A 72,089-nucleotide genomic window follows, 5' to 3' on the forward strand; every position below is an offset into this window, starting at 1 on the left:
TCAGAGATTTTACAATTAAATTGTTTGAATTGTGGGGAATGCATTGGTTCCTCGTTTCCCCAATAGTGTTCAGTCTGAAAAGTACAGGGCACCCAGACAACATACTAATTCATTGTGTAGGCAATGATTTGGGAAATGTATGAGGTGTGTCCCTTACTTTAATGATCTAACAAGACATGGAACAACTAATGGAACTAATTCCTCACACCAGCTTCATATTTTCCAATCTGAATCAGAGGCAAACATGGTGATAGACCATTAGATTTAATGGTCAAATTGAGAAATCCAGGAGAAATGTTAATAAAGCAGTTTCAGCATTCATGAGAGACCACAACCAATAATGGATTTCAAACAACAACATACAGTATTACATAACTAATTTCTATAGACCTGATGGAGTACGCCTAACTGATGAAGGAAATGCGGTGTTCTTTCAAAACATCAAAACATCAGTTCAGACGTGATAAAATACTACACCCAGTTTACCCCAACACAGTCCTTTTAAGGACTACTTATCACATACAAATACACAAATGCAATAAAATAAAATAAAAAGTGTTTCTCATAAACACAGTTACAAATATTGGATAAAAGGTGGGCCTCACTGCAAATGTTATACTACAAAACAACTTAAAATGTCAATACAGTACAATACTACTCATATACAAAAGTATTTAAAGTAGCTGAATATAAAGCAAGCAGAGAATAATAAATAACAGTAAACTGGGTAAACAAACATTCCACAGCCACACAACATAATACCATAAGTAAGAACACACAACCTAAAATACATTTTACAAGGCATCTAAAAATAGAATATGATTGATTCTTTTTATATTAATTTTGTTAAACTAATTTCTTCTCTTTTTCACCAAAGTCTCAAATATACAAAAGTCTGAAAACACATAGCCAAAATAAAAGAGTCACACATATTTACCAGGTCAATGACCATGGCAGAGGCCAGTGATTTTTCACCCCACCGTCATCTTACCTATACAAATAACTTTCAAAAAGAAATGAAAAAGTGACACCCCAAAATATATAGTTGCAGGACATAACTACTCTTTCCAGCAGTTATCTGTAGTTCTTTGTAGCCTCAACCATGACCGCGAATAGCTGCAAAATTGATGAACAAAAGAATGCTTTCCTGCCCCCAGCAGCAAAAGTGGCCCCCTCATATGAGCTTGCTCCCGCCACTTCCCGGATGTCCTCCTCTTCCCCCCTGCCCTCTCCCTTCCCCCCCACAATACATACTGATTCTGTGACGCACTTTGCTTTCAGATGTTGGCCATTCACGGCTATAGCCAAGGCTACAGGAGCTTCATGCTGCAAACTAGCTGCCTAGACCCCCTACAACTACTAAATTTCACTTAGTGCCCGCTAGCCACCCTCCCCCCCACCTCTAGCAGGTGCATGTTTTTTTGCCTGCAAATGGCTTTTTTCCTGCATCTCATTTTCCCATGTACTCGGCTATAGCCGCAGGTATTGCTCGCATTGAGTGAAAAATAAGATGACAGTCGTTTCATTTCTAAAAACACCAATTTTTTGGTAAATCCCCTAAATATCACTACCTATCACTACCTATTTTTAGGAAGGGGACACCCCATTTTCCATCAAATATTTTAAAAACTACTGCACGGAATAACCCCAAACTACGTATGTATTGCGAGTCAATGCTTTGTTTCCATGCTGTTTTGGATCTGGTCCAAATCCATCAAGCAGTTTGGGCTGTGCGCTTTGGCAAACATTTACTATGGGAAAATGGAAAATGAATGGGAAGTTGCCTGCACTTTTGATTTCTTTTTTGACGCTTAATCATTTTTTTTTATTTTTTAACAAATCTTTATGGAATTTTGCATTTTGGGGGGGAGGGGAGTATGTCTTTAATCACTTTTGAAATTTCGGCCGAAACTGTTACTCATATCAAAAGTTATTAACCCATAGAATTTTGAGGGGTTTGTATCGAAGTGTGACTCACCTTAAATATAGGGTGTGACCACCGCCCTATAACATATATATATATATTTTTCAAACGGTCACCATGTTGGATCCACAGACAGCCGCCAGTATCTGCGGATAGCGTGGTGGGGAAAAAGTGTGGAAAACACATTTGGGGTTATTTGGTGGCCGAAAGTGGGCCTGGAAAGTGTGGGGCAGTGGAATAAAGTTGATATGTAACTGATTTTGTAGGTGAAAAAAGGCTCTGCATGTGCTGAGGCGTCTGCGGACACCATGATAGTCCACGGACAATGCTGTGTACACACCGTTTGGAAAACACATTTGGGGTTATTTGGTGGATGTAAGAGGGCCTGGAAAGGGTAGGGTTGTGGAATAAGGCTAGTTCTGGGTGAGTTTTGTTATTTGAAGGTGTATTGTACCGTGGTAGATGGTTTAATTATATTGTGGTGCTTGCGTCCAGTGGCCATGCCCCCAACAATCTGTCCACTGGCCACACACACACAATAGTAATATGTGTATAGTAATTATAGGTACTGAAGGAAAGGTATATAGTATTTTTAATATGGTGGAATGATATAAATGAAGTACACATGGTATTTATGATTGATTGATTGATTGATTGATTGATAGTTTATTTATATAGCGCCTATACACAATGTGTTTCAAAGCGCTTCAAGGGGGGAGGGGACATAGGAAAATACAGTTACATTCCGAGAAGCCCTTGAAACAATACAGAATGTGAAAATAACTATCATAATAGGCCTGTCGACATTTCTGATAGTGCAAGTGCATAGAACAAGTAAGGCAAGAGGTAATGGATAGGAAGGAGAAACAAAGCAAGCAGTAACATTACTAAGTCTGACGACAATTTACGCAGTGCAGGTGGTAACAAGAGGAGGGGAGGGGGGGGCATGGGACGGAGATGGAAGGAGAACAAGGCACGCTACATAGGAAAAATGTCGGTGACAATATTTGATAAGTAGGGGAGGGGGGAGGGAGAGTACAAGGGGGGAGGAGGGGGGACAGACAAGCTGCTATCAAGAGTCAAGGAACAGGTGATAGCAGTAAGTGCTAGGAGGGGGAGTCAGAAGAGGAGGGAGAAAAGGAGGGGAGGGGAAAAGGAAGATAGTAGAGAGGATGGAAGTGAGGAGGGGGGAAGGGAAGGAGGCAGGAAGGGGGGGTGGAACACAGAGCAAAAGGAGGGGGGGAGCAAGCAGGGTGAGGGCGCAGAGATACTCAAGGAGGGGCAGGGGGGGCACACAGACACTCACAGGGGGCCAGGGGGGGGCACACACTCAGAGGGGGCAGGAGGGGGGAAAACAGACACTAAGGGGGGGGCATAGGGGCACACAGACACTCAGGGGGGGCATAGGGCAAACAGACACTAAAGGGGGGGCAAGGGGGCACACAGACACTCGCGTGAGACTCTCAAATAGGAGGGGAGGGGGGCATCAAGCAAACTAGGGGTAGCGGAGGGTGGGGAGGGTGGGGTCGCAGGCATACTGGGGGTGTCAGAGGGTGGGGAGGGGGGTGGCAGGCATACTGGGGGGAGCGGAGGGTGGGGAGGGGGGTGGCAGGCATACTGGGGGGAGCGGAGGGTGGGGAGGGGGGTCGCAGGCATACTGGGGGAGCGGAGGGTGGGGAGGGGGGTCGCAGGCATACTGGGGGGAGCGGAGGGTGGGGAGGGGGGTCGCAGGCATACTGGGGGGAGCGGAGGGTGGGGAGGGGGGTCGCAGGCATACTGGGGGGAGCGGAGGGTGGGGAGGGGGGTCGCAGGCATACTGGGGGGAGCGGAGGGTGGGGAGGGGGGTGGCAGGCATACTGGGGGGAGCGGAGGGTGGGGTGGGGGGTGGCAGGCATACTGGGGGGAGCGGAGGGTGGGGAGGGGGGTCGCAGGCATACTGACGGCATGGAGGGGGCTCACATTACGAACCGGGCAACGAACAGGGCAGTTCTGCAATTAGCGGTTTTTTCGAGTGCATAATGGCGTCCTGCTCCAAGCACCGCATGCTAGTGTCCATTTCAGCAGCATGAGTCCCCCATGCCCAACGCAGCCTCGTCTGATGGTGGAGTCCCCAGGAGAGGGTGAAGGAGATGCAGAGAAGGGGGGAGAGGAATGGAGTCACAGGGTGACAAACAGGGCCTTACAAAGGTGGGCCTTGGGGAGGGGGGCCGGCGTCCACCTGCCGGCGTCGGATTGGCCCTTAACAGCAGGCCAGAGACCAATCACGCTGCAGCAGGGGCTGTGGTGGGTAGGCACAAAGGGAACAGAGATTTGTGCCGCCATCTTGGAAGGTGGTTAGAAGCATATGGCCCTGGTGAGGCAGTGCGCAATAACACAGTCAAAGTCCCATAAATCCGTAGTGCGCACTCACCGGCAATGTTGTAATATGCCTGTCGAAGTGGGAGAGCGCAGTTCTGCAATTAGCGGTTTTTTCGAGTGCATAATGGCGTCCTGCTCCAAGCACCGCATGCTAGTGTCCATTTCAGCAGCATGAGTCCCCCATGCCCAACGCAGCCTCGTCTGATGGTGGAGTCCCCAGGAGAGGGTGAAGGAGATGCAGAGAAGGGGGGAGAGGAATGGAGTCACAGGGTGACAAACAGGGCCTTACAAAGGTGGGCCTTGGGGAGGGGGGCCGGCGTCCACCTGCCGGCGTCGGATTGGCCCTTAACAGCAGGCCAGAGACCAATCACGCTGCAGCTGGGGCTGTGGTGGGTAGGCACAAAGGGAACAGAGATTCGTGCCGCCATCTTGGAAGGTGGTTAGAAGCATATGGCCCTGGTGAGGCAGTGCGCAATAACACAAAGTCCCATAAATCCGTAGTGCGCACTCACCGGCAATGTTGTAATATGCCTGTCGAAGTGGGAGAGCGCAGTTCTGCAATTAGCGGTTTTTTCGAGTGCATAATGGCGTCCTGCTCCAAGCACCGCATGCTAGTGTCCATTTCAGCAGCATGAGTCCCCCATGCCCAACGCAGCCTCGTCTGATGGTGGAGTCCCCAGGAGAGGGTGAAGGAGATGCAGAGAAGGGGGGAGAGGAATGGAGTCACAGGGTGACAAACAGGGCCTTACAAAGGTGGGCCTTGGGGAGGGGGGCCGGCGTCCACCTGCCGGCGTCGTTGTAGTAGAAATGAGGATAGTGCTTATGGAATATGTATTTGTGTAGACTTGTTATGGTTGCTTAATTGCATGCAGTAATAAAGCTGGAATCTATGGTTCTTTTTCTGTGGAAAAAATATAGTGACATTTGTTAAGCAAGATAGTGTAAAATCGTTAATTGCGTACATTTTTAGATATACATTTATTTTTTTGACCCTCATAAACTGTACATTCTATGTACTATGTTTGGTACATTAGTGTGTGCTTCACTGTTGTTGTGTAGACATGAATTATTCATTGGGAGAAAGAAAATCCATAGAGTATTAAAAAAAGCCCTATCATAATTATGTGAGTGTAAGTGTGATATTATGTTTGTTTGAAGTGTTTTGTAATTAAGGGAATGTTTAAAGTATTTAGATACCTGTTGACATATTCTAACTATATTAGACTTTACAAGAGGTTTTGCATTAACAAGAACTGTGATGTCGTATTTGAAGTGTACTGCAATGCAGGGTATTTTTGAAGTAGTTAGATGCCTGTTGGCATATTCTAAATATCTTACCTTTGAAAGTACCATTGTAGTATTATAGATGTAGTTAGATACCCGTTGGCATGTTCTAAATGTTTATTGTGCTACAGTTTAGTGAGTACATTTGGCTTGAAGGAATGTTTAGTAGGAATTTGTTAGATTAGCTGGTAACCTATGTTTTGGAGTAACAGAGGTGTTGTTACATTCAAACCAACCACTTCTCTTTTTGACATATGCAGTATAGTGGCCTGAAATGGTTGTAGCATCAGTGTGGTTGATTATGCCCACTGTTGTGAGGGTGTTCTTGCCAAGACATGCATGGTCATGTGTGAAGCCTGTAAGTGTACAGTTGTTTTTGGTGGCACCTGCATTGTACCTTAGAACCATTAGTATTACTTATTGGCAATGTGAGCTCATTTGTATGTTGGAACGAATGTCTGCATTACAAAAAAGGCATAATATGCTATGATTTGCATTATGCAGAAGTGGTGAAATGGAATGGATTCGAAATTTGGTATTGATACATACACAAATAGTTCATTAGTGCTGTACTCTTGTGAACCACGGTTGCAGAGAGTGCATGCATGTTTCCATGTGTATGAAATCTGGAAGAACTCATTTATAGGGCTGTTTTCAATTTCCAGTACTTGTAGTAAGTAAATTTGGAATTCCTGTGGATCTTCCTATCTGTTTAAGGTAAATATTACCATTCCTGTACAGTAGTCCAATTCTTGCCTCATAATATGTATCCTTTGATGAGCCTGCAGTTGTTTTTTGAGAAGACACATTTTTCTTTTTCTTTTCCGATGAACGTGCAGTTGATTTTGGACTAGAGAGTTTGTGGTTGTATTATTTGATGTAGAAGCAATTGCACTGGTTTTTTTTTTTTTGCAGTAGTATTGGGAGATCTGTTATAGGTTTTTTTTATATTAGTTTTCTTTGTAAAGGTTGTCTTTTGTGTGGTACACAGTACATATCTAGATGGGCTAGTGTATAGTACACATAGTCTGTTGTATTTTAGGTTGCATGCAATGTCAGCATTTACTTTGTTTGGAATAGACCATTTAGTGTACGTACACTTGAAAGTGCTACATAACTCAGTCTTAATAGATTGTGCTGCCTATGTTAATCAATGCGTGATCTAGGGTCAGACCTTGTGATTTTTGAATAGTGACAGCATATGCTAGAGATAGAGAGAATTGGTCTCTGCATAGGTATATGTCTTGTGCTATTGTGTGGCCTATTTTCTTTATAAACTTCTGCTAGTCTGTCAAAGTGGATGTTGACAAACTGAATGTTGTCATGTGGATATGTTTGGAAGCCAACACTCCATTGACTAAGCCTTATTCTATGTCTAGGTTATGTTTTGAAATTACTATGTTTAGACACTGAGTTAATACTTTTTCTTATCTAGCTGTGTTTGAGGTACATTTTTTCTAAGTTATTTAGCCGTGCTGTTGCTTGTTGACACATAAGGAGTGGCATGCCGTGCACTTCTAGTTTGTCTAGGAGCTGATATGTAGTATGGGTTGCATTCTTTTTTCAACTTTGCATAGTTGAATTGACTACAGCTTGCAACGGTTGGCATTAAGGAGATGCATTTTATATTCAGTTGAGGTCATTGTTCCATGACATCAGGAGCAGATGTGTTTTTCCCAAAAAGCTCATGGATTAGTCTAGTATTTAAGATGGATTTTGCAATTTAAGTAAGAAAACCAGTTCTAATGCTTTTTAAAATGTTAGCATGGGTGAGATCTTCAGACTGATGCATGTTTTAAGTTAGTTCTCTGTAGCGAAAATGTTGCCACAGATGAACATTTCCAATGCTGCTGAGTGTGTTATTGAATTGTTTGTGTCCTAATGTTTTGAAAATAAGTTGACCTTTTACTGGTGTTAACTAAGAGGTTTCTGAAAACAATAATGTGTTTTCCTCCGAACAGTTCTTCGTAGTCGGTTTTTAGGACTTCTCTGATGAATTAAAGCCTACATGAGGTTGGAAACCATGTGTATTTTGTCTATCAGGAGCACTTTCAATTATATCAGAATTCTGTATGCTTCAGTAGCAGCTTCTGCTGATAATTTTTTATTTTCTAATTTGCTTTGGTGTTCTAGAGGGGCAGTATTCAGTGTAAAGTTACAGCTCCTATTTGTAGGCAGCTAAACCTGTTGGGGCTGTAACAACAGAGGAAAGGTTGTTGTTTGTGAGTCTTGAAGAAATGTGCTGATTAATGTTATTTAGAATGTTTTAACAGTTCAAATTTACCTACTTACATATATAATTGGTTATTTATAACACGCTTAATACCAGAGGTTTCTAAGCGCGGACGTGGGGATCGAACCTGTGTTGCTCCATGTCGTCTTGCTTCCAAGGCAAGCATTTTGCCCCTGAGCTATCCTCCCGAGACTAAGAAGAGGTTTATAATGTGTACAGTAACAAGTTTTAGTTTCATGTTTAAAGCCATGTTCAATTTCTTCAGTGACCTCTAGATAAAGGGTGAGTTGTTGTACATTTAGATGTGATTTTAGCACTGCAAAGTTTTCTTCAGATTGTTTAGATTGATACATGTTATTTCCTACCTCAGTCATGGCTAATTCTGCCTCATTTAAAATGAGTGGTTCTCCAAGTGGTTCCTGGCTTACTGTAAGGGAACGTTGACTGCCTTCAGTAATTTCTTTATCGAGTAGAGCTTCAATCTCTTCCTCTTGTTGGGGTTCATATTATCCAACATTTCTTCGTATTGTTTGAAATTGACCTTTGTTATACAGCATTTATTTATTTGATTTGAATGCAGCTTCAAATGAGTCATGGCCACCTAATAATTTTAATTCTTTTCTACAAGGTTTAAACAGTTGCAGTAGGGCCATATAATAAAGTTATCTATGTTGCAGATATGTATATGATAACTTTATATGATTAATTAGGCTGGGTTTGCTAAGTTTCACTAGGCTTCCTTCACAAGTTGAGACTGAATATTTTCCAGTTGTCTCATCTGTTGTGACATTGTTTTTGTAGGAGTAGTTTTGGGCTGTTTCATACATTCCTAAGCAGTATTTTGTGTGGGTAGTGTGTGTCAATTAATTTGTGGCTATTGTTTCTCTCTTGGTAGGATTTTAGTACTCTTATCAGAATGAAGCTGGACCAAGGTTTAGCCAGACAAGTTGCAATATAAGGCTGCACCTGTTAAATGGTCTTCAGCTTCGTAGCACCTGCATTCTCTATGGGAGAGCATTTTTATACAGAAGCTGAACAATTTTAGTGACAGTGTTTTGACAGATGAAATGTCATCCCAGAGGTCTTTTAACTCTATTTTCTCAGCTATAATGAGATAGGCTGTGACATATCTTGCAACTGCAGCGGAATCTGCAATGTATTGTTTGTATATATTTGCAATTCACAAGAGGGCAATGATTGCATTGCAATCATTGATATATTTGAATGTTCCGTCCCTTTTAATGGTGCATGTGTTTTTTGGGGATTTGCCTTTAACAGTGTCTAACAGAAGACATCAAGCTATTTACTCCTCATTTTTTGCTAATTGGTTTAGGGAAGTCAAAGAGACATTTGGTATAGTATTTACCTTTGTTTTTATATCTACGTAGGCATTATTTGCCATACGTATGTTTTTGAAAGTGTAAGATTTGTTTACGTAGGTCACTATGTGTGGTTACTGAAGGGATGTTGCAGGTAATGTATTTTTCAATAAACTGTGATACAGTGACATCACTGTCATGGACAAATTCGGGAACATCTTTTATCCACAAAGCATGTGGATGTGTGGTGTTCCTCTGGATTGATATTCTTTTCTCCAAAAGAAGTGTTGCACTACTCCGAGCAGAGTGGTAGTTTTATTGCAGATGAGGTGCAGCATTGCAATACAGCTATGGTGAAAATACCTTGATACAATGACATGGTCAAGAGAACTGGGTTCTCCCAGTGTTTTTGTATTTATTCCATCTATACTTTGGTTTGCAGTGCGTAAGAAGTTGTGCAAGTATCCCATGCGGTTCATAGTGATAATGTTGAATTAAAAAAAGTCGAATCCAAAAATGTAAAAAAAAAAATGTTTTCAAATGTTTTTTATTTATTTATTTTTTAATGGGGGTTCCCCCCAGCCCCTGTTTATTTTTTACTACCCAAACCCAAATAAATATACAAATAAAAAAACACATTCTATTTTTTTTTCGACATTTCTTTTTACGACATTTTTGATTTCGACTTTTTTGCAGTCGACATTATGACTGCACACCATCCCATGCGTACTCCTCACAATTTAAAGTAACAAACCATGTGCGTGGGCCTAGGTTCCTTAGCATACAAAGTACATCCGCGTGACATCAGAACCAGTATTCTTTTGTACCACACATGTTTTCCAAGAGATTCATGAAACTTGACTGCAAAACTTCATCTTTGTCCTTTATCTCTTCCTTCATACCAGTAAGACTGAGATCCTACTCATCGAGACACCTGCTTTCACCTTCTCTCTCTCACTCTGGCCGCCCACACTGGGCCCTCTACCTGCTCCTTCCTGTGAGGCTAAGAACCTTGGTGTCATCTTCGACTCAACCCTCTCCTTCTCTTCTCACATCTCTGACATCTCTAAGAAGTCACACTATCAGCTGCACCTCCTGAGAGGTATTCTTCCTTTGCTCACTCTCCCCCAGAAGCTCACTGTCTCCAGAGCCCTTGTCGTCTCTAGTATGCACTACTGGAACAGCCTCTTTCTAAATCTGCCTGCCTGTACTCTTCGCCCATTACAACTAATCCTGAACAGGACTGCAAGACTTGTCCTCAAGCCCAGGGATCATATCTCTCCAGCCCTGGAATGGCTCTCTGTGGCAGCAAGGATCAAGTTCAAGACCCTCGGCATGATCCACACAGTTTTCTGACGCTGTGAACAACTATATCCAACTTTCTCTTCCTACACCTCTTCCTTCTTGCCTCTCCGCTCATCCACCTTCAACTCTCTGAGGGTCAGCCGTTTCTACAGGCAGAGAGTGGGGGGTAGATCTCTGTCCTCAGCAGGGGCCTCCCTCTGGAACAGCCACGCTGCCTCTTATAAACTGAGCAGGACCACCTAAGGTGCCTGAAGAAACTCAAGACCTTCCTTTTCGTTTCTGCGTTCTCTCTCCCTTGCTGATGTCCCAGTTTGCTGTGCATACTGGATACTTGGCCACCCACTGAAATTATGGGACCAGGCTCCTGCATGACCAGTTGCCCTTGCACTGCCTCCCAACCACTTAAGGGACTGTATTTGCAACCCTGCAGTCCTCTGACTCTCTGCACTTATGAACCACCTCCTGGCAGCATTTACCTGCTACTTGCACTCTCACCTCCCTGCCCTTGCACTTCTACTCCTTTCTCCCCCCTGTGCTTGCACAATCTGAATGACACACGATACTTGAACTGTAACACATAGTGCATCTTTCCACACAGAGTCAGGGTCTGAGCAACCAGTTAATTGGCAAATCTTTATAAATCCTGATTAAAACTATTGTCTATAGAACTAAACACCAAGTGACTGTTTACTTTGAGATAAGCAAACCTATACTCTAATTTAGATAATCGTAGGAGCACAGGTTGGGATAAAGGTTTGACTTCCCTGGGGCAGAGTTGTCACTAACCAGTTGGTGTTTTTCAAGACCCTCAGCCAAAATTCCCAATAGGCATGGCTGAAGGACATGGCTTCGGGCACTAAATGTGAAGTAGTATATTGCCATCCCAATGAATCCATAAATTGCAATTCACTGATCATGAAGCAACGCATCCCAACACAAATATTATACACATAACCACATACAGTATGCTACATATTGAACAAAAGCATTCGATGAAAAACAGTAATACATAGAATTACTTATTGATTGATTGATATTTTATTTCTATCGTGCTCGTACGCAAGTGTTTCAGAGCGCGACAAGGCAAGGGAGGGGAACAGGGGAGAACAAAATAGTGATCTTACTAGGCCCAGTGACATTGAGAATGCACAAGTGCGTGGGAGAGGGGGGAGGGGAAAAGTGCATGGAAGGGGGGAGAGGTGGAAAGTGCGAGCAGAGGAGAAACAGATAAATAACAATAAATAATAAAGGCAACAAACAGTGGTAATGTAGCCAGCAATTTGCAAGTGCTAGGTTTAAGGCAGCAGACAGGGTAGGTACGATAAGTGCAGGAAGAAAAAGGGGGGCTGTATGGGTACAGATACAGACTCCAGTGCAAGGGGTGGCCCGGAGGCAGTGCGGGCGGGTGACAGGATGAGCAGGTACCTGGGCCCAAAAGACAGACGGTGGCCAGGTGCACGGTGCCAAGAGAGAACAGATCAGCAGGGGAGAGGGGGAGCGAAGGCAGAAGAAAAGAGGAAGGTCTTGAGGTGCTTTCGGAACCAGAGATGGTTCTCCTCAAGTTTTAGAGTGGCAGGGAGGCTGTTCCAGAGGGAGGCCCCAGCCGAAGACAGAGATCTACCCCCAGCTCGTTTCTTAGAAAAATGACTGACCCTGAGTGAGTTGGAGGTAGAGGAGCGAAGAGCTCGAGAGGGGAGGTATTTGCGGAGGGATAGCTGAAGGTATTTTGGACCCAGGCCCCAGAAAGCCTTGTGGACAATGCAGAGGGTTTTGAATTTAATCCTTGCATCTACTGGGAGCCAGTGAAGAGATTTCAGAGCTGGAGAGATACGATCCCAGGGCTTGAGGCCAAAGACAAGACTCGCAGTCCTGTTCTGGATTAGTTGCAGAGGGCGGAGAGTAGAGGCAGGTAGATTTAGAAAGATGCTGTTACAATATTCCAAACTAGAGAGAACCAGAGCTTGAGATACAATGAGCTTCTGGGGGAAGGAGAGGAAAGGCAGAGTACCTCTGAAGAGGTGCAGTCAGAAATTTGACTTTTTAGAAACTTCAGAGATGTGGGCGGAGAAGGAAAGGGTGGAGTCAAAGATGACCCCGAGGTTCTTAGCCTCGCAGGTGGGGGTAGGAGGAGGGCCAAGGGAGGCCGGCCAGAGAGTGAGGGGAAAGGATGGTGAAGGTGTGCCGATGAGGAGGATCTCCGTCTTGCTGGCATTCAGACAAAGATCATTGGCAGCACACCAATCTTGAATGGCAGTAAGGCAATCAGAGATGAGAGAGGGAGAGGAGGTGGCAGAGGGCAGCCTGAAAATGAGTTGAGTGTCATCAGCGTAGCATTGGAAATTTGAGCAGAAAATGGCAATGCAGTGGGCGAGAGTTGCCAGGTATTGGTTGAAAAGCCAGGGCGAGAGGTTAGACCCCTGGGGAACACCACAGGTAGAGAGGAAGATAGATGAAAGGAAGGACCCAAGTTGGACCTGGGAGGGTCGATCTGAGAGGAAAGAGGTCAGCCAGGCCAGAGCCTGATCAGTGATACCCAGGTTTTCACGGAGACGGTTGAGCAGGACGGTATGGTTGACCGTGTCGAAGGCAGAAAAGAGATCGAGGAGGATGAGAACAAAGGGAATGTTAGAGTCAAGGTTGGTGAGCAGATCTTCACGGATGTTTAGGAGAGCAGTTTCCGTGCTTCTGGCAGCTCTGAAGCCAGACTGGTGGTCATGGAGACAGCCAACAGAATTGGAATGAAGTTTAAGCTGAGAGATGGCCAACTTTTCCAGGAATTTGCCAAGAAAGGGAGTAATGGAAATTGGGCGATAGTTAGCTGGACAAGAAGGATCAGCTGTGGGTTTCTTGAGAAGAGGATGCACAAAGGAGTGCTTCAGAGAGGAGGGGAAGGATCCAGAGGCAAAGGAGTGGTTACAAAAATCAGCAAGGGCCGGAGCGAGGGTGTCAATGTGGTCCTTGATGATTTTAGAGGAACAGGGATGAACCTGTTCTGAAGAGGCTTTCATAGATCGGACTAGTCTAGCAACCTCGTCAGGGGTGAAAAGAGGAAAGAACGAGAAGGATGGTGGGAGGGTGGCTAAAGGAGGGTCAGCAAGCACAGATGGAGAGGGAAAAGGAGGAGTGTGCGTGGAAAAGGTGGACAGGATGTCCTGGGTTTTTTAAATGAAGTTAGAGGCAAGGGCATTGCAAAGAGCCTGGGAGGCAACAGGAGGGGTAAAGACTGCAGCAGGGTTGGCCAGCTCCTTGCAGATTTTAAAGAGTTCGGCCGGGTTGTTAGATGCCGCAGAGTCACAAGCTTGAATGTGGGCTCTCTTCTTGGTAAGGACAGAGAGTCGGTATTGCCTTTGTAGCAGGCGACAGGCCAGTTTGTCAGAGGATGAACAGGAAGTCCTCCATTTCCTCTCAGCTGCCCTACACCTACGTTTAAGTGTAGCTAGGTCAGAGTCATACCAGGAATTGCACTTGGCTTTGGACTTCAAACGGATCCTCTGGCAGGGGCAAGAGCATCAAGCGTATCAGAAATTGAAGAGTAGAGCAGAGACAGGGCTGTATCAGGATGAGAGACAGCCAAAGGTGGAGGGGGGGGAGTGGCGGCAAAAGCCTCAACTGACACACGCTTCATGGGCCGGATGTCCGAGAAGGTAGGTGGCAGTGTTGGGGTAGGCTTGGCTTAGGGGGAAGAGAGGGAGAGATGAGATGAGAGGAGGGAGTGATCGCTCCAGGAGAGAGGAGTGGTCAGAGGGATGGAGAGGGGGAGGTCAGAGGAGATCAAGACATCGAGTGTGTGCCCTGCAGAGTGAGTCGGGCCAGAGGGGAGGATGGACAGGGAGAGCGAGTCGCAGAGGTCACGGAAGAGTACAGAGGAGGAGCAAGGAGAGTGTATATATTTAGGTCACCGAGGAGGAGGAGTTGAGTGGTAGAGGCCAGGAGGGAGGAGGAGAGGTCTGCCCACTTAGAGAGAAATGAGGTGATTTGACCAAGGGGCCGGTAGATGGTAACCACAGTAAGAGAATGGCTAGGCGAGAGAGAAAGCCTACAGACAAGGCATTCAAAAGAGAAGTAGGTCTGAGTGGGCATGATAGAGGCAGGAATCCTAGATAGAGGCTTAGAACCGATTTTACAATTGAGGACAACACAAGGCAAAGTCCAAATAAGCTCTTGAGATTTTAAAAACACTATTTTCCAAGTCAAGCAATATAGCAACACAAACTAATCTCACACCGGCTGTCCCCATGGTAGGGGAATTATAGTCTTCCTACCTTGTGGGAAAAATGTAATAAATAAACAAACAGAAGGTGATGTTATGTATGTAAATAGTAATGTTTCATAAGAAATAACTAGAATTGGTCCTAAACATAAACTAGACCTATAACTCTACACACATACAAAATCATACTCACTTTTATTACACATTTCCAAGCACAATAATAATAAAATAAAACAATAAGAATAGTGTCATATCAGACAGACCACTAAAGGTTCCTATCTAAAACTGTTGGAGAAGGGTAATTATGAGGTTGAATAAAAGAAGACCATATAAGGGCATTGCACAGAGCCGGGGAAAAAGTGTGTCTTTATCCCTTGAGGGATCATAAGGAAGACCAGGGCAATAGATGGTTGAAATGTATCACCAGTGAACACATGATACACACAAACAGAATATTGTTGCCCCTGAGGAATGTCTTGCAGAATTTAGCCTTGATAGGACAGAAACGTGTACAAGTTGGGCTCTGAGTACAGCTTGAGAGAGTTGATTAATATATCCACGCTAGTCAAATCCAGTTTGTTGTCATACTGTGGATTTACATTGTATTTGATTGTGGTTTTGCCCATTATTTTTAGTGTTTTATGGTATTATTATTGTGTGTGAAAATGTGGAATAAAGCTAAGAAATATAACTAGACACATCATGAACAGAGCCAGCAGTGTCTTAGTTATGTGTTCTGCTAATATATTTATACAACAATTCAAAGGGAGTTTTTGTTGAGAGAGAGAAGTCTCAAAAGTAAAGACCAGAAAGAGGACGTGGACATGGAGGTCATGCTAAAAGCAAACATGTGCACAGGGATTATTCTACAGACTAAACCTAAAGAAATGGACATTATAATAAATGTTGGATTTGGATAAGAAGTTACAACGCAGATGGTCCTTACCCTTAATTTGTTTTTTTTGAGTGGCGGAGAGGCGGCGAGTGGCAGTTCTGCAGGTTACTCCAGTTGCAGACTCTGTCCTCACTGCCATTTACTGTTGGAGGAGGAGCATATACAATCTACCTACAAAACCCTCTGTTCTACGTGGAGCGGACGCGGATTGACGGCGAGTGGCAGTCCTGCAGGTTACTCCAGTTGCAGAGTCTGTCCTCACTGCCATTTACTGTTGGAGGAGGAGCGTGTACAATCTACCTACAAAACCCTCTGTTCTACGCGAAGCGGACACGGAGTGGCGGCGAGTGGCAGTCTTGCAGTCATGGCAGTCGAGGCTGTGAGGGCTGCCTTCACCGTTAACCCCCCCCCGAATGAGGAAAGGCGCAGGATGCGCAGTACGCGCCCCCATTTGGAATCTGATGGAGAGACACCTTCAGACCCCCCAAGTAATCAAAGGCGCACAACAGTGAGAAGCCCGAGAGGGAAATAGGAAGACCCACAAAGCTCAACTTATGCAAGTCGCCGAAGGATGTGTTAAGAGAAGATCAACACACTCAACTTATAATTCCTCAACGGACTGCCCAAGCCCAGAAAGATCCTACGAAGGGCCTCGAGAGCACTGACGGCACTGGAACTCCGTCAACAATCTTGACGAACCCCGAAAAGTCTCCCATTATGGACTGCTTACCTGGTACTCCCGGAAGGGGGATCAGTTTGGCGCTTCCTAGTGGTGGAGCTCCGGGGTTGCCTTTCAGAGAGTCCAGTTTGCTCACGGGCCCTGAGAATACCGTAGGCAGCACGCCTGGCGTTGTCGGCAAGGGCGGTGTTCGGCAGACCCAGGTGATCGAAGACAAGGAAACGGGGGAGGGGCTGGGGGAGGCCATCCCCGGCTCTCTCATCACAGTCCAGGCCCTAGTTCACTGCGGCGCTGGTGATAGTCAGACGAGGCTGCGCCCGGAGGAACTTCAACCGCCTTCCGAGAGCTCGGCTACGGACATCCAGCTAAGAGAAGAGAACCAAGGAGGTGACGCGGACACAATACAGTCAGGTCCGGCAGAACTAGGGGCAGTTGCAACAGCCCTGCCGCATAACATAAATCCAAGGAAAAGGCATAGACCCATCCTTTCTACCCCACAGAACAGGAAAACATCCGCCATGGGAAAAAAGAACTCTTAAAGAGGGTCCGTCCATCTGCTAAACAGACTCCTAGTGATACTACTGGCAGAGAGGACGGGCCCCTGCCTACGAAGAAGGGGAAAGAGAACAAACAAATACCTTCTCAACCCTCGCTAATGAGTTTCTTCAAGGGCATCAACGCTGGTTGCTTCGCCTGCAGTGCTGAAATAACAGATATGAAAATCCTGGAAGCTATCAAGGATTATCCCCCGCTGTCCAAACACAGAAGGCTGGACTGACAAGCGACGTTTAATCCACCCCAAACGCCTCCTCGTTTTATTTCTCACGACCTCCTCTCCAAAGAGACAAACAATTTGGGGGCCAAGTAGCAACAGTCGCCTCTGAGCAAAAACAATCCATATTGCAGGCACGAGGGAGAGTCGTCAACTGAAGATCCTGAAAAAGTAACTGCGACTACAGTGACACATCGAGCTCAAAGTCCCGATCAGGTCCGAGAGCCTCAAAAAGAAACTGTGACCACATTGACACATCCAGTTCGAAGCCCAGTCCATGTCCAAGAACAGCTAGAAGATGAACACACTCTTCCTGACAGGGCGATCCAAACAGCAGGGACAGATTCTACATTATCAGAAGTTATTCATACAGACGAAGAACCCTCAGTGAATCTAATTCTAACTAAGCCACTTAGCTCGAACACGGCCCCACTAAACCTGTTGGGGAATGGAAAGCCTGGAGCCTCTTTAAAAGAGATTTATGAGCGTTCTCCCACATTGGATTTCACGCTTATATCGGACCCAATCCCCAGTGGTTCTGGTAACATCAGACAGGACAGAATGGAAGAGGTCCAGTTCTTCTCCTGCCATCGCCCACCGCACAGAGGACTCTCCTTGGACAACTCTGCAAACACTCATCAGCAAAAATCATCGAGTGCTTCCCACCCACGTTTTCTTACACCCAGGAAGTCATCTACTCAAGGTTTACCACCGGTAAACGAGACTCCTTAAAAAAAAACGGTTATCTTTGCCATTATGTCGGCCATGACAATAGCATTAGCTCCCTTCACAAAACTTTATGAATCTATGAACGATACTTTAAAGTACCACACGACACTCCAGGCAATGATACATACAAAACTGATTTATCTTGAAGGATACGCAATGGCACAGGCGGTCCGTCAAAAACAGTCCAATGATGAACCCCACCACAAGTTGCCAACATAGACCTTAGATGGTACACCAGGCCCCCTAGACGATGGGCGGCCTGTGGCCAAACCCATGAATGACAAGGCCGAGAAAATAACATCACACATCGACCTAACTACTCTAAGCGTGCAGAAAACCCATCTAAAGTCAACGGTCCTACCACCATCTAAAAAGACCGTAACTGGGGCAGAAAACTGCAGAAGCACGGAAGTGCTTCTAATTATAGACAAGTCCGCGGATTTACACCCTGAGAACTCGGATCACCCCTTTCAGATTTTCACAAAAAAGGCCCTCCAACCAGAAAGACCATCAACAACAGGAAAGAAACCTTCCCTAACCAAGGAACCTCAAACTGTGTCAACCAGTCTTAAAAAGAAAACAACAGAAGTCCAATTGCCAACCGTATGTTTACCTATTAGTAATCCAGTCAAACATTTAACAACACGTGGAGAGCAAAACAAAGCCTCAGAATCACCCAAATCGTTAGACGATTTTATGGAAAACGAAAGCCTTATGAACATCAGTCAGCACCTAGAGGACACAGTCCTGCTAGCTCCCTCAAGTAAGACGCGACCTTCACCAGAACGCAAAGTGACATTTGGTGCCTTTCCAGAAAGTCCATCACAGAGTACACCTGAAGACACCTTGGCCCAAACCTCCCCATTTCTGATGCTAGAAGAGCGTTGCAAAAACATAATAAGGAGAGTTATGACTGACAAAGAAGGAGGGAAAATGGAAAAAGTTTTTGGCAAACCGCAACAACCACCAACGAAATGGCCTTCACGATCTCCTACTCGGGCACATTCAGTGGAGAGAGCTTCACCGGCTAGACACAGTTCAAAAACGCTCAGAGAAACCCCTAACCATGAGAAGGAGATAAGGTGTTCGTCAACCTATTTACGTTCTCACAAGAGGCCTGCCCCTGAGCATCGATATTGATCACAAACAGAAAAATATTACAGAGTAATAAAATCAACGCCGGAATGGAGGTGGCGCCTAAAATTAGAACAAATTAAAGGAAATCATGATGATGTGATCCTAAATAGAAGATCAGTGCTAACCCTGTTCCACTATGTTCCCAAATTTAGGGAAATAACAACTGAAGACCTTAAGATTGTGGCCCCAAGCCTTAAAAATGTCAGAGCAATTACCTATCTGCATATTTCATCTAAAACGGCCAAAGAGTTACTAAGCAAAGAGGCAGACAAATTGCTTAGATTGGGATATGATCTCACGGAGCAGAAAGAAAATAGACAAACTTCCCAATCCGAAACACGAGTCGTATCACCCTCAGAGCCCTCACGGTCTCATCAAGTAAACAGGGAAACGAGAAAGACCCAAAAGAGCCACACGAGAGAATTAGAAAAAACAGATGCAAGAGCAAACAAGGCCACTACACAACGGACGAAGGAAACACCCACAACGCCTCTTCTCCTAGAAAAAACCATCAGACAAGAAGTCCAACTTGCTGCTTCTGACGAAAAGACCAGAACAAAACCTCTGTCTGTCTCGAGTCTCTGGGCTTGGCTGCCTAAAGCCCTTATAGCAAAGAAAACTAAATAGCAATTCAAGCCCCAACTCCACGGCAACAGGGATCTTCGAACACCTACATTGCATAACATAAGACTTGGTTCCTGGAACACCAGAGGCTTCCAGCATTTAACAGTCACAGGAGATGTCAACCTGGGTGACTTTGACATCTTATGTCTACAAGAAACATGGCTTGTGAAACAACCTTTACTGGACGGCTATGAAATAATCCTGGCTCCGGAGAAAAAGAGCATAAGGGGGCACCCATCATCGGGACTACTAACGGCAATCCGTATAGGCCATGGATTAAAGCTGATGAAAGTTTTGATGGCCAACCAGTCTTTGCTAACAGTTCCCCATAACATGGGCGCATAAACAGGATAGCGATTTGGAAACTAAAGTTACGCCCATGGCCATCTTAAATACTTATTGGAATCCGGCAAAAATCGAACCCGGTACCTTTCTGAAGGAACTTGAAGCAGCCATTTATGAAATCTTGGCGGTCTATCAAGTATCAAATCTACTGCTATGTGGAGATCTAAACTCAACAGCTCCCCTGCAAAAACCCAAAAGAAGCCTTACGCCAGCTGACCACATAGGGGTACTGTGGCACAAACTAATGAACTCCAGAAAACTACAAAATCTTGATACGGTTTTTCCCAATACGGAACGTCCTCCGACATGGTCAAATGGTACGAATGAATCTACAATCGAACATATATTCACCTCAAGAACTTTCTTGGACCTGATTACATCTTTCGAGGTAATCCAAATGAAGGCTAGTGACCACAATCTCTTAGCCATTAATTGGAAGAGCTTGACCGACCCTGTGGAGAAACTGGATTTACAGTTAGAACTGAACACGCAAGGAAATAGACTTCGACTTTCAGCAAAAGATATCAACGATTTGACGACTAACTATAAAAATCTGAAATCCGAGAACCAACCCAACAAGACTGACTATGGCCCACTGTTAACAGCGTACAATAAGCCCTGCTTAAAGATGCACTCACAGCCTGAGTCCAAAAGCCACACTTACGACATGATGGTAGTCGAAAAACGACGGACCTACGGAAAGCTTTGAGAAATGCACTAAAGTTAAACAGTTAAAAGTTAAAAGTGGAAAAGGCCAGGCGTGACGCTAAAACCACATACCGCGCATGGCTACGAACCCATTGATTGAACTTATACCAACAGGACTCAAAAGCAATTTTTAAATCCATCTGCACAAAAAACCAGAGAGAATTTTGGTCGCTATTAAATTCTACATCTACGAAGAAGGCTACCAGCATCCAAAATACAATCAGTGAAAGTTCTTGGAAAAAATACATTGAAGAAACTTTCAAACTTCCGTCTGTTAGCCAAACACCTAATCCCTTGGAAAGCACCAGCATCTGGGACAAACTTGACGACAAAGAAGAAATCTACGAGCTAATAACTACCCTGAAAAATTCTAGAGCTCCTGGACCGGAGGGTATTACCAACATCGCTTTGAAAGCCTTCCCTGCCGAGTGGACAACATTCATCAGCAAAGTCTTCGCAAGATGTGCGGAGTCTAAATTGATACCTGCATCGTGGACGTCTGCCACCATTATCCCCATTTACAAAAAAGGAGATCCCAACAACCCTCTAAACTATCGACCAATTGCCTTGCTTGATCCAATTGGAAAGGTCTATGGCTCATTACTACTGAGAAGATTTCAATCTTGGGCCAGTGAGGCCCCATGCACCGACCACTTTCAATCTGGGTTCAAGAAAGGTATGGGAACCACTGCCAACATCTTGATGCTAAGTGTGCTCAAAAGTAGAACGATGGAAGGGGGTCCTGAACTATATTTGGCGTTCATAGACTTCATCCAAGCTTTCGACAGAGTTGACAGGTCACTCCTATGGAACAAACTCGAAGCTTGGTCCTGCCCAAAAGAAATCTTGCAACAAATCAAAGCCCTTCACACGAACACTACTGTTAGAGTCTGACTAAACTGTAAAGGCACTCTTTCGTCATCCATTGCGACAAGTAGAGGAGTCAAGCAAGGGTGCCCATTAGCCCCATCAATCTTTCTGGCATACATTGGAGACTATCAGCTTTCAGAAGCATCAGTTAGATCGTTCCCTCCAAAGTTAGGGGCTCAAAGAATAAGTAGACTTGTCTATGCTGACGATCTAATTTTAATCGATCAGACGCCGGTTGGTTTACAACATCAGCTAGATAACCTTCTCTCTTACGCTACAGCAAATAACCTAGAAGTAAACAAGGGAAAAACTAAAATTGTAATTTTTGAAAGATCAGCAAAGAAACTTGACAGAACCAAATGGTACCATCGATCGTCGCCGATTGAAAAGGTCCAGAGCTTCAAATATCTGGGCATAACACTGGACAGTTCCAAAAAAGACCTAGCCATGAAGGATGCACTCTATACAAAAATCAGGATGCTAGCCACCAAAGGCAAAGCCATTGACCAGAATTTCGGACGGTTTTCAATGATCCCAGCCTTAAACTTTTATAAATCAAAAGCAGTACCCTCTATGACCTATGGAGCGGAAGCCATGTTGCAGCTACCGTCCGTCATCTGGCCAAAGTTGGAAGGTTACTTCTGGAAAACCGTGCTTGGGCTACCCTCTTCCACGCCTGTTGCCTCAATCCATAGAGAACTGAGCTTACTGTCCTTATAAGGGACAATGAACTGCAACTCCTTAAGACTCTATAGAAAATGTCTGCTATCCACGAGCCCTATTCTGTACAAACTAATAAAATCCGAGCTGGAAACGGGCACAAATAGGACGCTACAAACTTGGAGGAACGATATGCTCGTACTACTCAAATCAATTGAGAGTGACGAAGATGATTTGCTCTTAAATCCGTCAAAGATCCAGAGGAAAATTAAAGAGCTAGACTGGATACAGTCCCTGGACAAAGCTTCAGAAAACAAACTAACTCACCACCTACTGCCTAATACAAAAAAAATTGAATGAACTTCAGGGCTACATAAAACAATTCCCGAACAGACAAGCCAGAAATTGCCTCCTAAGAGCAAGGCTCAACCTGCTCCCAGCGAATGATATTAAAGCTATTAGAGGACTTTCGGATACTAGCAATTATCGACTCTGTCACAACCCAAACGAAAAGGAAACAATACAGCATCTTCTCCTCAGCTGCAGGAAAACAGATAAATTAAGGGCCCACTACATGAAATACTTTGCGTCTGATCCATCGCTGGAGCCGGAACTCTGCTGGTGGTCAAGGATGATCAGCAGTGATAGGCCGACGTGGCTAACGGCAACAACAAAAATCCTCCAACATGTGTTGGGCCAACTTGAAACCACCCTTGAATAAGGACTCAAAATAATGTATCCGACCAACAAAAAAACCAAAGGGCCGCAGGTCGGCTGAAAACGCAAGCTAAATCCGTGAAAATTAAACAAACTTGAAAGGCAACTTTTACTGCAGAAAACGTTTTGTAAAAATCATTTATTTGATTCAAAACAAAAACAAAAAATAAAAAATTTAAAATAAAAATATTCGATCAAAAGCTCAGTAATCCACAGCACATATGAAAATGGTCAAGGAATATTAGTTAATGCATTTCTCTGTGACGTTTATACATTCTAGTAGCTTCTTCTTCAGAATAAAAAAATCCACCCTGCCTGCTGAATTAAAAAATATGCTGTTTTACCAGTAGTCAAATCTAGCATTCACAACTGTAGACAATGGCCACCGTTTTTAAATACATATTTCTAAACAGTTGGTGCGGATCTTGTGAATGATTCTGCTATCTTTTTTAAACAAAAACAATATATTTTTTTATTTTACCATTATTTTTTCTCGTCACCTATGATGAATAAAAAAACATAAGGCGGAAATAATCCCTTCAAATACTAATATGGAAAGGAGCAGGCGAAGCACGTGATCTATTTGATCTACTTGTCACAGTACAGTTCATCAAGCAAAATCGAAATAGACACAACACAACGTCAACGTAGTTATGTGCTGCTTTAGCCCTATTTCCTATCATTAAATGGACTGATAACGCGAGACCTCACCATATAAAAAGGTCAAAAGCCACACCTGGGTGAAAGAAACACATCATTAGTTGATGCAGTAGATCAAACGGTTCGTTTAACACTCTAATGCCTTGCATTGCAATGTGCTGTTGGCGGCATTTAGTCTTTAGTACACTTGACTGGCAAGAACTACAATGGAATGCATTTGTCAGATTTATTGTAGACTGTGATCCGTTTGCGGAGCTGACAGTGTGTTATCTGAGCGATTTTAATATATATTTACCTACAACATATCAATTGAGATTGTACACATACCACCCATTTATAGTATTTGAAAAATACCTTTTGCTCTAATCAAATGAAAGAAAGGCAAATTCTGTTTTATATCATGTCGCCAAAATTTGACAAATTCGGCTGGTCCTTAGTCGGATGCCACCTTCCACTTCACTCACCATGGGACACCCCGTTCTTGAGGAATAGACGTGGAGCGCCGGGCTTTGTTTCCCCTGCACAGGAAGTAATGTAAACTTAAAGCAGTGGTTGAATGTATAGTCACTGTTTCATTAATGTTTGGAGATTAGTACAATCTGTGAGATTCACCTCAGTATTCAGGCATGCACGAAGTAAACTGATTTAAATTCGTTTTTCTCTGTTTCAGTCCCATATGTTGTGACTGTAAGAGTAAAGTGTATCTGCAATGTTCCCCCCTGCTCAGTCTCCTCTTTGCTTTTCTCCCCTCTCATGTCCTCAACGCAGCACCCAAAATGGGGGCTGTGCTCCTATACCAACCCCTTCCATTAAAGTTAAGAACAGGGTAGGACTGTTGGGTAAAATTGATTGATTCGGTTACTGATGAAAACGTGTCCCACAGTGGAACATTTCAACGTGTTCCTTTTGTGACACTATTTAAGTATTACCCAACGTTTTATTTGGGGTAAAATGGTTGGAAATTGTACATCATCGAGAATATTTATTCAGTAACACGCCAAATCTACTAGCTGAATAGTGAAGCACTTGTCAAATGGCCCACTTTGGACAAAAATTGTGCCCACTTTAACCACAAAATAAATTACCCACATTAGAATGTTCGGCCTGAAATTCGACTTTGCCTTATTTCCCTGTTGGCCAGCCCAAGTGTTGAGAGGCAAATACATCATCCATAACCTACCCCAGTTCAATATTGCACAGGTGAGAAACGTTACCCACTAAGACAACCATACCACACTTATCCCAGAAAGATACAGCAGGAGATTGACACAATCTAAGCTGAAGATGCCACAAGTAAAACCAAGCTAATGCTATGATGATACATGTGCATGCATTAGACACAAAGCAAATGTGCACTAAACATGAAGAAAGCAAACACTAGGTAACATATGCATTTATACATGAAAAATATTAACATAGCATCCTTAAGGGCTGTGAAATACTAACATAATCAGTGTATAAGCTGAATGCAACATGAATGACATGCAACTATATAGCTCACTAACATTAAATGCAACAGTAACTGGCAGCCATCTTTTTCATAATGGAAGCCACAACACGCTTCTAAATAAATGAAAACCTTAACTCTTCATGTGAACTCAAAATGCTCAAATGGCAAAATACAGACAATAGCTAGCAAAACAAGCCAAGATTCCGATGAATAAGGGAGGATAAGAACTGCACAGAGAAAGCACGAGATTACAATTCCCAAGATACAAGCAATATATTTTCAGACTAATTAGGAATCCAACCAGCCTTTGTAAACCAGGTGCAGGACAATTATAAGCCAAAAAACTCCATGAAAAATAACTCAAGAGTGTCCTCAGTGCTGAAAGAAACCATGACTCTTGCATCAATATTAGCTAAAATCCCAATAAATGCAGGGTGAAACAATTCCAAACAAGGTCACATCACACGTGACCCATAATTGAAGAACACAGTCTATTCATTAGCAACAAACACAGATAAGATCCCTGACTCCCTCCTTGTATGCATCCCCAGACATGAGACGTCACACAAGGCCCAATACAAAGGGATCACCCTGGCTCATTGCCTAGAAATGAGGGATGGTATCTTCTTTAATTGAAAGGAAAGCAGTCTGTGGACCTTTCTCCCCCTACCCCTGTCTGGCTCGTGTTTTGACAACCTGCAGTTGTTCAAGCAAGAAGACAACCAGTCAGAATCCTTAATGTTAGGGTGCCTGTTATTTATTATGCCTGCCAATTTCATATTGTAGAGAAGATGTCTTTTTATTGTTATCAATTTAGAGGTGGTCTCAGGAGGAGCCATCAGACAAGTATTATCCAATCACAAATTTAACCCCTATAGAATGTGTATGTAGTCACCAATATTAACCACTCAATGCACCCTATTGGTTCTGGTAACAAAGATTACAGTGTGATGTCAGTTGTGACGAACAATGAATATATAAACTGTTGTTTACAATAAGCATGCTGAGAGCTCCAAGACATTTGGGGGGTGGGGTTGCAATGGGACATGAGTTGGTGATCAGTAGTGCAAGGTGACATGTGGCTTGGCTGGGGGGCATGGCCATGGTAGATGGGCTGCCTGTGGGACATGATCAGGGTGCAGGGTAGTCCCCTGTGGTGTGGGCTGCCTGCAGGGGCCGTGGAGGGTGTAGAGGGAACACCTGGGAGGACCCACACTGCCAATTCAGGTGTAGGACTCCCCGGCACCCCCGAAATACACGTACCTCGCTCGCCCAAGGCCAATTGCGTGTGAAACTTCTCGCGAACCCCATATTTACACGTACCCAGGCCAATCGCGTGTGAAACTTCACGCGAACCCCAGGAATACACGCACCCCAGTCGCACAGGGCCTATCGCGTGTGAGACTTCCCGCAAACCCCAGATTTACACGTACCCAGGCCAATCGCGTATGCAACTTCACACGCCCCCCACTCACACAGGGCCTATCGCGTGTGAAACTTCCCGCAAACCCCAGATTTACACACACCCCGCTCGCCCAAGGCCAATCGCGTGTGAAACTTCCCACGCACCCCTGAAATACACGCACACGCTATTTTTGACACAGCGGGTGTCCGTGTTTGTTGCGTACCCCTTTGCACGTCATTTGTCCTAGAGGGCCACAGTATGGGACAATCATCAGAGCTGTATATATGTGCTTTTTGTTAGCGCACATTTTGGCGCACATTTTTTTCATGCGCAGGGACGCTACCGCCTGCCTTCGTGTGGCGGACGTGTTTAGGCCTGTGCGCGTATTTGCCCGTGCGCTGGTTTGCCCTATTTGATTCCATGAATACGTGTTGTAGGCGAGCGTGTGGGCGTTCCGCGCACTTACCTCCTGTACTTCCCCCGTGACGCCCACATTTTCACCTGGTCATGTGCCGCAGGCAGCCCATCCACCATGGGCATGCCCCCAGGCAAGCCACATGTCAGCTTGCACTACTGATCACCAACGCATGACCCCCTCCACCCCACCCCCCAGCACTGAGGGGCACCTGCCAGCAGGCCCCCACTCATGTCCCCTTGCATCCCCACCCCCCAGCAGTGCAGGGCACCTGCCAGCAGGCCCCCACTCATGTTGACTTGCACCCCACCCCCCAGCAGTCTGGGGCACCTGCCAGCAGGCCCCCACTCATGTCCCACTCATGTCCCCTTGCACCCCCACCCCCCAGCAGTGCAGGGCACCTGCCAGCAGGCCCCCATCCATGTCCCCTTGCACCCCCACCCCCTAGCACTGAGGGGTACCTGCCAGCAGGCCCCCACTCATGTCCCCTTGCACCCCCACCCCACAGCAGTCAGGGGCACCTGCCAGCAGGCCCCCACTCATGTCCCACTCATGTCTCCTTGCACCCCCACCCCCCAGCATTGCAGGGCACCTGCCAGCAGGCCCCCACTCATGTCCCATTCATGTCCCCTTGCACCCCCACCCCCCAGCAGTGCAGGGCACCTGCCAGCAGGCCCCACTCATGTTTCATTGCCCCCCCACCACCCAGCGGTGCAGGGCACCTGCCAGCAGGCCCCCACTCATGTCCCACTCATGTCCCCTTGCACCCCCACCCCCCAGCAGTACAGGGCACCTGCCATCAGGCCCCCACTCATGTCCCCTTGCTTGCCCACCCCCCAGCACTGAGGGGCACCTGCCAGCAGGCCCCCACTCATGACTCATTGCACCCCCACCCCCCAGCACTGAGGGGCACCTGCCAGCAGGCCCCCACTCATGTCCCCTTGAACCCCCACCCCCAGCACTGAGGGGCATCTGCCAGCAGGCCCCCACTCATGTCCCCTTGCACCCCCAGCCCCCAGCACTGTGGGGCACCTGCCAGCAGGCCCCCACTCATGTCCCCTTGCACTCCCACCCCCCAGCACTGAGGGGCACCTGCCAGCAGGCCCCCACTCATGTCCCCTTGCACCCCCACCCCCAGCACTGAGGGGCACCTGCCAGCAGCCCCCCACTCATGTCCCACTCATGTCCGCTTGCACCCCCACCCCCCAGCAGTCAGGGGCACCTGCCAGCAGGCCCCCACTCATGTCCCACACATGTCCCCCAGCACCCCACCCCCCAGCAGTGCAGGGCACCTGCCAGAAGGCCCCCACTCATGTCCCCCAGCACCCACAGCCCCCAGCAGTGCAGGGCACCTGCTAGAAGGCCCCACTCATGTCCCCCAGCACCCCCACCCCCCAGCAGTGCAGGGCACCTGCCAGCAGGCCCCCACTCATGTCCCCCAGCAGCCCCACCCACCAGCAGTGCAGGGCACCTGCCAGCAGGCCCCAACTCATGTCCCCCAGCACCCCCACCCCCCAGCAGTGCAGCGCACCTGCCAGCAGTTCCCCCCCTCATGTCCCCCAGCACTACCACGCCCCAGCAGTGCAGGGCACCTGCCAGCAGGCTCCCACTCATGTCGCCTTGCTCCCCAACCCCCCAGCACTGAGGGGCACCTGCCAGCAGGCCCCCACTCATGACTCCTTGCACCCCCACCCCCTAGCAGTGCAGGGCACCTGCCAGCAGGCCCCACTCATGTCCCACTCATGTCCCCTTGCACCCCCACCCCCCAGCAGTGCAGGCCACCTGCCAGCAGGCCCCCATTCATGTCCCACTCATGTCTCATTGCACCCCCACCCCCCCAGCAGTGCAGGGCACCTGCCAGCAGTCCCCCACTCATGTCCCCTTGCACCCCCACCCCCAGCAGTACAGGGAACCTGCTAGCAGGCCCCCACTCGTGTCTCCTTGCACCCCCACCCCCCAGCACTGAGGGGCACCTGCCAGCAGGCTCCCACTCATGTCCCCTTGCACCCCCACCCCCAGCACTGAGGGGCACCTGCCAGCAGGCCCCCACTCATGCCCCACTCATGTCCGCTTGCACCCCCACCCCCCAGCAGTCAGTGGCACCTGCCAGCAGGCCCCCACTCATGCCCCACACATGTCCCCCAGAACCCCCACCCCCCAGCAGTGCAGGGCACCTGCCAGAAGGCCCCCACTCATGTCCCCCAACACCCCCACCGCCCAGCAGTGCAGGGCACCTGCCAGAAGGCCCCACTCATGTCCCCCAGCACCCCCGCCCCCCAGCAGTGCAGGGCACCTGCCAGCAGGCCCCCACTCATGTCCCCCAGCACCCCGACCCACCAGCAGTGCAGGGCACGTGCCAGCAGGCCCCAACTCATGTCCCCCAGCACCCCCACCCCCAGCAGTGCAGGGCACCTGCCAGCAGTTCCCCCGCTCATGTCCCCCAGCACCACCACCCCCCAGCAGTACAGGGCACCTGCCAGCAGGCCCCCACTCATGTCCCCTTGCACCGCCACCCCCCAGCACTGAGGGGCACCTGCCAGCAGTCCCCACTCATGTCCCCTTGTACCCCCACCCCCCAGCAGTACAGGGCACCTGCTAGCAGGCCCCCACTCATGTCCCCTTGCTCCCCCACCCCCAGCACTGAGGGGCACCTGCCAGCAGGCCCCCACTCATAACTCCTTGCACCCCCACTCCCCAGCACTGAGGGGCACCTGCCAGCAGGCCCCCACTCATGTCCCCTTGCACCCCCACCCCCAGCACTGAGGGGCATCTGCCAGCAGGCCCCCACTCATGTCCCCTTGCACCCTCATCCCCAGCACTGAGGGGCACCTGCCAGCAGGCCCCCACTCATGTCCCACTCATGTCCCCCTGCACCCCCACCCCCAGCAGTCAGGGGCACCTGCCAGCAGGCCCCCACTCATGTCCCACTCATGTCCCCCAGCAACCCCACCCCCCAGCAGTGCGGGCACCTGCCAGAAGACCCCCACGCATGTCCCCCAGCACCCCCACCCCCCAGCAGTGCAGGGCACCTGCCAGCAGGCCCCACTCATGTTCCCCAGCACCCCCACCCCGCAGCAGTGCAGGGCACCTGCCAGCAGGCCCCCACTCATGTCCCCCAGCACTCCCACCCACCAGCAGTGCAGGGCACCTGCCAGCAGGCCCCAACTCATGTCCCCTAGCACCCCCACCCCCCAGCAGTGCAGGGCACCTGCCAGCAGTTCCCCCGCTCATGTCCCCCAGCACCATCACCCCTAGCAGTGCAGGGCACCTGCCAGCAGGCCCCCACTCATGTCCCCCAGCACCCCCACCCCCCAGCAGTGCAGGACACCTGCCAGAAGGCCCCCATTCATGTCCCCCAGCACCCCCATCCCCCAGCAGTCAGGGGCACATGCCAGCAGGCCCCCACTCATGTCCTCCAGCACCCCCACCCCCCAGCAGTGCAGGGCACCGGCCAGCAGGCCCACACTCTTGTCCCCCAGCACCCCCAACCACCAGCAGTGCAGGATATCTGCCAGCAGGCCCCCACTGATATCCCCCAGCACCCCCACCCCCCAGCAGTGCAGGGCACCTGCCAGCAGGCCCCCACTCATGTCCACAGCACCCCCAACCCCCAGCAGTCAGGGGCACCTGCCAGCAGGCCCCCATTTATGTCCCACTCATGTCCCCTTGCACCCCAACCCCCAGCAGTGAAATGGCGATCTCATGACACAAACCAAAAGTCAACTATGTACATCAACACATGTCCGCCACACGAAGGCAGGCGGCAGCGTCCCTGCGCATAAAAAAAATGTGCGCTAACAAAAAGCACGTATATACAGCTCTGATGAATGTCCCATACTGTGGCCCTCTAGGACAAATGACGTGCAAAGGAGTACACGACAAACATGAACACCCACAGTGTCAAAAATAGCGTGTATTTCGGGGGTGCGAGGGAAGTTTCACACGCGATTGGGCCTGGGCGAGCGGGGTACGCGTATTTCAGGGGCTCGCGGGAAGTTTTACACGTGATTGGGCCTGGGCGAGCGGGGTACGTGTATTTCAGGGGCTTGCGGGAAGTTTTACACGCAATTGGGCCTGGGCGAGCGGGGTACGTGTATTACTGGGGTGGGCGGGGAAGTATAGGAGGCAAATACGCGGAACGCCCACACGCACGCACCAAAAAAGACGCGCTAATCTGGAAGCAGGAAGCAGGCGTACATGGACCCGCGCAGCATAAAAGTGCACGCAAACAACAAGCAAGCTCAGACGCCAGGATGAACATACCGTTCATAGCAGCAGTGGTCGTGGGATACCGCAGGAGGAGGAGGAGGATAGTCAGGCCCAGAATTTTCACACCCAGAACCAGCCTTTTGGGATGCCTGATGACCAGGTGTATGGAAGGTACAGGTTTAAACCTCACATAATACTCGACCTGGTCAGTGAGTGGGAGGATGACCTCATATCACCCACCCTCTGCTCCCAAGCACTCAGCCCCCTGGAGAAGGTCCTCAATGTACTGCACTTTTTGGCCACCGGATCATTTCAGCGGACAAGTGCCATAGTGGGGAGGGTGTCACAGGCCACGCAGTCATGCTGCCTACACCAGGTCTTGGCCATCATGACTGCACGCCCATCAGTCCGCAGGCACATACCTGCCCAGAACACCTGCTGAAATGCAGGCTGCCGTCCATGATTTCTATGGGGTGGCACAATTCCCCAAAGTCCTAGGTGCCACTGATTGCACCCATGTGGCTCTACGTGCCCCCAGGGCATCAGAGCACATCTATAGAAACCACAAGCACTGGCATTCCATCAACGTGCAGGTAGTATGTGATGCCATGGGAATCATCACCTCAGTATATGCCAACTATCCAAGGTCCACCCACGACAGTTTCATTTATAGAATGTCAACCCTAAACCGGTACATAGAAGCTGGGCGTCATGGCGATACATGGCTGCTTGGTGAGTATAAATGCCACAGCACATGCATGCATGCCAGATACTGAGTAATGTCACAACCCTACTAATGATACCCATCACCACCTCCCCAGGGGACAGTGCCTACCCTCTGAGCACCCACATGATGACACCAATTCGGAACCCCACCACGCCACCCGATGTAAGATACAACACAGCCCATATTGCAACCCGGAGCATAGTGGAGCGCACATTCGGAGTGCTCAAGTCACGCTTTCGCACCCTTGACCCTTCTGGCGGGCAGCTGTTATACGCTCCCCCAGTAGTGTGCAGGATCATAGTGGCAGCATGTGTCCTGCACAACGTTGCAACACACTGGGGCCTGCCAGTGGACATGGTGGTGCCCCCACATCCCAAACCACATGCATGCCCGCTGCGCATGGGAGGGGAAAGGGCACAGGGTGAGGCAGCCCAAACGCAGCTGGTGGCTAATTACTTCACTTAGAATCACACCCCTGTGGAGTGCACACAGCCCTGCCACATACCAGCTGACAATCGATGATGACATAAGGGACAGTCAACTGTCACAACCATACCAGCCTGAGATTGCTCATCTGGAAGTGTCACAATGTGTGCATCCCTACCTACAGAAACACCACCAATGCTGTGTCATCAAAAGACAAATATGCTGCTAAATGCATTATCCCCTTGCAAAATACAACATGAGAACAGTGCCATGTCACCCAACCCATCCCCAGCACCGCCACCCAAGACACCATGGCATGTCATGTTATGTGAGAGCAAACAAAGCAATCCCGAAAACCTGACAGAAGTGTCACAAAGTACAGTGTCACTAATGGAAACTGGCCACACACAATATGCTCCCAGTAATGTTGAACTAACAACACACTTGACCAAATACTTACCAACAATACAATACAGCTACACAAGCTCAAACATAACTAAAACATGACAGTACTAAGTTGTCGTAGTCTTACAACCTGAATATGCCACCACATCGCCCCCTTTCAACTGTAGCCTTGCAGGCTTCAAAAGTTGTCTGTGTACTGCATACAACATGAACTCCATCTCCAAAGTAGACAGCCTTGTGAAGACATGAGGAATGAACCTGCAAATTTAGAGGGAGACATGGAAGCAGAAGCATACATAATTACAACATGCAGTGTACAATACAACAACAATATACACAAGGAATGTCTACACAGTATTGACTACAGACTGCCCACACAGCTCATGGGAGCCCAATATCACTGTGTACATCACTGTCACTTGGTCACACCCTTTGCAAGCCCATGGAAACGGGAAGCAGGAGGGGTGTGTGTCTCACAAACCCAAGCATCGAACCCAAACTCAGGACAAGCCTGCATGTGCCCAGCCGGAATAGAGTGGATGCCCACAGGAGCCACACAAGGCAACACACTGTCAAAAAATAATCCAAAATAAAAAAAATCAAAAATCAAAAATCAAAAAATCAAAAATCAGAAATCAAAAATGGCCATGTGGGGGCTGTGGGGGGGCACCCAGGAGGTCCGAGGACAGGGTGTGCACCAACAGCCGCCTGTGTGGATGTAGGGAAAAAAAACACCTCCATGGGCTCATGGCCTGTACGGCTATGCCAATGTGGGAGAACTCCTGCTGTGGCTCTGAACACATTCTGCTGCTGCCACAGGAGGTGGTGGTGCTATGGGAGGCAGCCCATGCAAAGCCCCGGTATGATCCTCCAAGGCAGCAAGCATGCAGGTGTTTAAGGTCTCGTTCTGGAGGATTATAGTGCGGAGATCCCCATGCAGCACCTGACATGATGCCCGGATCTCCTCCCAAGTTGCCTGCATCTCAGCTGAGAGCGAACGTGTGAGCTGCTCCAGCTGCTGTTCTGTCCTCAAGTTAGTGGAAGTCTCAAGGTCAACAAGAGTCTCCCTGAGGTGATGGAGTTCTACCCTCAGGGCTTCCCTGTGGCCCTGGGACTCTATTGATATTGATTGGCGTAGAGTCTCCAGTGCCGCCCGTCTGTCCCTGTTGGACGCCAACATGTCCTCCCTGTGTGATTGGCAAATGGAGTCTGTCGCCTGCTGTAGTTGCTCCATCTGCCTTTCAGGGGGGACAATGGAAGTGGCCACCCTCTCCATTGCTTGAGCCATCATCTCAACTGATGCTGGTTTCATTCCTTCAGTTGGGATCATGGACCATGTATTGTTCATCTGTATATAGTTCACTATTGGATTCATCTCTTTTTTTTGGATTTCCCCATGGAGCAATGGTTTTCACTTTTGTTTTTCCCTTGGATTTGCTTTGTTGGACTGTGACTTTGGACACCTTTCCTTTGGATTATGATTTCTTGTTTTTCATTATTTTACGGACATGCAGCTTTTCTTTTTTTATTCCCATTGTTGTTTGTTTTATTTTAATTCCATTCATGTTGCGTTTAATACATTTTTTTCTTCATACTTCGATGTGTGGTATTATCTCATTGGTTTCATGCATGTCATGATATGTGTTTTCACATTCACTTGCAACCATTGTGTGTGTGTGACGGACATGGGTTCATTTACATACTTGCCATTGGGGTTGTATCATGTAATTGCCTTTTCTATGTGGTTGGATGCAATACTTGGTTCGGTCTTTGGGCTGGGGAGGCTAGCCATAAGGGCCATGATTGAGGATCGTCATGACCTGAGGACAGGGGGACATGAGTGGGACATGAGTGGGGGCCTGCTGGCAGGTGCCCCACACTGCTGGGGGTGGGGGTGCAAGGGGGCATGAGTGGGACATGAGTGGGGGCCTGCTGGCAGGTGCCCCACACTGCTGGGGGGTGGGGGTGCAAGGGGACATGAGTGGGGGCCTGCTGGCAGGTGCCCCACACTGCTGGGGGGTGGAGGTGCAAGGGGACATGTGTGGGGGCATGCTGGTAGGTGCCCCTGACTGCTGGGGGTGGGGGCGCTGGGGGAAATGTGTGGGACATGAGTGGGGCCTGCTGGCAGGTGCTCCGCACTGCTGGGGCTGGGGGTGCAAGGGGACCTCAGTGGGACATGAGTGGGGGCCTGCCGGCAGGTGCCCCACACTGCTGGGGGGTGGGGGTGCTGGGGGACATGTGTGGGACATGAGTGGGGGCTTGCTGGCAGGGACCCCACACTGCTGGGGGGTGGGGGTGCAAGGGGACATGAGTGGGACATGAGTGGGGGCCTGCTGGCAGGTGCCCTACACTGCTGGGGGTGGGGGTGCAAGGGGACATGACTGGGGGCCTGCTGGCAGGTGCCCCACACTCCTGGGGGGTGGGGGTGCAAGGGGACATGAATGGGGGCCTGCTGGCAGGTGCCCCACACTGGTGGGGGTGCAAGGGGATATGAGTGGGGGCCTGCTTGCAGGTGCCCCACACTGCTGTGGGGTGGGGGTGCTGGGGGACATTTGTGGGGGCCTGCTGGCAGGTGCCCCGCACTGCTGGGGGTTGGGGGTGCAAGGGGACATGAGTGGGACATGTCTGGGGGCTTGCTGGCAGGTGCCCCTGACTGCTGGGGGGTGGGGGTGCTGGGGGACATGCGTGGGGGCTGCTGGCAGGTGCCCCGCACTGCTGGGGGGTGGGGCTGCAAGGGGACATGAGTGGGGGCCTGCTGTCAGGTGCCCCTGACTGCTGGGGGGTGGGGGGGCTGGGGGTGCTGGGGGACATGTGTCCGACATTAGTGGGGACCTGCTTGCAGGTGCCCCACACTGCTGGGGGGTGGGGGTGCTGGGGGACATGTGTGGGGCCTGCTGGCAGGTGCCCCTGACTGCTGGGGGGTGGGGGTGCTGGGGGACATGTGTGGGGGCCTGCTGGCAGGTGCCCCTGACTGCTGGGGGGTGGGGGTGCAGGGGGACATGTGTGGGACATGAGTGGGGGCCTGCTGGCAGGTGCCCCTGACTGCTGGGGGGTGGGGGTGCAAGAGGGCATGAGTGGGGGCCTGCTGGCAGGTGCCCCTCAGTGCTGGGGGGGTGGGGGTGCTGGGGGACATGTGTGGGGGCCTGCTGGCAGGTGCCCCTGACTGCTGGGGGGTGGGGGTGCAGGGGGACATGTGTGGGACATGAGTGGGGGCCTGCTGGCAGGTGCCCCTGACTGCTGGGGGGTGGGGGTGCAAGAGGGCATGAGTGGGGGCCTGCTGGCAGGTGCCCCTCAGTGCTGGGGGGTGGGGTTGCAAGGGGACATGAATGGGGGCCTGCTGGCAGGTGCCCCACACTGGTGGGGGTGCAAGGGGATATGAGTGGGGGCCTGCTTGCAGGTGCCCCACACTGCTGTGGGGTGGGGGTGCTGGGGGACATTTGTGGGGGCCTGCTGGCAGGTGCCCCGCACTGCTGGGGGTTGGGGGTGCAAGGGGACATGAGTGGGACATGTCTGGGGGCTTGCTGGCAGGTGCCCCTGACTGCTGGGGGGTGGGGGTGCTGGGGGACATGTGTGGGGGCCTGCTGGCAGGTGCCCCTGACTGCTGGCGGGTAGGGGTGCAAGGGGACATGACTGGGGGCCTGCTGGCAGGTGCCCCACACTGTTGGGGGGTGGGAGTGCAAGGGGACATGAGTGGGGCCTGCTGGCAGGTGCCCCACACTGGTGGGGGTGCAAGGGGACATGAGTGGGGGCCTGCTGGCAGGTGCCCCACACTGCTGGGGGTGGGGGTGCTGGGGGACATGTGTGGGACATGAGTGGGGGCCTGCTGGCAGGTGCCCCTGACTGCTGGGGGGTGGGGGTGCTGGGGGACATGTGTGGGATTTGAGTGGGGGCCTGCTGTCAGGTGCCCCACACTGCTGGGAGGTGGGGTGCAAAGGGACATGAGTGGGACATGTGTGGGGGCCTGCTAGCAGGTGCCCCTGACTGCTGGTGGGTGGGGGTGCTGGGGGACATTTGTGGGGGCCTGCTGGTAGGAGCCCCGCACTGCTGGGGGGTAGGGGTGCAAGGAGACATGAGTGGGACATGTGTGGGGGCTTGCTGGCAGGTGCCCCTGACTGCTGGGGGGTGGGGGTGCTGGGGGACATGTGTGGGGGCTGTTGGCAGGTGCCCCGCACTGCTGGGGGGTGGGGGTGCAAGGGGACATGAGTGGGGGCCTGCTCTCAGGTGCCCCTGACTGCTGGGGGGTGGGGGGCTGGGGGTGCTGGGGGACATGTGTCGGACATTAGTGGGGGCCTGCTTGCAGGTTCCCCACACTGCTGGGGGGTGGGGGTGCTGGGGGACATGTGTGGGGCCTGCTGGCAGGTGCCCCTGACTGCTGGGGGGTGGGGGTGCTGGGGGACATGTGTGGGGGCCTGCTGGCAGGTGCCCCTGACTGCTGGGGGGTGGGGGTGCAGGGGGACATGTGTGGGACATGAGTGGGGGCCTGCTGGCAGGTGCCCCTGACTGCTGGGCGGTGGGGGTGCAAGAGGGCATGAGTGGGGGCCTGCTGGCAGGTGCCCCTCAGTGCTGGGAGGGTGGGGGTGCAAGGGGACATGAGTGGGGGCCTGCTGGCAGGTGCCCCTGACTGCTGGGGTGTGGGGGTGCAAGGGGACATGAGTGGGGGCCTGCTGGCAGGTGCCCCTCAGTGCTTGGGGGTGGGGATGCAAGGGGACATGATGGGGGCCTGCTGGCAGGTGCCCTGCACTGCTGGGGTTGAGGGTGCTGGGAGACATGAGTTGGTGATCATATTTGAACGTGACATGTGGCTTGGCAGGTGGGCATGCACATGGTGGATGGGCTGCCTGCGGGACATGACCAGGGGTGCAGGGTAGTCCCCTGTGGTGTGGGCTGCCTGCAGCGGCCGTGGAGGGGGTGGAGGGGACACCTGGGAGGACCCACACTGCCAATTCACGTGTAGGACTCCCTGCGCACCCCTGAAATACACATTCCCAGGCAAATCGCGTGTGAAACTTCCCGCATACCCCTGAAATACACATACCCAGGCCATCCTGCTCTTGCAGGGGCGCTGTGTCTGGGGCCCGGAGGGTGTAGTTGGAGATGGATGCTTGTAACGGCTAATGTTCAGGTATGTATTTAGTTCAGATAAAGTCCGGGACCAGTTGCCTCACTGGTCGGTTTTCTTGTGCCACGGGTAAGTTCCAGAAACCCGGTTCACTCACTGGATTCGGGATTGGCCTAGCAGGTAAGTTCTGGTACCAGATAAGTTTAATACCCCAGTTGCCTCACTGGGTTACTTGCGCTGCATGATTTACAGCCTGAATGCGGTGAACGTGCTGAGCGAAGGTTTCTGATTCTAACCTTGTCTTCTCTTTCTCTTCACAGGTCCGTTCCGGGAGGTACTTGATGTACTGGACGGAAGAAGGAGTAGGAGGCAGGACCAAAAGCAGTTCCAGATGAAGACCGCACACTGGAGGTGAGTATCTGTAAGCGGTCTCAGAGCGGTACTTAACGTGCTGCAGAAAACGATGAAAAGCCCCAATGCAAGCCGGTTATTAATCACCTGTTGCTGCATTTCTTTTCAGGTGCTGGTGTGCTGTGAGAACTGTGGGACAAAGGCAAGCAACACCAGAGAAGGACTCGCTATTGGTTCTTCATTCAGCCTCTGGCCGACGGTCGCAAAGTCCACAGGGGAATACAGGTAAGCGCGAAGTCCGGGTAAGCGTGTGATACAGAATTCACACGAAGCAAGGGTTCGTCTCTGGCCGTGGCTTATATAGGCAATCATGCTCAGAGACTAGACCGCGCTGCTTGCTTTGAGCTGGAAACCATTGTCCATGTTGGGGGAAGCAGGACGTTTTCTTGACTGTGATTGGACGATGGGGTTTCCCTGATGACACACTCTGGGTTCTCAAAGCCTTAACCCATGCCACTCCTGACTGTCTTCCCCACCTATCCCTATGAACCACACAGAAAGAGGGCCTGGATGTATGCTTCTGGGGCCTGCAGTTATGCCTCTGGCCCGTAACCATGACAGTTGCACTCTTTTAGAACTTTTTTTGTGATTAGAGAGGAACTTTAAGACTAAGGGCCTCATTACAAACCAGGTGCTAATGGGTTAACGGCGCCGTAAAAGGCTGCGGCGCCGTTAACCTATTAGCGCCTAATTACGAGGTCCCTTTGCGGGACCCGACCTTAACGGCTGGTGTAGACCAGCCGTTAAAGTAGGGACCCGCAAAGGGACCTTGGTACTAATTACGGTGCTGCAATTTGCGGCACCGTACTTAGCCGCCTTCCCCATTCCCATTGAGCCCTAAGGGGCAAAAATGGGAATGGGGAAGGACCATGGAGGAAGGGGGAATTACCGCCCCGCCAACCTTGTAATGGGGTGGTAATTCCCCCTTTCTCCATGGCGGAGTTGGTAAGTTACCGGCATGGACCATGGTGCTATTAGCACCATGGTTTTCCGCCTGGGTCGTAATGAGGCCCTATTTGCCCTGACCTCCAAAAGTCTTTCTAGCAAGAGCAAAAAGAAACCAACATTGATTGAAGAGTCAAGCAAAGTTTCATTGCAGTGCAGTGTTCAATTGCGCATTAATCATGATCATTTTCAACATATGCAAATGGAATTGGAATAGATAAGAAATGGAATCATGCTTCACTGCATTCTTAAATTGTGCTCTTGAGTTATCCAACAAATGCAGCATATTTTATTAGTCAAGTTTTCTACTGCAATATTAACACATATCTTGCTTACAAAGTATGTGTGAAGTGTTTATACGTGGAGTAGTGTTGCACTCTTTAAAATGTAAACATTGTTTCTGAATGGAAGTACTTACAAATTGTGACTTCATTCTAATGCAGCATGCAAGGATGTTATTTGAGCCACTGCTTTCATGCAGCCTGCCTTCGTTGTAAAATTGATACTCGCGAATATATTTTTCACAGAAAACATCATAAAATCTATGTTGCAACATTGTAAAGGCAGTAATAACTTGAAGGTCTGAAATTAGCTTGTTAGCCATTCATCCCAATCTGTTTATAAGCGCACGTTCATTATAAAATATGTGACAACAGGCCCACTTCGCTTTGTATGATTTTAAGCAGTATTGAAGATAACATTTTGGATGTGGATGCTACATGTGATGTCATAATCTTTTGCAAAGCAGTAATTTCTCTCCGAATGAATGTTGTTTGCCATGAACGCTACCAGGTTTCTCCTTCAGTCAGGAAAAATACCTCTGGCAGCTCGAAATGCTCACTCTGAATTTTCACAGGTAGAGTGGAAGTTTGGAGATTCTATGTCTACTCTCACCAGTGTTTCTGGATAATCAAACCATTTACTATGCCAGTACCTTAGTGGAAAACATCCCTACAATTGTGTGATTTGTCCACTAGATAAACGTCTAATATCTGAATTGCTAAAGGCCAGTATATTCTGTTGGAAACCCATCTACAAATAAGATTTTCAAATCAGTGAGGAACGTGTCCCACTAGTCTTGCAGACTATCCTTTGTGATCTGAGAATATGGAACATGTGTTATAGATGACAAGCAGAATGTTCTGTTTCATATCGAACACAATTGATGTTCTTGATATCATTCATGATATGTTTAGGCTCTGGTGGATAGCTCAGCAGCAAAGTGCTCACCTTGGAAGCAAAACAAAACACAGAGCAACACAGGTTTGATCCCCGGGTCCGCGCTTAGAAACCTCTGGGTATTAAGCGCATTATAAATAACCTAACATATCATATCATTAAGCACATGGGTCATTGCATGATGCCATTTTACTCTGATTCACACATTTTGTTTTCAAAGTACTGCATTGAGGCATGTTTGCATATTTATACTTTCTTTAATGGTGCTGAAAATTCAGTTCTCCAAATTGACCTCCAAAAGGCACAGCTTTTACACCAGTGGCAGTACTTCATTAATTCACTGCATGTGATTGCTAATTGGGGACCTGCTCAAAGAGCTGTTGCACTGTATAGACATCAGAGAGCAGCTTCAATGTTTTGAGGTGAAGAATTTCCCATTTATTGCTCAGCTGTGACTGTTCCAGTAGTCAATAATCACAGTGCATTTTTCATTTAACTGTCCAAAATGAGCCAAGTGGATTAAGACTGGGTGGCAAATAAAGTCTAAAAGATGTCCTGTGTCAACATTAGTAACACCAACGATTGTTGAATCAGTTTTCTAGCAGTGTAGCCCATCTGTTGTGTGAGCTGATCTTCAGGACCATATCAACCCATCAATGTCTGGCGATTACTGGTGATTTCAGGGAAAATGTATCTCCACAAGTTGAAGGAAATAGAAAAAGCAAGGTACATGCAAGGTCTTGCCAATTCGTAGATTATCAACAAATTAGAGCTGTCTATGTTGGTTCCTCTGCCACGGTGTGACAATCTCCCCAGCTTTCTCACTTTCTCATTGATGTAAAGTTTATTCTGGCCTCTGTCTTCAAGATCATGCATGCACAACATGTTCTGTTGCCAAACTACACGTGCTTGTGCATTTGGACCACTCTTAGGGGAGAGTGATCAGGTCGCCCACTCTTTGTGAAGAAAGAGCCAGATAGTCAATGCTATGTCCACTGGTCCACATGTCCATCTAGTGCCTGTCCTAATGTTAAAGGAATCCCAATTGTCAACTAAGGTACATCTATGTGTGAAAAAAAACAAAGGCCCTCATTACAACACCGGCTCTAAACCATGGCGCTATTAGCAACATGGTTGGTGCCGGTGTTGTATCAAGTCCGCCATGGTGAAATGGGGAAATACCGCCCCATTCCAAGGTTGGCGGGGCGGTATTTCCCCATTTCACCATGGCCCCTCCCCATTCCCATTTTTGCCCCATAGGGCTCAATGGGAATGGGGAAGGCGGCAATTACGGTACCACAAATTGCAGTACCGTAATTGCCTGCGAGGTCCCTTTGCCGGTCCCTACGTTAATGGCTGGTCCAGACCAGCCGTTAGGGTCGGGTCCCGCAAAGGGACCTCATAGTAAGGCGATAAGTGGTTAACGGCGCTGCAGCCTTTTACGGCGCCGTTAACCACTTATAACCTTTTACACATTTAAAATAAAGAATACATTCAAACAAGAGTACATTTAAGAACACACAATACATACAAACATCAACATATTCTTAAGAATACAAGTATTACAAAACTTTAAAATAAGTTAGCAAATGTCTAGACGTTTCAATTTCTTTTTTGCGTAATCTACAAACACGGTCTATATGAGGAATGTTATTCTAAGCACCAATTTTTGCTAAAATACTAAGTTGATTTAATCATAAAAGCATTATAAAACATCATACATTGGGGTCTTGTAAATTCTTTAAATAGACACAAGAGGTGTTCACAGAGAATGATTGCACAGAGTATTCTGCGTAATATATATATCTTTTTATATTTAAATGGGTAATTCGTACATTTCGATCCCAAATGGCTGCTTTTTGTTGTACATCTTTAAATGTACTAGCCAGGTTATCTGTAGAGTCACAACAACCCCCTAATCTTCTTGAGTAAATCTGTAATGAAATTTACACGATTTCAAAGCAATAGGCGTGACAACATTAACCTCTTGATCCAAAAAATGTGAATATAGGGTTTTAGTATTGTCTTGATTCATCAATATCTTAACATACAAGTTACACATAAATATAATTTTCCGCATAGTAAGCGAAATTATTCCTAGTTTTCTATAGGAACCGACTGGGACAGGGCAAGGACCATCCTCCACAGTTTAGCCCCTAATACGCTCAACAAAGCTGTTTTGTTCGCAGTGTAGATCTCCAAGCCATAGAGGGTGCATGGAACTATGCAAACTTTGTACAATTGTACAATTGTATCAATCCCTCAATTGATTGCCCACCAGATTTTTGTATAAATGATCTTATGGGTTTGGAAAAGATATCTTTGTCTATATTATTATTTGCAACAAGTATACCAAGATAAGGGTAACTAGATACCTCTTCCACTTTAGTCTTCTGCATGTTCCAATTATAATACTTATTTTAATATTGCCTTTATCGTCATGATTTTAGTTATCGACAAATTAATAATTAAACCCTGATTCAGAGAAAATAGTTCTAAGGCCATGAGACTATGCTACATGCCTACTGCCTACTGCGGTTTCGTCAAATATTACAGTATCATACTTTTTCCTCCCCAGCCACTCAAGCTGATAAGGGGTGACCCCTCAAGCTGATAAGGGGTGACCGAGGGGGTGGGGGGGGTTTAGTTATCGCTATTGATAATGCCCTGAACCTGCAATCATATTTGTTTCATGTGTCAGAAGAAATCTTGGCAGTATGTCTCTCTGAGTCCGAGACGAGGTTTAGACTTTTATTGTTGAACATCTATTGGAACCCTGTGAGTTAAAGTATGACGGCCATCCATGAGGTTCTGTGGGAAATATTTGTATCCTGGTTAGCGGCGGGTAATGAGCATGCTATAATCTTAGGGGGGATCTCAACTTGGATTGTGCAGAGGGGGCGAGACTTAATTCTATTGGGGTCATTCCTAATGAATACCAAACTAATTCTATCAGGGGGCGGGGTTGGGTGTCTTTTTGGCTGATTGGCAACTTCCTCTCGTGGAGACACAGTTCCCTAGGGTACCTTGTACACATACATGGCATAGGGGATTGGCATTCTGATGGATTGATTATTTTACATGTCCTAACAAATGTTCATCAAAAAGGGGCCTCTTTCGTTTGATGATCCATTTTGACATTGGCTTTACCCTCTCCACAGTTAAATCCCTCTTTGGCGTGGATATATTCTGATAGTGGGGGGCATGCGATGAGATGGAATGATGGATTAAACAGCAGGCTCGCACAGTGTTTATGGGCCTCATTACACGGATGGCGGTAAGGATTTACCGGTACTGGTAAAATACCGGTACCAGTAAATCCTTACCGCCTTACTACGAGGTCCCTTTGCCGGTTGGGGAATTTAACGCCAGCTTTATGCTGGCGTTGAAAACTAACCCGCAAATGGACCCAGGTAGCTAATTATGATACCGCAATTTGCGGTACCGTAATTAGCGCCTTCCCCATTCCCATTATGCCCTATGGGGCAAAAATGGGAATGGGGAAGGGCAATGGTGGAAGGGGGAATTACCGCCCGCCAACCTTGGAATGGGGCGGTAATTCCCCTTTCCACCAAGGTGGTACCGGTAAATTACCAGCATGAACCATGGCGCTAATAGCGCCATGGTTTACCGCCTACCGTGTAATGAGGCCCTATGTCTTGCTTTGGAGGAGACCATTGGTTTTGATGTGTCCCATAGGCCTGCATGTTTCCATTCGTTTGATCTTTAGCTTGTTATGGCTTGCATCAGACGTCTCACTCGGGGGGTGGGGGCTAGGGGCTGCTTAAGAGGGAGGATTCCCAGCATTATGATTTAAGAATTTCAACATCCAAGAGAGAAATAAACTTCTTAGACAGAGGGGGGATTCCTACAACGTTTTTACACATCAATTAAAAAAGCTTATGTGTCAACAACTGCCAGTTCTGTCTCTCTATTAATCAAGGAATAGGAGGCATTATGCCACAGTTGGAGAGTACTATTGCAGAGACTGTGTGGGTGGAGTATTTTTAGCATAAATTCCATCTTCCTATGGAGCTCAGCATTTTAGATGACTCTACTCAAAGTCCTATAGAGCCAGGCCTTTGTCCTTGGCTTTGTGAGGACATCCTGTGGGCAATCGTGATACTGAGGCCTTGAAGGGCACCAGGCCCAACGGTCTTCCCCACTTCATTTTGAAATAGGCTCCATCCCTTTGGGAAGTGCTTCTGAAACCTGGTTTTGATTCCATATTCAATTCTCACAAAATACCCCCTCCTGGTCACAGTCAATCATCATTCCAATCCAAAAAATGGGGCCATTGATAATCTCTTAAACTATTGACCTATCAAATTGATCAATGTGATTAGTAAGGTCTGTTCCATTCTTCTATTAAGGGATCTCAACCTTGTTCTGCATCAGTCACATACTTTGTCTCTCGTTTTCAAACAGGCTTTTGACAGAACTTGGGAACTCCTCTCAATGCGACCATCTTGGCTCATTTGCAGCAGGACAATGTCTGGGGGGACACAGGATCAATATATATTGCTTCCCTAGACATGTCCTGGGCATTTGATCATGTGGTGCGTTCTACTTTATGGGTGAAGATGTTGACTTTCAATATTCCCATGAAACTGGTCCAACTGTTTGCTCTTTTACACTTTAGCTCCTCCCTTAAGACAAGAATTACTCAAGAGGGCTAAATGTCCAGGCAAATTCTGGTGGGACTGCGTCTCAGACAAGGGTATATATTGGTGCCCACTATTTTCAATCTCTATGTGAGCGATATTGAAAGGGTATGGAGCAGACCCAATATGAATCCTGTCAGGTTGGGGAATATGAGGAAGCACTGGCTAGTGTTCACAGATGACCTGGTCTTTTTTGATAGGACACCTATGGGATTGTAGGCGAAGTTGAACTTGTTTCATTTATTTATTTATGTATTTATTTCTTTTTATTTAAGCATTATATTAGTTTACATTTAAACTTTTAAATCCAAGTGTCGCCAAGTGTGCTGTTTGGACTGGACTCTGCGGGGACTCTGTTGGGAGCGCTCATCGTCGACCCTCGCCTGCAAAAGGCTGTATGCTCAAGAGGAAGCACTGTGCCTCCTATGCGGCGAAACGCTGCCTGTGTGGACATTTCTTTTGGACTTCATTATCCACAATCCTTGGCGTGTCATACACTCGCCCCTTTGTCCATTCTTGCCCAGAATTCTCCTTAAAGTCTACATGCACGCGCATCCTGCGCCCGCATCCAAGTGTCGCCAAGTGTGCTGTTTGGACTGGACTCTGCGGGGACTCTGTTGGGAGCGCTCATCATCGACCCTCGCCTGCAAAAGGCTGTATGCTCAAGAGGAAGCTCTGTGCCTCCTATGCGGCGAAACGCTGCCTGTGTGGACATTTCTTTTGGACTTCATTATCCACAGTAATTATTCACTCATTTAAGAGCGAAAAGTGTTGATATACGTGCCTGTGGGCTGGGCTGGGCTGGGGTACTGGGTGTATTTGTGGGCTGGGCTGGGGTAGTGCCTCCTCCCTGATTGTAACATCTTTTCCATGAGCTCTTTGAAAAGCTACGCCTGCCCCCTGACACGTTTATATTTCTCTTTTCTGTAGATCCTTGGCGTGTCATACACACGCCCCTTTGTCCAATCTTGCCCAGAATTCTCCTTAAAGTCTACATGCACGCGCATCCTGCGCGCGCATCTAAGTGTCGCCAAGTGTGCTGTTTGGCTGTTAGGCAGTGAGGCTGGGGCTCGGGGTACGTCTTTTTGTTGTAAGTTGGTACACATACTTTTGAACTTGCCTGTTTAGGCTAAATGGTGGTAGGTTTGCGTAGTGGCCGGCCCTTGGAATCAGGCTCCATTAAAACCACGAAAAAAAATCGTAAAAGTAAAAAAATGTCTCTGAGAAATGAAAATGATAAGGGTAACGGCATAGTGCCGGGTGCTAGCCACGAATCAGCTGTGCATTGGGGGCCAATTACCGATCAGGATTTAATTAAACACGAAGTAGCATTCTCATATGCGCGTGCTCAGGCGCTGCAAATAGCACAAAGTGGGTCTCTCCCCTTAGCATGCAATGTACCCTCCACGAAGCTGCCACCTAATCCATCTCGTAAAAGCTTCCTGAGCATGCGTATGGACACCGTACCAACTGAGCCTTCTCATCCCACTGATGATATCTTTGCTTCGCCCTCTGATAATTCGATCTTAGCTCCAGTAGTACTTGCCACACTTGAAAAACGGGTAAGACTATCAGAGGGACCCTCAACACCAGTTACCTTTCCGGGTTTTAAAAGGGCTGATGTACATATTCATCGCAAAGATGCCATTCACATGGTGGATTTGAACACCTCCCCAGTACCTCCTATAAAGGTATCCCCTCCCACCGTCTTTCCGGTGTCTAGCTCGTGGCCATCATCCCCCAACCGGCCCTTCTCCCCCACCTTGCTTGTACCTAGTCCCAACAAAGTGGTGTCTGAGCTTCTCCATTCCCCTAATAAAAAGTCTTCGACTAACCCATTGGGGTTTGATATCCTGGAACCAACTGGTGATATGCAATCCCTTGAAGCATTTTACCCGGTTTTAACAAGAATACTAAACCTGCTTGATCGCGGACATGAATACACGCACTACGAATTAAGAGATTGCAAAACCGCCTTGACAGAAATTTTACAAAAAATTAACAAATTAGAAGGCTTCATCTTTGCAGACAGTCTTAGACATGAACTAGGTGATCTCAAATACACGCAAAAAGAGGTCCCAGCAAATAGTTCTGCATCTACTCAAACAGATGCTTTAGATCTTCCAGGGAGTGACCTTAATATCACGATGCCTCCCCAGGTCACATACGCCTTTCCACAATCCTTTGCACAAACACTAACTGCCCCTAAACCTGAAAATACATGCCACATCCTTACGCATGCCCAGTTATGTAAGGCAGTGGCATCCCACGCTGAAAAAATAGAGCAGCTCCTGTTTTTTCTTCAACCTAGTCAGGGTGAGGAAGGAATGAGGCTCTCTCAAACTTGCGTTGATGGGGGTCAGGTTTTTTATCCAGATACCCCTTCGGCGTTAATCAAACTATTTGAGACATCCAACTCATCTGACCCTATATCTGATGCCATTGCAGCCACACCTCCACATAGGAAATCTGCCGTTGCTCAAAACTCTCCTCCTCCTGCGGAGCGGCCCTTTATATCAAGGGAGGAGAAAAGGCTATTCTTTCGTGCCTTGAAAAGAAAAGCTGATTTAAAAAAGGACCCTAAAACCTCCCAAGAGGAATTGCGCTCTAACCCAAAACCAAGTGATGTAAAAAAAACAAAATCTGTGAATAACATTGCAGTCAACCCAAAGACTAACAGGGTAATTCATAGAATTTCGCAGAAAAGTGTCGCAAGCGGCTGGCGCAGAGTGTCCGCGTGCGATTGTCTGCGCCAGGCACGTGCGCTAAAACCGATTTCCACGCACAGCGTATTCATGGATTTTAGGCTCCCAAACCAGCCGTGGCGCAGAGTATCGCAGCGACCCTGCAGCAGCGCCAGTAACGCCCCCAAGAACGCCCTCGCGCAAGGAAAAGCCATCAAAATCGCTAAATCATCGCAAAGGGCTGCGCTAACCCTGGACCAGTCTACAGGGCTGCCAAACAAGGAACGCAAAGCGGGTAACGTGCATATCAGGGGTACGCGTGAAGTCATACACGCGATTAGCCAGGGTACGTGTATTACAGGGGTACGCGTGAAGTTTTACACGCGATTAGCCAGGGCACGTGTATCACAGGGGTACGCAGGAATTATCACACGCGATTTGGCTGGGTACGTGAATTACAGGGGTACACGGGAAGTTCTACACGCGATTCGGCTGGGTACGTGTATTACAGGGGTGCGCGGGAATTCTCACATGCGATTTGGCTGGGTACGTGTATTCCAGGGGTGCGCGGGAATTATCACACGCGATTTGGCTGGGTACGTGCATTCCAGGGGTGCGCTGGAATTATCACACGCGATTTGGCTGGGTACGTGTATTCCAGGGGTGCGCGGGAATTATCACATGCGATTTGGCTGGGTATGTGTATTCCAGGGGTGCGCGGGAATTATCACACGCGATTTGGCTGGGTACGTGTATTACAGTGATACACGGGAAGTTCTACACGCGATTCGGCTGGGTACGTGTATTACAGGGGTGCGCGGGAATTCTCACATGCGATTTGGCCAGGTACGTGTATTACAGGGGTGTGCGGGAATTATCACACGCGATTTGGCTGGGTGGGTCCTCACAGGTGTTCCCTGTACACCCTCCACGGCCCCTGCAGGCAGCCCACAAAACAGGGGACTACCCTGCACACCTGCTCATGTCACCCCTGCACCCCCACCCCCCAGCAGTGCAGGGGCAGCTTCCACCAGGCCCCCACTCATGTCCCCTATCACCCCCACCCCCCGCCACCAGGGGCACCCTTCACCAGGCCCCCACTCATGTCTCCCACCACCCCCACCCCCCAGCAGTGCAGGGGCACCATCCACCAGGCCCCCACCGATGTCTCCTATCACCCCCACCCCCCAGCCACCAGGGGCACCCTCCACCAGGCCCCCACCCATGTCCCCTATCACCCCCACCCCCCCGCCACCAGGGGCACCCTTCACAAGGCCCCCATCCATGTCTCCCACCACCCCCACCCCCCAGCAGTGCAGGGGCACCCTCCACCAGGCCCCCACCCATGTCCCCTATCACCCCCACCCCCCCGCCACCAGGGGCACTCTTCACAAGGCCCCCATCCATGTCTCCCACCACCCCTACCCCCCAGCCACCAGGGGCACCCTCCACCAGGCCCCCACCCATGTCCCCTATCACCCCCACCCCCCCGCCACCAGGGGCACCCTTCACAAGGCCCCCATCCATGTCTCCCACCACCCCCACCCCCCAGCCACCAGGGGCACCCTCCACCAGGCCCCCAACCATGTCCCCTATCACCCCCACCCCCCCGCCACCAGGGGCACCCTCCACCAGGCCCCCACTCATGTCTCCCACCACCCCCACCCCCCAGCAGTGCAGGGGCAGCCTCCACCAGGCCCCCACTCATGTCCCCTATCACCCCCACCCCCCCCGCCACCAGGGGCACCCTTCACAAGGCCCCCATCCATGTCTCCCACCACCCCCACCCCCCGGCCACCAGGGGCACCCTCCACCAGGCCCCCATCCATGTCTCCCACCACCCCCACCCCCCAGCAGTGCAGGGGCACCCTCCACCAGGCACCCACCCATGTCTCCCACCACCCCCACCCCCCAGCAGTGCAGGGGCAGCCTCCACCAGGCCCCCACTCATGTCCCCTATCACCCCCACCCCCCAGCCACCAGGGGCACCCTCCACCAGGCCCCACCCATGTCCCCTATCACCCCCACCCCCAGCCACCAGGGGCACCCTCCACCAGGCCCCCATCCATGTCTCCCACCACCCCCACCCCCCAGCAGTGCAGGTGCAGCCTCCACCAGGCCCCCACTCATGTCCCCTATCACCCCCACCCCCCCCGCCACCAGGGGCACCCTTCACAAGGCCCCCATCCATGTCTCCCACCACCCCCACCCCCCAGCAGTGCAGGGGCACCCTCCACCAGGCCCCCACCCATGTCCCCTATCACCCCCACCCCCCAGCCACCAGGGGCACCCTCCACCAGGCCCCCATCCATGTCTCCCACCACCCCCACCCCCCAGCCACCAGGGGCATCCTCCACCAGGCCCCCATCCATGTCTCCCACCACCCCCACCCCCCGCCACCAGGGGCACCCTCCACCAGGCCCCCATCCATGTCTCCCACCACCCCCACCCCCCAGCAGTGCAGGGGCACCCTCCACCAGGCCCCCACCCATGTCCCCTATCACCCCCACCCCCCAGCCACCAGGGGCACCCTCCACCAGGCCCCCATCCATGTCTCCCACCACCCCCACCCCCCAGCAGTGCAGGGGCACCCTCCACCAGGCCCCCACCCATGTCTCCCACCACCCCCACCCCCCAGCCACCAGGGGCACCCTCCACCAGGCCCCCACTCATGCCCGACTCATGTCTCCCACCACCCCCACCCCCCAGCAGTGCAGGGGCACCCTCCACCAGGCCCCCACCCATGTCCCCTATCACCCCCACCCCCCCGCCACCAGGGGCACCCTCCACCAGGCCCCCACCCATGTCCCCTATCACCCCCACCCCCCAGCCACCAGGGGCACCCTCCACCAGGCCCCCATCCATGTCTCCCACCACCCCCACCCCCCAGCCACCAGGGGCATCCTCCACCAGGCCCCCATCCATGTCTCCCACCACCCCCACATCCCAGCCACCAGGGGCACCCTCCACCAGGCCCCCATCCATGTCTCCCACCACCCCCACCCCCCAGCAGTGCAGGGGCACCCTCCACCAGGCCCCCACCCATGTCCCCTATCACCCCCACCCCCCAGCCACCAGGGGCACCCTCCACCAGGCCCCCATCCATGTCTCCCACCACCCCCACCCCCCAGCAGTGCAGGGGCACCCTCCACCAGGCCCCCACCCATGTCTCCCACCACCCCCACCCCCCAGCAGTGCAGGGGCACCCTCCACCAGGCCCCCACCCATGTCTCCCACCACCCCCACCCCCCAGCCACCAGGGGCACCCTCCACCAGGCCCCCACTCATGCCCAACTCATGTCTCCCACCACCCCCACCCCCCAGCAGTGCAGGGGCACCCTCCACCAGGCCCCCACCCATGTCCCCTATCACCCCCACCCCCCCGCTATCAGGGGCACCCTCCACCAGGCCCCCACCCATGTCCCCTATCACCCCCACCCCCCAGCCACCAGGGACACCCTCCACCAGGCCCCCATCCATGTCTCCCACCACCCCCACCCCCCAGCCACCAGGGGCATCCTCCACCAGGCCCCCATCCAGGTCTCCCACCACCCCCACCCCCCAGCCACCAGGGGCACCCTCCACCAGGCCCCCATCCATGTCTCCCACCACCCCCACCCCCCAGCAGTGCAGGGGCACCCTCCACCAGGCTCCCACCCATGTTCCCTATCACCCCCACCCCCCAGCCACCAGGGGCACCCTCCACCAGGCCCCCATCCATGTCTCCCACCACCCCCACCCCCCAGCCACCAGGGGCACCCTCCACCAGGCCCCCATCCATGTCTCCCACCACCCCCACCCCCCAGCCACCAGGGGCATCCTCCACCAGGCCCCCATCCAGGTCTCCCACCACCCCCACCCCCCAGCCACCAGGGGCACCCTCCACCAGGCCCCCATCCATGTCTCCCACCACCCCCACCCCCCAGCAGTGCAGGGGCACCCTCCACCAGGCTCCCACCCATGTCCCCTATCACCCCCACCCCCCAGCCACCAGGGGCACCCTCCACCAGGCCCCCATCCATGTCTCCCACCACCCCCACCCCCCAGCCACCAGGGGCACCCTCCACCAGGCCCCCATCCATGTCTCCCACCACCCCCACCCCCCAGCAGTGCAGGGGCACCCTCCACCAGGCCCCCACCCATGTCTCCCACCACCCCCACCCCCCAGCCACCAGGGGCACCCTCCACCAGGCCCCCACTCATGCCTGACTCATGTCTCCCACCACCCCCACCCCCCAGCAGTGCAGGGGCACCCTCCACCAGGCCCCCACCCATGTCCCCTATCACCCCCACCCCCCCGCCACCAGGGGCACCCTTCACAAGGCCCCCATCCATGTCTCCCACCACCCCCACCCCCCAGCCACCAGGGGCACCCTCCACCAGGCCCCCACCCATGTCCCCTATCACCCCCACCCCCCCGCCACCAGGGGCACCCTTCACAAGGCCCCCATCCATGTCTCCCACCACCCCCACCCCCCAGCCACCAGGGGCACCCTCCACCAGGCCCCTACTCATGTCCCCTATCACCCCCACCCCCCCGCCACCAGGGGCACCCTCCACCAGGCCCCCACCCATGTCCCCTATCACCCCCACCCCCCCGCCACCAGGGGCACCCTTCACAAGGCCCCCATCCATGTCTCCCACCACCCCCACCCCCCAGCAGTGCAGGGGCACCCTCCACCAGGCCCCCACCCATGTCCCCTATCACCCCCACCCCCCCGCCACCAGGGGCACCCTACACAAGGCCCCCATCCATGTCTCCCACCACCCCTACCCCCCAGCCACCAGGGGCACCCTCCACCAGGCCCCCACCCATGTCCCCTATCACCCCCACCCCCCTGCCACCAGGGGCACCCTTCACAAGGCCCCCATCCATGTCTCCCACCACCCCCACCCCCCAGCAGTGCAGGGGCACCCTCCACCAGGCCCCCACCCATGTCCCCTATCACCCCCACCCCCCAGCCACCAGGGGCACCCTCCACCAGGCCCCCATCCATGTCTCCCACCACCCCCATCCCCCAGCCACCAGGGGCATCCTCCACCAGGCCCCCATCCATGTCTCCCACCACCCCCACCCCCCAGCCACCAGGGGCACCCTCCACCAGGCCCCCATCCATGTCTCCCACCATCCCCACCCCCCAGCAGTGCAGGGGCACCCTCCACCAGGCGCCCACCCATGTCCCCTATCACCCCCACCCCCCAGCCACCAGGGGTACCCTCCACCAGGCCCCCATCCATGTCTCCCACCACCCCCACCCCCCAGCAGTGCAGGGGCACCCTCCACCAGGCCCCCACCCATGTCTCCCACCACCCCCACCCCCCAGCCACCAGGGGCACCCTCCACCAGGCCCCCACCCATGTCTCCCACCACCCCCACCCCCAAGCAGTGCAGGGGCAGCCTCCACCAGGCCCCCACTCATGTCTCCCACCACCCCCACCCCCCAGCCACCAGGGGCAGCCTCCACCAGGCCCCCACCCATGTCTCCCACCACCCCCACCCCCCAGCCACCAGGGGCACCCTCCACCAGGCCCCCACTCATGTCTCCCAGCGTGCTACGTGTATTTCAGGGGTGCGCAGGAAGTTCCACACGCGAATAGCCTGGGCGCGTGTATTTCAGGGGTGCGCGGGAAGTTCCACACGCGAATAGCCTGGGCGCATGCATTTCAGGGGTGCGCGGGAAGTTTTACACGCGATTTCAGCAGGGTACGTGTATTTCAGGGGTGCGCGGGAATTCTCACATGCGATTTGGCTTGGTACGTGTATTACAGGGGTGCGTGGGAAGTTACACACGCGATTAGGCTGGGTGCGTCCTCACAGGTGTTCCCTGTACACCCTCCACGGCCCCTGCAGGCAGCCCACAAAACAGGGGACTACCCTGCACACCTGCTCATGTCCCCCTGCACCCCCACCCCCCAGCAGTGCAGGGGCAGCCCCCACCAGGCCCCCACTCATGTCTCCCACCACCCCCACCCCCCTGCCACCATGGGCACCCTCCACCAGGCCCCAACTCATGTCTCCCACCACCCCCACCCCCCAGCAGTGCAGGGTCAGCCTCCACCAGGCCCACACTCATGTCCCCTATCACCCCCACCCCCCCCCGCCACCAGGGGCACCCTCCACCAGGCCCCCACCCATGTCTCCCACCACCCCCACCCCCCAGCAGTGCAGGGGCAGCAGGCAGTCAGGCAGCAGCAGGTGGGAGCGTGCTCGGGACTCTGGGGGGCAGTAGTTCGGCCTTCCGGGCAGGAGCGTGGTATTCCGTGTGCGTACGCGTGGCCAGCTTGGTACGGAGTGATTTGGCACGTGAAAATCCTGCACGTCAGCGTGAAAACCGAGGAAAGGCCCTCAGCGCGTAAGCGCGTCTGTGACGTGACCCGCACAGGTGTTTCCCACACAGCATGTGATGACAGAGCACACGTGGAAAGACTGCACGTCAGAGTGTAATCGCGTGTGATTGGTGGAAATGGCCCTACACGCAGAAGTGACAAAGCGTGTAATTGGTGGAAATGGCCCTACACTCAGAAGTGACAAAGCATGTAATTGGTGGAAATGGCCCTAGCGCGTACACGCCGCGTAAGTGACGCTGGACGTGTGGGCCTGTATAAAAGGAACGTGTAGAACACGTTTTCCTTGTACGTGCTTTTCGTGGAGAGCGAGTGGGTGAATTCTGTACTTCTTGTCGTTTCACACGCGATTTACTTCACGGCGTTTCAAGTTCGTATTCCCTGTTACCTCTGACAGCTTTTTCTCTTTTTTCTCTTTTACTGGTTTACCTGGGCCTGTTCCCTCAAACAGTGTTCCCTTCTACTGTTGTCCTGTCTCCTCAGACAGCGTACAAATCTTCTTTTGGCGGGGGTGTTGCCAACCAAACGTGCTCCTTTTACACGCTCGTTTACCAGGCAGACGGTGAGTCACGCACGTATCTAACATCTGTGCTTGCCCCGTGTGTAGCCTACCCCTTCAGAGGTCATTCTAGGCTGCGTGTGACACGCATACGTTCATTCTTGTGTTACTGGGTGCCACAGCATAGTGCAGGTTTTTCTTTCTGCACACGTGGTCTAGGAGGGGTTGCGTGCACGTCATCTCCCTTTTTTGGGCCTCCTGTGCGTTGCGTGACCCGTCATCTTTCCCCAGGGGTTACATTCAGCCTTGCTAGAGCACTAGGGTACAATTACCATCTGGTACCCAACCCCTTTGACCCCCAATTGCCCAGGACAATAGTCTACATCCACTCCCATACGCACATTAACATCAGTGCCATGGCTGGGTGGCGAGGATTCCGTAAGGGTGGCAAAGGTGGAAGAGCCACAAGTGGTGGCCGTGGTGGATCCGGTAGGGGACGTGGTCGTAACTTGCAGGGTGAGCCTGTCCCCCCATGTGTGGAGGACCAGTCACGGGCACCCATAATCCCCCCCCTCCCGTTGAGGCTGATGTGGCTGACACCATCCATGCTCAGCCCTTGTTGGACCAGCCCATTGTGGCACCAGACCTGGCTGACTCCATGGCTGACTTCCAGGTCAGCAGGGCTACGACACGTGCGCTGGTGCACGTTGATGCCATCATGCCACGTGGATCTGGGGCAGCAAGGTCATCTGCTGCACCAAGGAGGCAGGGCGGAGAGGCTGCAGGGGCAGCTGCGGCTCCATCCACCCCAGCCCTCACACACCCAGCCAGGACAGTGTCGGTCCTAGTCCATGCTGCTGACATTCCCCCTGACACCATCACACTAGAGCCAATGCCTGCACCAACTCCCATGCTGAGTGTGCAATCCCACACTCCTGATACAGAGTCCACCAGGGTTCCTGCCCCTAGTGTCCAGAGCGGCGTAGGACACTCAGGATCACCACCACCTTCCAAGCGGAAGAGGAAGAGTGCTCGTCCGGCACAGGCTGATGCCCCAGACACGGCTACACAGTCCGGCCCGTCCAGGAAGCCCAGCTTCACGGATGACGAACTGAATGCACTTGTCGAGTATGTGTCCGGACATGACAATGAGATGGTCATTGTTGCAGGATCCAAGACCACACCTGCACAACGCCAGGCACACTGGCAGACCGTTGCGGACATCGTAAGTGCCCTTGGAATCGTGAGGCGCACAGCCAATGATTGCTATAAGCGCTGGAATGACCTAAAGCGCAGGGCAAAGAGTAAGCTGGCCTCAAGTCATGCCGCAACTCTAGTGACTGGAGGTGGGTCTCCAGTAGTAGACATGGAACTCACTCCACATGAGTCAGTTGCTGGGACCTACGTCACGGAGGAACAGATCCAAGGCGTGGGAGATCTGGCTGATTACGAGGCATTGTCCGGTGAGTGCACATGCATGTGTGTGTCATCCATGTGCATGGTGTGTGTGTGAGGGCTTCTGTTTGTGTGCCAGGTTAGAGTGTGTGCGCCTGAGTCGTATGGGTCAGCCATGTGCTTCATGCAATACTTCCTGCGCAGCTGCATTTGGCCATAGCAGTATCCCTTCTGCCAACAGTAGACATCTAGCCCAACTGCACGCCAGTTGCCCTTGAAGTGTCACCTTGCCACAACATTGTTGCTTATTTTTCACTGTTCATTCAGTCAGATTGTTTGCATTCCCCCACTTTTACTAGCCATGTCGCTGTCCACTAGTCACATGTCTGACATGGCTATGGTAAAGTGGAGTGACTTTGTTACCTGGATATCATTTGTACACACATGTCCCTGTGCAATTGGACCATTTCAGACTGGCAGCTCCAGGTGAAAAATCTGACCTGTTAGAATTAGAAAAGCAATTACATGCGGGAACTGGACTGAATGAATAGGTGCTGCCCTCCTCTCCATCTTCACTCAATAGCAATGGTACATGCCATCTGTGTGATGGCATGTGTGTTTCACCTGGCAATCACAGGCCAATGTGTGATGCCACTGCCAGGCAGCATGCAGAAAATGTGTTCATTTTCCATCTTGGTGTCATCAGTGTGTGCCATTTGCCTGCACTTCATACGCAGTGAGGGTGCATGCATGGGAGGGTTTTAGTCATGTGGGACATGTGTCAATCAAGTACTGGTTCTCTTGCTTCTCAGCCCTCATTGTGTGCAATGGTGCTAATGCCTGTTTCCATTTCTTTGTTTTTATGTCTTTGCAGGGGAAGACGCACCTGATACTGCTGGGGTTGTGGAGATGGTGCAGACCCAGGAGGGGTCCGAGGGCCGACCAACCACCAGTGAGGGACGTGGTGTGGTGGTGGGGGAGAACCCACAAGTGCTGCAGGTCGTGCTCTCAAGGGGTTTCTCTGGCTGCACCTCCCCCGAGCTGTACTCAGGTGTTGATTCGGATGAGACCTACGTGCCGTCGCAGGTGAGTGTTCCAGGGAGGGATTCTGTTCTGTCTCACCCACCTGCACCAGGGTCAGAACCCTCCATGGGGATGTCAGTGTTGGCAGCTACGCCTTTGGTGGTTACGGATGCAGGGTCACACTCCGCGACATCTTATCCTGTTCCTGGGCCAGCAGATCAGAGGGGGAATGCAGTCCTGCAGCCTCAGGCAGTGCCGGCACAGCAAGGCGCAGTTCGCCTTGCCCCAGACAGGTGTGGTGCCCGCCGACGTAGTGGCCGTACGCCACCTGGCAATACCGCATGGGAGCAATCCATTTACGGTATGGCAACCCAACAATCTGCATCATCCGAGATGATGGCTCAGGCCATGGATAGGGTGGCCACTTCCATTGTCCCCCCAGAAAGGCTGATGGAGCGACTAGAGCAGGCAACCGACTCCATCTGCCAGGCACACAGGGAGGACATGTTGGGGTCCAACAGGGACAGGCGGGCGGCACTGGACACTCTGCAGGAGGCCATCTCCATTGAGTCCCAGGGCCACAGGGAAGCCCTGAGGCAGGAGCTCCTTCACCTCAGGACGACTCTTGTTGAGCTTGAGGCTTCAACACACCAAAGGACAGAAAAGCAGCAGGAGCGTCTCACCCGTACGCTCTCAGCTGAGATGCAGGCAACGAGGGCGGAGGTCCGGGCATCCCGTGAGTTGTTGCATGGGGAACCTCCGCACACTCATCCTCCAGAACCAGACCTACCACACCCGCATGCTTGCAGCCATGGAGGAGCAGACTAGGGCCTTGCGTGGGCTGCCTCCCATAGTGCAACCACCTCCGGATGCAGCTGCACAGGGTGATAATAGCGACAGCAGTGATACTCCCACAACAGGGTAGCCGTGTGGGCCATGAGCCCATGGAGGTGTTTTATTTTCCCAGGATCCACGCAGGTGGGTTCTGGTGTGCATCCTGTCCTCGGACCTCCTGGGTGGCCTCCCCAACCCCCCCGGGCCCATCAATGGCCATTTTTGATTGTTTCTTATTTTTATTTTTATTTTTATTTAATTTATTCCCTATTTTTTTGGGACGATTTGTTGGCTTCCGTGGTTCCTGTGGGCATACGCTGCATTGTGGCTGGGCACATGCAGGCTTGTAATGTATTTGGTTCAGATGCTTGGGTTTGAGTCACACACACCCCTCCTGCTTCCCGTTTCCATGGGCTTGCAAAGGGTGTGCCCAAGTGACAGTGAATTACACAGTGACGTTGGACTCCCATGAGCTGTGTGGGCAGTCTGTAGTCAATACTGTGTATACATTCCTAGTGCATATTGCTGTTGTGTTGTACACTGCATGTTGCATTGATGTGTAACTCATCTTCTGTGTCTACCTCCCAATTTGCAGGTCCCTTCCTCATGTCTACACAAGGACCTCTAGTCTGGAGATGGGGTCCATGTTGGCAGCAGTGCACCTACAACTCTACATGGCGCCAACACTGCACAGTTGGTAGTGGTGGGAGTGCAGGCATTTCCAGGTGGTGAGACTACTAATATGTAAAATTTGTGATGTCATGTTAATGGTAGTACGTGCTCAAGTATGTTGTTGGTCCGGCATTGCTGTGAGCATTTCAGGTGTTGCAGGTTTCTAATAGGGACACTGTACATAGTGACACTAGTGTCATGTTGTGGGGATTACTTTGTTTACCTGCAAATAGCATGACATGGCACGGTGTGTCGTGTGGCGGTGCTGGGGTTGGGTTGGCTGACATGGCACTGTCCTCTTGTTGCATTTTGCAAGTGGGTATTCTTTTTAGCTGCTTGAATGTGTAACTCCACAAAACTGCATTGGTGGTGTCTGTGTGGGTAGTGATGCACACATTGTGACACTTCCAGGTGAACAATCTCAGGCTGATATGGTATTCACGGTTCATTCTCCAGACATTCAGGATCAGTGTCAGGTTGAGTCATCATTGATTGTCAGATGGAATGTGCCAGGGCAGTGTGCACTCCACAGGGGTGTGATTTCTATGTGAAGTAATTAGCCACTAGCTGTGTACGGGCTGCCTCCCCACGTGCCCTTTCCCCTCCCATGCGCAGCGGCTGTGCATGTGGTTGGGGATGTGGGGCCACCACCATGTCCACGGCCAGGCCCCGGCGTGTTGCAACGTTGTGCAGGACACATGCTGCCACTATGATCCTGCACACTACTGGGGGAGCGTATAACAGCTGGCCGCCAGAACGGTCAAGGGAGCGAAAGCGTGACTTTAGCACTCCGAATGTGCGCTCCACTATGCCCCGGGTCGTAATGTGGGCTGTGTTATATCTTACCTCGGGTCGCGTGGTGGGGTTCCGAATTGGCATCATCATGTGGGGGCTGAGAGGGTAGGCACTGTCCCCTGTGGAAGTGGTGATTGGTATCATTGGTGGGGTTGTGACCTTGCTCAGTATCCAACATGCATGCATGTGCAGTGGCATACATACTCACCAAGCAGCCATGTATCGCCATGCCGCCCAGCTTCTAGGTCCCGGCTTAGGGTGGACATTCGGTAAATGAAGCTGTCGTGGGTGGACCCGGGATAGTTGGCATATACTGAGGTGATGATTCCCTTGGCATTACATGCTACCTGCACGTTGATGGAATGCCAGTGCTTGCGGTTCATATAGATGTGCTCAGATGCCCTGGGGGGACGTAGAGCCACATGGGTGCAGTCGATGGCACCTAGCACTTTGGGGAATCGTGCCACACCGTAAAAATCGAGGGCGGCAGCATGCCTTTCTGCAGGGGTTCTGGGCAGGTATATGTGCCTGCGGACTGATGGGCGTGCAGTGATGATGTTCAAGACCTGGTGTAGGCAGCGTGACTGGGTGGCCTGTGACACCCCACCCACTATGACACTTGTCCGCTGAAATGATCCAGTGGCTAAGAAGTGCAGTACATTGAGGACCTTCTCCAGGGGGCTGAGTGCTTGGGAGCACAGGGTGGGTGATGTGAGGTCATCCTCCCACTCACTCACCAGGTCCAGTATTATGTGTGGTGGAAACCTGTACCTCCCATACACCTGGTCATCAGGCATCCCGAAAAGGCTGGTTCTGGGTGTGAATATTCTGGCCCTGACTATCCTCCTCCTCCTCCTTTGGTAGCCCACTGCCACTGCTGCTAGGAACGGTATGTTCATACTGGCGTCTGAGCTTGTTATTGTCAAAGTGCGCAAATGTATGCTTTGCGCGTGTTCTAGGCGAGCGTGTGACCCGCGCACCCCTGGAATCCAGTTCCCAGTCCAATAGCGTGTGGAAATTCCCACGCACCACGGGATACAGGTGCGCTGACGTACTTGCGTGTGTAAGTGCCCGCGCACCCATGAAATACACGTACATATGCCAATCGCGTGTACGCACACTTTTGTCCAATTACACGCTGACGTGCAGTATTTCCACGTGTGCTCCGTCATCACGTGCTGAGTGGGGAACACCCGTGCGGGTCACGTCACAGACGCGCTTACGCGCTGAGGGACTCTGGTCCAATAGAATCGCGTATGCGTGCTGACGCGCTTACGCGCTAAGGGCCTTTCCTCGGATTTCACGCTGACGTGCAGGATTTTCAAGTGCCAAATCACTCCGTATCAAGCTGGCCACGCGAAAACACATGGAAGACCACGCTCCTGCCCAGAAGGCCGAGTTACTGCCCCCCCAGTGCCCCGAGCAGCCTCCCACGTGCCATCTGCTGCTGCCTGCCTGCCTGACTGCCTGCTGCCACCGTGCCCTGCCATTTGGTGCCTGCACATCAGCCATCTGCAGGGGTCCAGTTGCTGTGTCCACCCCTGCTGGAACTGAAGACTCCCGACTGGGATAACATCGCTTGACAGCCCAGCCCCAGGACCCAGTTGCCCACCCACACCTGCCTCTGGGGTTGCCATGTCGGGCACTTCCACATCTGGCACCAGTGGCAACCCCAGGCCAGAGGGGCAGAGGGGCACCAGCTTCACTGCCACCGAAGTTGGTGTCCTGGTGGAGCATGTCCTGGGGCAGTATGATGCCCTCTTTGGATCGTCCCGCGCCAGCAAGGAAGGACGGGAGAGGATCTGGGCCGACTGTGTGGTTGCCATCAACGCGGAGGGGGTGGCAACCCGCAACGTCCTGAAGATCAAGAAGCGCTGGGAGGACTTGAGGTCAAGGACCCTTGTGAAGGCCCGGCGCCTCGTGGAGGGGGGCCGGGGCCGCATGAGTTCCATCCAGATGAGGGTCCTGGAACGCGTACGCCCAGCGCTCCACGCCCAGATCCTTGAGAGGGAGGCCCGTCTGGAGTTGAGCGGTAAGTGTCCAAGCATTACTGTGTGAGACAGGGCATGTTGCGGTGTGCTGGTTCTATGATACTTGCCTGTATGTGTGCCATAGGCCATGTATGCATGTATGTGTGCAGGGACATCATAGTAATGCATGTGCGACCAGTGATGTGTGACCCACATGGTTGTTGCATGTGTTCAAATGCCGCATGGGGAGCCCTATGCAGATTTTGAACATGAGAGCATGCCAGTCTCTGTACCTGGACATGGGTGGGGGTGAGGGATGGGTGCTGATGCCAGGTACATATATGGTAGCCATGTCTGTGTGCCTGACCTGCGTGTCTGTGACTTGTGCATGCCATGGATGCATGACACATGTGTGTGACAATGCACAGATTCAGTGAAGCAGCCAAATTACCCTTGTATCCGCTGTGTTTGGTGTGTTTGGGGCCAGATGGATGTGACTGAGGTGAAGTGTGTGCATGTGATCGGCATGAGCCATGATGCATGTGAGTTCCATATCATTGAATGTTTCAAGAGTCCATTGGACATGCATGGAAATGTCCATAGCATGCACCATGCCTGTTACTGTGTGTGTTTTGTCAGGACTGCCCCATGTGTTGTGGAGGGACATGATGGAAGTGTACTTTGACAGTGGTGCTCATCTGCTATTGCTTCCTGTCTAGGGGACCATTGTACAGTACCCTGATGCTTGTGTTCTTTGTCTCCCTCTACGCAGCGGCTAGTGAAGAAGAGGGCGGAGACGGCGCTGTGGAGCAAGGCGGCGGGGATGCCCCCACGGCTGCAGCGGAAGGGGTGGGTGAGCCCCCACAGGGGCCTGCTACGGTGGGAGACGGTGAGGAGCCATCCAGGTTGGTGGTTTGCACAGAGGAGGAGGAGGCCGCCACTGGGGGACACATGGGGCCTGGTGGGGGCATCCCTGCTGGTGCAAGTGATGCAGTCCAGGGCCAGGGGCAGGAGGCAGCACAGGTCACCGTGGAGGGGCCTGTGCATGTCGCTGTCCCTGACCCTGTCAGTGCACCACCATGCACCAGCAGGGATGCCCCGTCCCAGGCCCGTCCGCAGGTAGAGGGGATGTCCATGTCACCTGACTCCCCTCCACCTGCGGACGTGGGAACCCCTAGCTGTGCGGAGAAGGTCCTGATTGGGGTCGCGATGCGCACGGCTGTGATTCGTGATGCCGTGCATGCTTCCCGGGAGGAGCATGCATGTCATCACGAAGTGCACCGTGCCGACGTGGCCCAATTGGGATCGGCCATGTTCGGGGGTTTGCTGCATGTGTTGGCCAATCTGGAGGCCCTCTCCTCCTCTGTGCAGGCTATACACCAGTCGTTCTCCTTGCCGTCTTCCGGCCCAGATGCCACCAGTGCCCCCTGTGGACCTGCCCCGACCAATGCAGCCAGCTCGGTGCGGATCCCATCCCTGCCACAGTTGGGAGTCGGAGGTCCAGCAGGGGTGGACAACACAGCAACTGGACCCCAGCAGATGGAAGATGTGACAGCATCATCGGGCAGGGCACGTGCACGACGGCGTCGGTGGTTTCCATCAGCCTGGATGCCGTTGTGCTGGCAGAGGCAGTGGCGTCGGAGGCAGCAGCAGGCTCGACGTGGGAGGCATCATGGCTCGGGGCCATCAAGATCAGAGGGGCAGGCATCGGCCGGAGGGCAGGGCAACCCTGGGATGGTGGTGTCTTCCGTGTGGGAGCAGTTGGTCCAGCGGATAGGTGCGGAGCGGCAGCGGGCGGAAGAGGAGCGGCTCACCATGGTCAGGGCGGAGTTCTCCATGCGTCGGGCGTTGAGGCGGGCTGAGTGCCTCGAGGAAGCTCGCAGGGAGTTTGAGCTGAACATGGGGTTATCCCTGCGAGACCTCGGGGCCAGGACAGAGTCCCGCCTCCAGGACATCGACATGGAGTTCGATGATGCCCTGGCCAGCAACATCACCGAGTGAGCCGCAGGACTTGCCCGCTGCCTTTGTATATAGTTATTTAGTTAGTTAGTGTTAGGTTTCCTTTCTTAATTTTTATTTTTTTGGACCGCTCGGACAATGGCCACTTTTTTGTATATATTTTTTTCATTAGGTAGTAGTAGGTTTCATTTATGGTGTTGGGCTCATGGACCCTGGAACATTCGTGTATATAGTTTGCTTTTTGAAGAAACATTTTTTTTATTGATTATTGTGTTCACCATGAGGAAATGGTTTTTCATTATTTTCCTTCCACATGACATTGCTTTGGACGACATTTGTTTTTGGATTACTTTGTTTTTTTTATTTTTACATTTGTTCTCGGACATGGACCATTTATTTAGTTATCCCCATTGTTGTATGTTTGATTTGTTTACTTATTTTTCATCTTTAATACATGTTTTTTTAACTTTCACTTGTGGTATTTTCTCATTGGTTTCAACATGTCATGATATGGGTTTTGACATTCACTTGCACCCGTTGTGTATGTGTGTGTGACGGACATGTGTTCATTTACATACTTGCCATTGGGGTTGTATCATGTAATTGCATTCACTATGTGGGTGGATGCAATCCTTGCCTGGGTGTTTGTGCTGGGTATGCTGCCCATTACTGCCATGATTGAGTATCGTCAGGACCTGGGGGCAGGGGGACATGTGTGGGTGCCTGGTGGAGGATGCCCCTGCACTGCTGGGGGGTGGGGGTGGTGGGAGACATGGGTGGGGGCCTGGTGGAGGGTGCCCCTGCACTGCTGGGGGGTGGGGGTGGTGGGAGACATGAGTGGGGGCCTGGTGGAGGCTGCCCCTGGTGACTGGGGGGGGGTGGGGGTGGTGGGAGACATGAGTGGGGGCCTGGTGGAGGGTGCCCCTGGTGACTGGGGGGGTGGGGGTGGTGGGAGACATGAGTGGGGGCCTGGTGGAGGGTGCCCATGGTGGCAGGGGGGTGGGGGTGGTGGGAGACATGAGTGGGGGCCTGGTGGAGGGTGCCCCTGGTGACTGGGGGGGTGGGGGTGGTGGGAGACATGAGTGGGGGCCTGGTGGAGGGTGGCCCTGGTGACTGGGGGGGTGGGGGTGGTGGGAGACATGAGTGGGGGCCTGGTGGGGGCTGCCCCTGCACTGCTGGGGGGTGGTGGTGGTGGGAGACATGAGTGGGGGCCTGGTGGAGGGTGCCCATGGTGGCAGGGGGTGGGGGTGGTGGGAGACATGAGTGGGGGCCTGGTGGGGGCTGCCCCTGCACTGCTGGGGGGTGGGGGTGGTGGGAGACATGAGTGGGGGCCTGGTGGAGGGTGCCCATGGTGGCAGGGGGGTGGGGGTGGAGGGAGACATGAGTGGGGGCCTGGTGGAGGCTGCCCCTGGATGGTGGGGGGTGGGGGTGGTGGGAGACATGAGTGGGGGCCTGGTGGAGGGTGCCCCTGGTGACTGGGGGGGGTGGGGGTGGTGGGAGACATGAGTGGGGACCTGGTGGGGGCTGCCCCTGCACTGCTGGGGGGTGGTGGTGGTGGGAGACATGAGTGGGGGGCTGGTGGAGGGTGCCCATGGTGGCAGGGGGGTGGGGGTGGTGGGAGACATGAGTGGGGGCCTGGTGGAGGCTGCCCCTGGTGACTGGGGGGTGGGGGTGGTGGGAGACATGAGTGGGGGCCTGGTGGAGGGTGCCCCTGGTGACTGGGGGGGTGGGGGTGGTGGGAGACATGAGTGGGGGCCTGGTGGAGGGTGCCCATGGTGGCAGGGGGGTGGGGGTGGTGGGAGACATGAGTGGGGGCCTGGTGGAGGGTGCCCCTGGTGACTGGGGCGGTGGGGGTGGTGGGAGACATGAGTGGGGGCCTGGTGGAGGGTGCCCATGGTGGCAGGGGGGTGGGGGTGGTGGGAGACATGAGTGGGGGCCTGGTGGAGGGTGCCCCTGCACTGCTGGGGGGTGGGGGTGGTGGGAGACATGAGTGGGGGCCTGGTGGAGGGTGCCCATGGTGGCAGGGGGGTGGGGGTGGTGGGAGACATGAGTGGGGGCCTGGTGGAGGGTGCCCCTGCACTGCTGGGGGGTGGGGGTGGTGGGAGACATGAGTGGGGGCCTGGTGGAGGGTGCCCCTGGTGACTGGGGGGGTGGGGGTGGTGGGAGACATGAGTGGGGGCCTGGTGGAGGGTGCCCATGGTGGCAGGGGGTGGGGGTGGTGGGAGACATGAGTGGGGGCCTGGTGGGGGCTGCCCCTGCACTGCTGGGGGGTGGTGGTGGTGGGAGACATGAGTGGGGGCCTGGTGGAGGGTGCCCATGGTGGCAGGGGGGTGGGGGTGGTGGGAGACATGAGTGGGGGCCTGGTGGAGGGTGCCCATTCACTGCTGGGGGGTGGGGGTGGTGGGAGACATGAGTGGGGGCCTGGTGGAGGGTGCCCATGGTGGCAGGGGGGTGGGGGTGGGGGGGGACATGAGTGGGGGCCTGGTGGAGGGTGCCCCTGCACTGCTGGGGGGTGGGGGTGGTGGGAGACATGAGTGGGGGCCTGGTGGAGGGTGCCCCTGGTGACTGGGGGGGTGGGGGCGGTGGGAGACATGAGTGGGGGCCTGGTGGGGGCTGCCCCTGCACTGCTGGGGGGTGGTGGTGGTGGGAGACATGAGTGGGGGCCTGGTGGAGGGTGCCCATGGTGGCAGGGGGGTGGGGGTGGTGGGAGACATGAGTGGGGGCCTGGTGGAGGGTGCCCCTGCACTGCTGGGGGGTGGGGGTGGTGGGAGACATGAGGGTGGGCCTGGTGGAGGGTGCCCCTGGTGACTGGGGGGGTGGGGGTGGTGGGAGACATGAGTGGGGGCCTGGTGGGGGCTGCCCCTGCACTGCTGGGGGGTGGTAGTGGTGGGAGACATGAGTGGGGGCCTGGTGGAGGGTGCCCATGGTGGCAGGGGGGTGGGGGTGGTGGGAGACATGAGTGGGGGCCTGGTGGGGGCTGCCCCTGCACTGCTGGGGGGTGGGGGTGGTGGGAGACATGAGTGGGGGCCTGGTGGAGGGTGTCCATGGTGGCAGGGGGGTGGGGGTGGTGGGAGACATGAGTGGGGGCCTGGTGGAGGCTGCCCCTGGATGGTGGGGGGTGGGGGTGGTGGGAGACATGAGTGGGGGCCTGGTGGAGGGTGCCCCTGGTGACTGGGGGGGTGGGGGTGGTGGGAGACATGAGTGGGGGCCTGGTGGAGGGTGCCCATGGTGGCAGGGGGGTGGGGGTGGTGGGAGACATGTGTGGGGGCCTGGTGGAGGGTGCCCCTGGTGACTGGGGGGGTGGGGTGGTGGGAGACATGAGTGGGGGCCTGGTGGAGGGTGCCCCTGGTGACTGGGGGGGTGGGGGTGGTGGGAGACATGAGTGGGGGCCTGGTGGGGGCTGCCCCTGCACTGCTGGGGGGTGGTGGTGGTGGGAGACATGAGTGGGGGCCTGGTGGAGGGTGCCCATGGTGGCAGGGGGGTGGGGGTGGTGGGAGACATGAGTGGGGGCCTGGTGGAGGGTGCCCATGGTGGCAGGGGGGTGGGGGTGGTGGGAGACATGAGCGGGGGCCTGGTGGGGGCTGCCCCTGCACTGCTGGGGGGTGGTGGTGGTGGGAGACATGAGTGGGGGCCTGGTGGAGGGTGCCCATGGTGGCAGGGGGGTGGGGGTGGTGGGAGACATGAGTGGGGGCCTGGTGGAGGGTGCCCCTTCACTGCTGGGGGTGGGGGTGGTGGGAGACATGAGTGCGGGCCTGGTGGAGGGTGCCCATGGTGGCAGGGGGGTGGGGGTGGTAGGAGACATGAGTGGGGGCCTGGTGGAGGGTGCCCCTGCACTGCTGGGGGGTGGGGGTGGTGGGAGACATGAGTGGGGCCCTGGTGGAGGGTGCCCCTGGTGACTGGGGGGGTGGGGGTGGTGGGAGACATGAGTGGGGGCCTGGTGGGGGCTGCCCCTGCACTGCTGGGGGGTGGTGGTGGTGGGAGACATGAGTGGGGGCCTGGTGGAGGGTGCCCATGGTGGCAGGGGGGTGGGGGTGGTGGGAGACATGAGTGGGGGCCTGGTGGAGGATGCCCCTGCACTGCTGGGGGGTGGGGGTGTTGGGAGACATGGGTGGGGGCCTGGTGGAGGGTGCCCCTGCACTGCTGGGGGGTGGGGGTGGTGGGAGACATGAGTGGGGGCCTGGTGGAGGGTGCCCCTGGTGACTGGGGGGGTGGGGGTGGTGGGAGACATGAGTGGGGGCCTGGTGGGGGCTGCCCCTGCACTGCTGTGGGGTGGTGGTGGTGGGAGACATGAGTGGGGGCCTGGTGGAGGGTGCCCATGGTGGCAGGGGGGTGGGGGTGGTGGGAGACATGAGTGGGGGCCTGGTGGAGGGTGCCCCTGCACTGCTGGGGGGTGGGGGTGGTGGGAGACATGAGTGGGGGCCTGGTGGAGGGTGCCCATGGTGGCAGGGGGGTGGGGGTGGTGGGAGACATGAGTGGGGGCCTGGTGGAGGGTGCCCCTGCACTGCTGGAAGGTGGGGGTGGTGGGACACATAAGTGGGGGCCTGGTGGAGGGTGCCCCTGGTGACTGGGGGGGTGGGGGTGGTGGGAGACATGAGTGGGGGCCTGGTGGGGGCTGCCCCTGCACTGCTGGGGGGTGGTGGTGGTGGGAGACATGAATGGGGGCCTGGTGGAGGGTGACCCTGGTGACTGGGGGGGTGGGGGTGGTGGGAGACATGAGTGGGGGCCTGGTGTGGGCTGCCCCTGCACTGCTGGGGGGTGGGGGTGGTGGGAGACATGAGTGGGGGCCTGGTGGAGGGTGCCCATGGTGGCAGGGGGGTGGGGGTGGTGGGAGACATGAGTGGGGGCCTGGTGGAGGCTGCCCCTGGATGGTGGGGGTGGGGGTGGTGGGAGACATGAGTGGGGGCCTGGTGGAGGGTGCCCATGGTGGCAGGGGGGTGGTGGTGGTGGGAGACATGAGTGGGGGCCTGGTGGAGGGTGCCCCTGGTGACTGGGGGGGTGGGGGTGGTGGGAGACATGAGTGGGGGCCTGGTGGAGGGTGCCCCTGGTGACTGGGGGGGTGGGGGTGGTGGGAGACATGAGTGGGGGCCTGGTGGGGGCTGCCCCTGCACTGCTGGGGGTGGTGGTGGTGGGAGACATGAGTGGGGGCCTGGTGGAGGGTGCCCATGGTGGCAGGGGGGTGGGGGTGGTGGGAGACATGAGTGGGGGCCTGGTGGGGGCTGCCCCTGCACTGCTGGGGGGTGGTGGTGGTGGGAGACATGAGTGGGGGCCTGGTGGAGGGTGCCCATGGTGGCAGGGGGGTGGGGGTGGTGGGAGACATGAGTGGGGGCCTGGTGGAGGGTGCCCCTGCACTGCTGGGGGGTGGGGGTGGTGGGAGACATGAGTGGGGGCCTGGTGGAGGGTGCCCATGGTGGCAGGGGGGTGGGGGTGGTGGGAGACATGAGTGGGGGCCTGGTGGAGGGTGCCCATGGTGGCAGGGGGATGGGGGTGGTGGGAGACATGAGTGGGGGCCTGGTGGAGGCTGCCCCTGGATGGTGGGGGGTGGGGGTGGTGGGAGACATGAGTGGGGGCCTGGTGGAGGGTGCCCCTGGTGACTGGGGGCGACATGAGTGGGGGCCTGGTGGGGGCTGCCCCTGCACTGCTGGGGGGTGGTGGTGGTGGGAGACATGAGTGGGGGCCTGGTGGAGGGTGCCCATGGTGGCAGGGGGGTGGGGGTGGTGGGAGACATGAGTGGGGACCTGGTGGAGGCTGCCCCTGGTGACTGGGGGGTGGGGGTGGTGGGAGACATGAGTGGGGGCCTGGTGGAGGGTGCCCCTTGTGACTGGGGGGGTGGGGGTGGTGGGAGACATGAGTGGGGGGCCTGGTGGAGGGTGCCCATGGTGGCAGGGGGGTGGGGGTGGTGGGAGACATGAGTGGGGGCCTGGTGGAGGGTGCCCCTGGTGACTGGGGGGGTGGGGGTGGTGGGAGACATGAGTGGGGGCCTGGTGGAGGGTGCCCATGGTGGCAGGGGGGTGGGGGTGGTGTTAGACATGAGTGGGGGCCTGGTGGAGGGTGCCCCTGCACTGCTGGGGGGTGGGGGTGGTGGGAGACATGAGTGGGGGCCTGGTGGGGGCTGCCCCTGCACTGCTGGGGGGTGGGGGTGGTGGGAGACATGAGTGGGGGCCTGGTGGAGGGTGCCCATGGTGGCAGGGGGGTGGGGGTGGTGGGAGACATGAGTGGGGGCCTGGTGGAGGGTGCCCCTGCACTGCTGGGGGGTGGGGGTGGTGGGAGACATGAGTGGGGGCCTGGTGGGGGCTGCCCCTGCACTGCTGGGGGGTGGGGGTGGTGGGAGACATGAGTGGGGGCCTGGTGGAGGGTGCCCATGGTGGCAGGGGGGTGGGGGTGTTGGGAGACATGAGTGGGGGCCTGGTGGAGGCTGCCCCAGGATGGTGGCGGGTGGGGGTGGTGGGAGACATGAGTGGGGGCCTGGTGGAGGGTGCCCCTGGTGACTGGGGGGGTGGGGGTGGTGGGAGACATGAGTGGGGGCCTGGTGGAGGCTGCCCCTGCACTGCTGGGGGGTGGGGGTGGTGGGAGACATGATTGGGGGCCTGGTGGAGGGTGCCCCTGGATGGTGGGGGGTGGGGGTGGTGGGAGACATGAGCAGGTGTGCAGGGTAGTCCCCTGTTTTGTGGGCTGCCTGCAGGGGCCGTCGAGGGTGTACTGGGAACACCTGTGAGGACCCACCCAGCTTAATCGCGTGTGTAACTTCCCACGCACCCCTGTAATACACGTACCAAGCCAAATCGCGTGTGATAATTCCCGCGCACCCCTGAAATACACGCGCCCAGGCTATTCGCGTGTGGAAATTACCGCGCACCCCTGAAATACACGTACCCTGCTGAAATTGCGTGTTAAACTTCCCGCGCACCCCTGAAATACACGCGCCCAGGCTATTTGCGTGTGGAACTTCCCGCGCACCCCTGAAATACACGCGCACAGGCTATTCGCGTGTGGAACTTCCCGCGCACCCCTGAAATACACGCGCCCAGCCTATTCGCGTGTGGAACTTCCCGCGCACCCCTGAAATACACGCGCCCAGGCTATTCGCGTGTGGAACTTCCTGCGCACCCCTGAAATACACGTACCCTGCTGTAATCGCGTGTGGGACTTCCCGCGCACCCCTGAAATACACGCGCCCAGGCTATTCGCGTGTGGAACTTCCCGCGCACCCCTGAAATACACGCGCCCAGGCTATTCGCGTGTGGAACTTCCCGCGCACCCCTGAAATACACGTACCCTGTTGTAATCGCGTGTGGAACATCCCGGGCACCCCTGAAATACACCTACCCGGCCAAATCGCGTGTGAGACTTCCCGCGCACCCCTGAAATACACGCACCCAGGCTATTCGCGTGTGGAACTTCCCGCGCACCCCTGAAATACACGCGCCCAGGCTATTCGCGTGTGGAACTTCCCGCGCACCCCTGAAATACACGTACCCTGCTGTAATCGCGTGTGGAACTTCCCGCGCACCCCTGAATTACACCTACCCGGCCAAATCGCATGTGATAATTCCCGCGCACCCCTGAAATACACGCGCCCAGGCTATTCGCGTGTGGAAATTACCACGCACCCCTGAAATACACGTACCCTGCTGAAATCGCGTGTTAAACTTCCCGCGCACCCCTGAAATACACGCGCCCAGGCTATTCGCGTGTGGAACTTCCCGCGCACCCCTGAAATACACGCGCACAGGCTATTCGCGTGTGGAACTTCCCGCGCACCCCTGAAATACAAGCGCCCAGCCTATTCGCGTGTGGAACTTCCCGCGCCCCCCTGAAATACACGCGCCCAGGCTATTCGCGTGTGGAACTTCCCGCGCACCCCTGAAATACACGTACCCTGCTGTAATCGCGTGTGGGACTTCCCGCGCACCCCTGAAATACACGCGCCCAGGCTATTCGCGTGTGGAACTTCCCGCGCACCCCTGAAATACACGCACCCAGGCTATTCGCGTGTGGAACTTCCCGCGCACCCCTGAAATACACGTACCCTGCTGTAATCGCGTGTGGAACTTCCCGTGCACCCCTGAAATACACGCGCCCAGGCTATTCGCGTGTGGAACTTCCCGCACACCCCTGAAATACACGTGCCCTGCTGTAATCGCGTGTGGGACTTCCCGCGCACCCCTGAAATACACATACCCTGATGGAATCGCGTGTGGGACTTCCCGCGCACCCCTGAAATACACATACCCTGATGGAATCGCGTGTGGAACTTCCCGCGCACCCCTGAAATACACGCGCCCTGCTGTAATCGCGTGTGGGACTTCCCGCGCACCCATGAAATACACGTACCCTGATGGAATCGCGTGTGGGACTTCCCGCGCACCCCTGAAATACACGTACCCTGATGGAATCGCGTGTGGAACTTCCCGCGCACCCCTGAAATACACCTACCCGGCCAAATCGCGTGTGAGACTTCCCGCGCACCCCGGTATACACGCACACGTATTTTTTGTCAGCGTGTCCGTGTTTGTGGGTACCCCTTTGCACGTAATTTGTCCTGGAGGGCCACAGTATAGGACATTCATCATGGCAGTATATGGGTGCTATTTGTTGGCGCACCTTTTGGCGCACATTTCTTACAGCCGCAGAGACGCTACCGCCTGCTTTCTTGTGGCGGTCGTGTTTGTGCCTGTGCGCTGGTTTGAGCGTGCGCTTTTTTGCCCTATTCTATTCCATGAATACGTGTTGTAGGCGAGCGTGTGGGCGTTCCGCGCACTTGTGCCCTGTACTTCCCCTGTGACGCCCACGTTTTTGCAAGTTGTTCCCCATTCCGAGTGTTACGCCCGTGTTCCGCCTACTTTTGTTGCGTGCGCCGCGCTATGTGCGAATTTCGCTGTGGCCTGTGCGATTTTCGCTGTGACCTGGCGCACGCTGTTAGATGGCCTGTGCGCCAACGTGCGCGGCGCACTTTTTATCGCACATCCGCTGGTTTTCTCGCGCACGGACTTCCATGAATCGACGTGTGCTGCTTTTCGTGCGATTTTCGCACTTGCACTGCAATTTTCGCTATTCCACTGCGATTCGCACGTTTTTGCCCACTTGCGCCGCGCTAATTATTCCATGAATCGGCCTGTAAGTCGGCTATGATGAAAATCCCTGGGAATGGGACGGACCTTGGAGAAAAAATGTTTAATAAAAATTCCCAAA

The sequence above is a fragment of the Ambystoma mexicanum genome, chromosome 5q (genome assembly GCF_040938575.1).
Source record: "Ambystoma mexicanum isolate Mex_15411 chromosome 5q, UKY_AmexF1_1, whole genome shotgun sequence".
Taxonomy (NCBI): Eukaryota; Metazoa; Chordata; class Amphibia; order Caudata; family Ambystomatidae; genus Ambystoma; species Ambystoma mexicanum.